Here is a 72,089-nt window from a genome sequence, read left to right as displayed (position 1 = left end):
ACTGATATAATATCATATTTTAAGCATATTATCTCAGGGAACTTGCATTTGAATCATTTGGCTACCCGTATCGCCCTTTTCGCGTTCGGTTCGGTTTACGTAACTAGTTTGCGTAAATTGACCAAAACGGGTCAAACGATATCATTTTTATTTCAAAATCCAGAATGTATTTAGTATACCCATATTATACAAGTATTCAAACTTGTCGGGTCTAAATCACATTCTATCCGGTCTTTCGCTTAATCGTGCGTAAACCGTATCATTCCTAAAACTAACCGGTCAAAGCTTAGGCTTAAATAAAAGGCCGTTAGGAATCTAATAGGTTAATTATAAACCTTTGTTCCAGATTAGGAAGCCCGGTAAAAGATACCAACACTTATCGTTTGTGACTTATACTTGCTCAGGTAAATACATTTTGACTTATTTTCCCTATACGGGCTTGGGGTACGGTATTTAAAATACCGCTTGATCGGGCGCACAAGTCCTGCGCCCTATGGGTGTACAGTCTTGAATAGCTTGTGTGATTTCGTTTAAACAGTCTTGTCTTACTTAAAGGCTTTGGGGGGTTATTGACCATGTCCCGGATATCCTTGGCATTATCTTACGAGATGGCCACGACCAGAGCACGGGGTGTAGGCGTACACCCGTCGTGTATAACTCTTTAATGTGGTGTGTCAATTAAATCTCTAGCCCGGACAGTAGATCCCGGGCCACCAGAGATATAAGTGCATGTAATTCGTTCACAAGTTCATATTAAATGATTATCCCAAGTTAATAAAATATTTATGCCTTGTGCATTTAAATAAATTTTCAATCATTTTCAAAATGAGTCAGTCGATTTGTATTTACCAGTGTAAACTGACGTATTTTTCCCAAAAGATTAAGTGCAGGTACTATACGGAAATAGGCTGGCTGTTTCCTAGAGAGCGTCCACAATAGTCTCGCAAACTCGGACGACATTTATCTGTTGAACTATTTATTTCTATTTTTATTTGATCCGCCTGTGGATCCATTTCAACTACTGTGATATTTATTATTACACTTTGTTTAAAAGTTGAAATGTTTCTATTCTGCTTCCGCTGTGCATTATTATATTGTGTTGATTGTCTATGACGATGCCAACTACGTCACTGTACCCCACACCGGGCCCACCGGTGACACGTGGAAATTGGGGGTGTGACAGGTTGGTATCAGAGCCAACGCTGAGTGAATTAAACACTAGTCTTTTGTGTTTAATCTCAGTTACACAAATGCACATTCCTCGATTTTCGAGTCTAGACAAAGAACTTAGGAAATGTTCAACATTTCGTTTAATTTCATTTTATTTATTATTGCATTGTCTTATATATTTTGTTGTGCAACTTGTTTGACTTTTGACAGGATCACTATGCCGCCAAGAATGAGAGGTCGAGGAGGATTTGCTACGTCCCACGACCATGAGGCAGGGCCCTCACATAGGCGAGCACCCTCCGCCACGCACAACACAGCCGCCAACGACCTTTGGAGGTCTTTCACCGAGCCTGCTAGACACTCGGTGTCCGCCAGCACTTCACCGTCTTTACCCCACTCGTTTGGGCCCCACTTGGAGAACGGGCCCCATGGTTCGCATGGATCGTACATACCATTGCACCAGTCACCGCAGCAGTATCCAGCGCCAGCCTACCAGGGTTTATATAACCCTAATGCTTATGTGGAGGAGCCAGTGGGCCACAACCCACTCGGGCCGGATGACCATTTTCCGGGAGAGCACGAGATGGACGTAGACGAGGATACGGACCCGTCGCTACCACCATCAGGTACACCTAACCATCCGATTGAGATATCGGATGGGTCGCCATTTAGGGGATCACCATATAATGGTGGGGACAGCTTCCAGGAGAGGTTTAAGCAGCATGATTGGTACTTCACCCCTAGCCACAACTCTCCGATGCTTCAATCACTCCATGGTACTCCGATGCTCCAATCGCTCCATGGTTCGCCGGTGCACTCGCAGCACCACTCGCAGCAGCTCCAGCAGCAGCCGCCTCTACCGCAGGACCTATCTGAGGCCCTGTGGCGTGACGTGATCACTCCGTCACCACCGCCGCCGCCAGTTTTACCTCCTCCACCTCAGAGGCCGAGGAGGAATGCGCGCATGTCTACGCGCGGAGGGATTCGCATAGGCACCCCTCCACGTGTTAGTAGCAGCCGCTACACGTCCCTACCCGGGGAGTCCGAGACAGGGGAGTCTCAGCATCCCGTATCGGAGGTTACTTCTGTTCCGATCCCGCCTCTGCCGCCGCAGAATTTTGGAGAGCCGATTCCGGCTTATGCTAGTGCCGCTCAGTTCAACCCGTTCGAGCAGGTATTCCCTCAGGGTTATGATTACACGGGAGACCCTTATTGGCAAGCTGTGAACTACAGCTCACTCCCACCCAGTGGTCCGTTGGGAGACACTTGGACTGCTGGGCAGTCTACTTTTGGTTACCCTCCGGGTTACCAGCAGCCACCGCAGCCGCAGCCTTACCAGCCGCCGCAGCCGCAGCACTACCAGCCACCACCACCGGCGCCTATGATGTCGCCGCCGCAGGTTCAGGAGATCCTGCATGGGATTGATAGCATGCGACGGGAGATGCAAAATGATCGCCGTCACAACCGTGGCATGTTCCAGAAGGTATTCGATTTGCTCAAGGGTAAGAGCAAGAAGGATCGTTGAATCCTTCGATTATCATTTCATGTACTCATGTCCCTGCGTGGACATTTATTCCAGTACTCTACCCCTGCGTGGGTATATCTATCTTATTCTACCCCTGCGTGGGTATGTTATCCTGTTAACCCCTGCGTGGGTTTGTTTTATTTTATTTTGTTATTGTTGTACTTGTTTAGCCCCTGCGCGGGCCTGTTATTCATGTTATTTATGTTATCCATGTTATTTCAAAGTCCCGTTTAGGGCAAATATGTACTGGTATTTTATTTGAAATTTGAAATGGTTAAATTTGAAATTCTCATTTTATTTATATACATGAATATAATAATAAAATAATGGAAAATATCAATTTTTATTTGATTTGCCATTTTATAAGAATCTTAGTAAGGTATAACCTAGCTTGAATGCCTTATTAACAGGCCTGGCCATGATGGTAAAACCTGGTTGAAAGGATTCAACTCCCTGTTAACATCTGAGAACATGTTAACATTCCTGGCCAAGCGTGGTCTGTAAAATCACACAAGCCACCCTTTTTAATAAATTATCTACAGATTTTATCTGTATACAAGTCTATTAATGACTTGATACCTACGGGTTATGACTATGTCATATAGTGGCAGTTGTGGTTTATGACTCCCTGCCTAGTAAAGAAATATCTACAGATTTTATCTGTATACAAGTCTATTAATGACTTGATACCTACGGGTTATGACTATGTCATATAGTGGCAGTTGTGGTCTATGACTCCCTGCCCAGTAAAGAAATTATCTACAGATTTTATCTGTACACAAGTCTATTAACGGCTTGATACCTACGGGTTATAACTATGTTATATAATGACAGTTGTGGTTTATGACTCTCTGTCTAGCAAAGGATTATTTGTTTAATTATACAATTTATAGTCCTATAAAAATCTAAATTTGTAATTTAGTAATTGTCCATGTGACTAGGCCTATGGTGCCAATATATATATTTTCATTCCTTGATTGCTAATAAGAGCCTGAATGAAATTTATTAAATTAACTGCCAAGGTTTTTGATACCATGGTTAATAAATCGTCTAGGACGATAATACTGTTAGGTTCTAAATAAGACCTTGTCCTTTATTGTAGCTTAAAGCTACGATGGCCAAATCGGAAGAAACCAACAGTCATTCTGGGGAACGCTCAGATAATGCAAAGATTCACGTTACCGGTGCAGAATTGCAAGCACTGATAGATAATGCTGTCGCCAAGGCTATGGATAGGCAGTTCAAAGAATCTAGTGGTACTCAGAGTAGAACCCGCTCAGTGACGCATGCCAAGGCTAAGACTCATTCTGGGGCTCATAGTAAGCCTCCATCTAAAAAGAGTGAGCCAAAGAAAGCTGAGGATGATAATCATTCCTCCAACCACAGCAGCGTCCCAAAGCAGGAGATTGAGCTGAAACGTGACACGTACAGCAGGTCCTGTACGTACAAATACTTTGTATCCTGCAAGCCCAGAGATTTCACTGGGGAAAAAGGAGTCGTCGACTGCATGACGTGGATTGACGAGATGGACACTGTAGTTGATATCAGCGGGTGTGCTGATAGGGACGTCGTGAAGTACGTGTCCCAGTCATTCAAAGGAGATGCGTTAGCGTGGTGGAAGTCACTCCTACAAGCTGCCGGTAAGGCCACACTGTACGGTTTGTCATGGGAACAGTTTGTGGCCCTGATCAAAGAGAACTTCTGTCCGCAGCACGAGGTCGAGCGAATTGAATCGGATTTTGTATCCTTAGTCATGAAGAACCTCGATTGTCAAGCGTATCTTACTACGTTCAACACGCTGTCTCGTTTAGTGCCTTACTTGGTGACCCCGGAGCCGCGTAGGATTGCTCGATTTATTGGGGGTCTGGCACCGGAGATTAAAGCCAGCGTCAAAGCTTCAAGACCTACTACATTCAGATCCGTAGCGGATCTATCCCTCTCCCTCACTCAAGATGTGGTAAGATTGAGAGCTATGAAGAGCTCTGAGGAGAACAAACGGAAACGTGAGGATGACACCTCACGAAGATCTGAAAAGCGACATAGAGGGAACAACGACCACAGGAAAGGGTCGGGGTCTAGGAAAAGTGATCATCAGTCGGGTGAGAAACCCAGATGCAAGATTTGTAGGAGACACCACTTTGGGAGGTGTCGGTTTGAAACAAAATCCCAGTCTTCAGAGAAACGATGTGGGATCTGCAAGTCCACAGATCATAAAGCTGTGGATTGCAAGAAAATGAAGGATGCAACCTGTTTTGGTTGCAACGAGAAGGGGCACATTCGGCCCAACTGCCCAAAGTTTGCGAAGAAGGCCGAGGAAGGGAAGAAGACTAATGCGAGAGTCTTCAGAATGGACGCAAAGGAAGCAGTCCTTGACGACAACGTCATTACCGGTACGTTTCTTGTAAATGATGTTTTTGCTAGAGTCTTGTTTGATTCAGGAGCCGATAAGTCGTTTGTAGATGATAAGTTTTGCAAACTGTTGAACCTTCCTGTTAAAACCTTAAGCGTGAAATATGAGGTGGAATTAGCCGATGGAACCATAGAAAACGCCTCGACTGTTCTAGATGGATGTGTTATATCCATTAGGAATCATTCTTTCCCGTTATCCTTGCTTCCCTTTAAGCTAGCTGGATTCGACATAGTAATAGGCATGGATTGGTTGTCAAGTAACCAAGCCCAGATTTTGTGCAATAGAAAGCAAGTGATAGTGAAGACTCCGTCTGGTGAGTCACTTACTATTCAAGGAGATACCCAGCATGGATTGCCTGAGCAAGTGTCCATGCTCAAGGCATCCAGGTGCATGCAGAAAGGATGTGTCATTTATATGGCACAAGTTACCATTGATGAGCCGAAGCCGAAGATTGAGGATATCCCTGTCATCTCGGAATATCCTGAAGTATTTCCTGAAGAGCTGCCCGGTTTGCCACCGGATAGGCAAGTAGAATTTCGGATAGACATTATTCCAGGTGCAGCACCTGTAGCAAGAGCACCATACAGATTGGCACCAACGGAGATGAAGGAGTTGAGGACGCAGTTGGATGAGCTTTTAGCCAAAGGTTTTATTAGACCTAGCTCGTCTCCTTGGGGAGCGCCAATCTTGTTCGTTAAGAAGAAGGATGGGTCGATGCGTCTGTGCATCGATTATCGTGAGCTTAACAAGGTCACTATCAAGAATCGGTATCCGTTACCCAGGATCGACGATCTGTTCGACCAGTTGCAAGGAGCAAGTTACTTCTCCAAGATTGACCTGAGGTCAGGTTATCATCAGTTGAAAGTCAAGGAGGAAGACGTACACAAGACCGCATTTAGGACTCGTTATGGACATTACGAGTTCCTAGTGATGCCGTTTGGGCTCACTAACGCACCAGCCGCGTTCATGGATCTCATGAATCGCGTCTGCAAACCTTATTTAGATAAGTTCGTCATCGTCTTCATTGATGACATTCTTATCTACTCGAAGAGCCAAGCTGACCACGAGAAACACCTTCGTTGTATTCTCAAACTTCTGTATCAAGAGAAGCTTTATGCCAAATTCTCGAAGTGTGAATTTTGGCTTCGTGAAGTCCAGTTCCTTGGACATGTAGTAAGCGAGCGTGGTATCCAAGTAGATCCCGCTAAAGTCGAAGCAGTCATGAACTGGCAGGAGCCGAAGACGCCTACTGAGATTCGCAGTTTCCTCGGATTGGCAGGATACTATAGACGATTTATCGAGAACTTTTCAAGAATTGCTGCGCCCCTAACTTCGTTGACTCGTAAGAAGATTAAGTTCGATTGGGGCCCTAAGCAGCAGGAATCCTTTGACATTCTGAAGCAGAAACTGAGCAATGCGCCAGTGTTGACATTGCCCGATGGTATAGATGAATTTGTGGTGTATTGTGATGCATCACATACTGGCATGGGCTGTGTACTCATGCAGAAAGGCAAAGTCATTGCCTACGCTTCTCGACAGCTCAAAGTGCATGAGAAGAACTACACCACCCACGACTTGGAATTGGGTGCGGTTGTATTTGCATTGAAGCTATGGAGACACTACTTGTATGGAACCAAGTGTATCATTTATTCGGATCACAAGAGTCTTCAGCATCTGTTCAATCAGAAGGAATTGAACATGCGTCAAAGGCGATGGATGGAAACTCTCAATGACTATGATTGCGAGATACGATACCATCCAGGCAAGGCAAATGTGGTTGCCGACGCCTTAAGCAGAAAAGAAAGGGTTAAACCGATCAGAATCAATGCCAAGCGCATTGAAATAAGAAATAATTTGAATGAAAGGGTGTTAGCTGCACAGAAGGAAGCTGTGCTGGAAGCTAACTATCCTGCAGAAAAGTTGGGAGTAACTGAGGAGCAGTTATCCCACGACAAAGATGGAATGCTACGCCTAAACGGACGAATATGGGTTCCAGTTTATGGAGGACTTCGGGATGTTATCCTCCAGGAAGCCCACAGCTCTAAATATTCCGTTCATCCTGGAGCTGATAAGATGTACCAGGATTTGAAATCAAACTACTGGTGGATTGGTTTGAAAAAGTCCGTGGCCGAGTATGTGGCCAAATGTTTGACTTGTGCGCAAGTCAAGGCTGAGCATCAGAAGCCGTCAGGTTTGCTTCAACAACCTGAAATTCCCAAGTGGAAATGGGAAATGGTGACAATGGATTTCATCACCAAGTTACCAAAGACGAAAAAGGGAAATGATACTATATGGGTCATAGTAGACAGACTGACTAAGTCAGCTCATTTTCTACCCATCAAAGAGACGTATAGCTCAGATATGTTAGCTCAATTATACGTCGATAAGATAGTAGCGCTACATGGTATACCTATATCTATTATCTCTGATAGAGATACTAGATATACGTCACATTTTTGGAAGAGTTTCCAACAATTGTTGGGCACTCGTTTGAATTTTAGTACGGCTTACCATCCTCAGACCGATGGTCAGAGTGAGCGTACTATTCAAACTTTGGAAGACATGCTTCGTGCATGTGCGATCGACTTAGGTGGTAGTTGGGATAAGAACCTACCACTGATTGAATTCTCCTACAACAATAGCTACCATTCCAGCATAAAGGCTGCGCCTTTTGAGGCCCTATACGGTAGAAAGTGTAGATCGCCCATTTGTTGGGCAGAAGTTGGAGATGTCCAGTTGTCTGGACCAGATATCGTCTTTGAGACGACAGACAAGATCGTTCAGATCCGTGATCGTTTGAAAGCTGCCAGGGATAGGCAGAAAAGTTATGCGGATCCTAAGCGCAAAGATTTTCACTTCGATGTAGGTGAAAAAGTGTTGCTTAAGGTATCACCTTGGAAAGGTGTAATGCGATTTGGAAAGAAAGGCAAGCTGAGCCCGAGATACATAGGACCTTTCGAGATAATCGAACGTGTCGGGGCAGTCGCTTATAAGTTAAACTTGCCTGAAGAACTTAGCGCCATTCATAATGTGTTTCACATCTGTAATTTGAAGAAGTGTTTCGCTGACGATTCACTGGTTATACCGCATACAGATATACACATAGACGAAAGTCTAAAATTTGTGGAAAAACCTTTGTCGATTGAGGATCGACAGGTAAAGAAGCTTCGAAGGAAGCACGTGCCTATTGTTAAGGTCAAGTGGGATGCCCGTAGAGGTCCCGAATACACGTGGGAAGTGGAATCCACGATGAAAGAAAAATATCCCCATTTGTTTGAATAAATCTCGGGGTCGAGATTTCTTTTAAGGGGGTGAGGATGTAACACCTCGAAAAAATTTCGTCCAATAAGGTCTTGACACGTGTCATAAGGTTCCGTTATGTGAAAACATACTTTAGAGGGACTAAAAGTGACAAACAGTGAAAACTATGGAACGTAAGGGTCCAAAGTGTCAACAATGGATAAATAGGCTCTATGATAACCCTACATAATGTTTATAACCTTTAACGGATGGTTCATGGATCATACGACGCGGAAATTGCACAAAAGTGAAGTATTGTAAACTATAGGGGCCAAAAGTGTCAACATGTTTAATTTATACCTCTGAGTGAACTTTTGGCAGACCCGAAGCTTTGTATAGCTAAAATATACTCACTAGAATATGTGGTAAAAATTTCATGAAGTTTCGTCAACGTATGAGAAAGTTATGGCCAAAACCGTACTTAAGGGACTAAAAGCGTCAACGTCGAATTTCAGGGCTTTTCGGTTGAGCGCAAAGTTATCCGAGGACATTACCATGTTGGTAAAAGTCCTAAGGTTCTTAAAAACCAAGTTTGGGGGTTTACGGGTCGAGAAAAATAGCCGAAACATCGCGTACAAGTTCAGGGGTCAAAGCTGCCAATGTGTGAAAGTTGTTTGGCTGAACCAGGGGTCAGGCGACCCGCCTGGGAAAGCCCAAGCGGGCCGCGTGGGTTGCCCAGCGACAGAAAATCGTATTTGGGTCATTTTGAGTCCGAATTCAAGTGCATTACAGTTGTATCTTGCCTCCAATTGAGCCAATAACATGCCATGCATGCCTACTACTACAGTGGCCTCGAATTTATGGATTTAAATCAGGTTTTCATCTCATTTTGATCATTTACAATTGAAGAACAAGTGCTCTCAATATTCAAGAACTTCAAGCAAGCTTTCTGGAGGAAATCTGATCAACAAGGCCGACTTCTAGTGTCCACTAAACATCTTTAGGACCTTTGTAAGCTTTCAATTCGTTCTTTAATCCGTTCTTGTTGTGTTTATTAGTAAAAGTCAAACTGGGTGTTCATAACCTTTGACTTTCTGATTAAACGGATTTCTTTCAGTCATTTCTCGAATTGAAACTTGTTATAGATTGGTATTTATGTGGGAAACAAACCCTCTAAAGGGTACTAACTGATTCCCACTACATGCATGCTTAATGTCGAGTCAAACCTATTTCTAAAAAGTCAACAGAAGCGATTTTTGTGAAAAATGACATGATTAATGATATAGATGACATGCAACCTGATTGATCATTAAAAGTAACTTGTATTACATATAAGAATGTGTTTAATCATCATCAACTCGACAATCTATAGTATAGCCACGAATCGGAACCGAAAGTCTTGTAAAACGATTATTTCGTAGACTATCGATTCGGATTCTTACATGCATGTTCGGGATCTGTATTGGAAAGTATTTTTGACTATTTTTATTTTAGTTAAACTTTCTGGAATTTTCTTTGATTGAGTCTATGCTTAGCCTATTCGAATGCATGTTTCCGATTTATGCATAAAGTTGACTATTTTGCCCTTTTTGATTTAAAACGTGATTTTTGGAAAAGTGAAAGAGTAGAAATCTTTATTTTTATTATATGAACTTGCACCGAAAATTTCGGATCAGTTGGTGGTCCAGATTGTGAGTTATGGCCATTAGCGTAAAACTATATTATAAATTTACATAAACGGTCCTTTTCGCGTAGAACCCGTTTCTGGCCACGTTTTGGTACAAAACTTTTTACCAACTGATGTATTATAATATTCTGGGAATTTTGATGATTTTTAATTAATTTTTGGCTGAACGGATCCTAGTTCTCCTAGTCATTTCGGCTTATGTCGGTTTTGACCGTTTTAGCCATAAAATGAGTTTTACACATCCTTTTGACCCGAAACCTTTTCCTACTGATTTTATATGATGAATAAATTATTTTAAGTATTCTGGAAATATAAAAATCTCAGATTTTATTTGAAAACCCGAAAACGCCCTTGAATCGCATATTTAGCGTTTAAGCGCATAGTAAGCGTTATACTTGTTTTAAACATATAAGACCTATACCTACTGATGTGTTTAGCATATTTTCATATAAAAACAGTAAGTATAATATTTTGAACTCAGGTTTCCAGTTTTGGCATTTTTAGCCCTTGTGAAATTACTAGAATACCCCTACGGTGCATAGTTTGGTCTTAAATGATAAATTTGATATATGGGTCATATCCTACTGATATAATATGTTATATTAAGTATATTTACTGTATGAACCAGACCCGAAACTCAGATTTCTAATTTTACCCTTTTATTATCTTTTAAATGACCAAAATGCCCTTCTAAGGCATAAATTGAGTTTAAAATTATCCCGGGCAATATAGAACATAACTTACTGATATAATATCATATTTTAAGCATATTATCTCAGGGAACTTGCATTTGAATCATTTGGCTACCCGTATCGCCCTTTTCGCGTTCGGTTCGGTTTACGTAACTAGTTTGCGTAAATTGACCAAAACGGGTCAAACGATATCATTTTTATTTCAAAATCCAGAATGTATTTAGTATACCCATATTATACAAGTATTCAAACTTGTCGGGTCTAAATCACATTCTATCCGGTCTTTCGCTTAATCGTGCGTAAACCGTATCATTCCTAAAACTAACCGGTCAAAGCTTAGGCTTAAATAAAAGGCCGTTAGGAATCTAATAGGTTAATTATAAACCTTTGTTCCAGATTAGGAAGCCCGGTAAAAGATACCAACACTTATCGTTTGTGACTTATACTTGCTCAGGTAAATACATTTTGACTTATTTTCCCTATACGGGCTTGGGGTACGGTATTTAAAATACCGCTTGATCGGGCGCACAAGTCCTGCGCCCTATGGGTGTACAGTCTTGAATAGCTTGTGTGATTTCGTTTAAACAGTCTTGTCTTACTTAAAGGCTTTGGGGGGTTATTGACCATGTCCCGGATATCCTTGGCATTATCTTACGAGATGGCCACGACCAGAGCACGGGGTGTAGGCGTACACCCGTCGTGTATAACTCTTTAATGTGGTGTGTCAATTAAATCTCTAGCCCGGACAGTAGATCCCGGGCCACCAGAGATATAAGTGCATGTAATTCGTTCACAAGTTCATATTAAATGATTATCCCAAGTTAATAAAATATTTATGCCTTGTGCATTTAAATAAATTTTCAATCATTTTCAAAATGAGTCAGTCGATTTGTATTTACCAGTGTAAACTGACGTATTTTTCCCAAAAGATTAAGTGCAGGTACTATACGGAAATAGGCTGGCTGTTTCCTAGAGAGCGTCCACAATAGTCTCGCAAACTCGGACGACATTTATCTGTTGAACTATTTATTTCTATTTTTATTTGATCCGCCTGTGGATCCATTTCAACTACTGTGATATTTATTATTACACTTTGTTTAAAAGTTGAAATGTTTCTATTCTGCTTCCGCTGTGCATTATTATATTGTGTTGATTGTCTATGACGATGCCAACTACGTCACTGTACCCCACACCGGGCCCACCGGTGACACGTGGAAATTGGGGGTGTGACATGAGCGTGCTGGTCAAACAGAGGTTTCCAAAAGTAGAAAGTTTGACAATGACAAGGGTATTTATAGGATGCCAAAAGAGGTAAAGGCTGGCCGATCGGCCAGGCAGCTCGATCGGACAGCAGTCCGATCGGATGGCTGTTCGATCGGCTGGTAGCCTGATCGATCAGCGGCCTGATTCGAGTGTTCGGTGTGACGATTTTTGATATTTTGATTTCGATTGCGACCGATGAGGATTCGATGGAGTTTTCTATTCAAATTACTTTTAATCCCAACTACTATATCAACATACAAGTATCCTTATTTCGTATTCGGTTTGCGATTGCGATTGAGTTCGATTGCGATTCGATTGATTACCATACATAACATAAATAAACATGCACAAGTAACACATAAGGCACACACACACGTATAACAGTAACCAAAATGCGAATTTAGAGTTGCGAGCGCGATGTTGATTAGATTAGTTCGATTAGCGTTTGATTAACTTTATCGCATTGTTACTTCCTATTATTCACAGTCGTAAAGCGATTCGTATAAATAAATATTCTTCGATTGTTGCGATTTTAGCTAAATACTCCACATAATACAAGTAACGTAAAATAAAATAGACTAACTACAGTCAAAGAGGTCAAAACAGGAATTGAGCAAGGAATGACAGATCACAATTAGCGATCTTTTCTTCCTTTGGCTTCAATCTTGACTTTGACTTTCGAAACACTGGGGTGTTACAGAAGCTATGGTCGCCACTGGTATCAAATAACGTAGATGTAAAATTTTGGTTGACAGAGAACGTACCAGCAACCACATCTGGATCTTGGCGTGCTTCATGAGCTCCGATGTTGGGTGCTCCTTCACGATCTTGGTTACTTCTTCTTGGGCAATCTTTTCTAAAGTGCCCCACGCTTCCACATCTATAGCAGCCCGGACCCTTATTATTATTATTTCCACCTTGGTTGTTGTCACCACTTCCTCCTTCTATGGGACTCTTTGCCCAACAAGCATCCTTGTTATGTTTCCACTTTCCACATCTACCGCACTTAGGCTTCTTGCATCGACCTTCATGATGAAATTTGCACTTTTCACATTTCGGCTTAGCTCCCAAGTAAATCTTATCATCGGCTTAATTGTTGTTGGGGCAATCTTTCTTGAAATGTCCTTTGTCCCCATAGTCAAAACAACCTCGAATATGTTTTTGTTCATCATTGGCCCCATTTCGATAGTCGTTATTGCCGTTGTTTACTTTGTGATTTCCGTCGCCATCTTGGCCTTTGTTTCCATGTCCCGTACCATTCTGACATGTCTCCTTGACATGCCCTACTTTGTCGCAGACATTACTTCTTCCATCCCTACATGGCCCAGTGTGATGAAATGGGCAGTTATTGCACTTAGGTAGGATGCCCCTGTATTCCTTTTTCTTTTTGGCTTTGTTCTCGTCATTCGTTCGGGTATCCTCCTGGGAGTCCGTGAGCTTTCTTTTGTTCTTTCCGGATAATTCTACCTGCGTTTCCTTCATCTCGACAGGGTTTGAAGGCTTTCCCAGTCTAACCGCTCCTTTATTGAGTGCCACACTCAATTCGATCACATCGATAGCTGTTGGCGGAGCTGATTCCATCATTAAGCGCAGGATCTGAGGCGCCAATCCCCAGATGTATGGCTCCCCCCTTTTCATCTCTGATTCCACTAGGTATGGAACAACTCGCGACAAATCGTGAAGTCTCTGCACGTACTCCGCCACTTTTGGACCTTCCATCATTAGCTTCCAAAATTCGAATCCTAGCTTCTGGATTGCCATCGGAGAACAATACTCCTTACGCATCATTTCCTTCAGCTCACCCCATGTTAAAACATTCGTAGCAGCTCTGCCCATTGTTTGAATCTGAGAGTTCCACCATATCCAGGCCCTATCTTGAAACAATCCTGACGCATATAGGGCTTGTTGCTATGGCGTACATCCACTCATCCGAAAAACAGAATCCAAGTCTTCAGTCCATTTCGCAAAGGCTATGGCACCTCCAGTGCCGCCGAAATTCGGAGGCTTGTAATCAAGGAACTGCAAGTAGGTACAACCATGAGGTGGGTTGTTTTCGGAGGTACCCCTGCTGGGTTCAGAACGCAGGGCCTCGTGCTGTGTTATCGCTTGTGCGATGTGCGCTTGTAGTTCTGCCTCAGTCATGAGCAGCTGAATGATCTTTTGAGACATATTCTACGAAAAGTTTGGGTTGGTCAGGTCATAATAAGTACAGTAATTATGTAATACGCGCATGTAATAACATTCATCAACACAAGTATACACATAACATCCCATGTCATAACATAAACAAGTAATCCAATAATGTATGTAATGAGAATGTTGCGATTGAGCTATCATATATCAATGCCACAAGTACAGTTTTACAAGTTTCACAATGTATCATACATCAAAAGGAACTCCGGGGTCACATCACCCCTATCCAAATCGTCTACCAACTACCATAGTCAAAAGTCAAAAGTCAAAAGTCAAAAGTCAACATGCGGTCTTCGAAGACTGTGCAATCAGGCTCAATAGCTGCACTCTCATCAAAAGTATGTTATCTGCAAAAAACCAAAAACCTCTAAGCTGATGGGGGAGGAGGTGGAGGAATGAAAAGTAAACGGCGCACATGCGCTAACTCCTCCTCGAGCGCATGAACAAGCTACAACAAACAGGCAATCTGCTGCTCCATAGTAAGAAATCGGATGTCGAAATCCGGATAAGGAAATAGTGGAGCAGGTGGAGCAACAAACTGTGATGGACTAGCACCAGGTGGAGGACGCAGGATCCTCTCGAGCTCAGCAACTCTACGACTCAACATATCCTGCTGGGGCAGCAAGGATAAAAGCAGATCATACCTAGAGTATCCAACGTGGAATGGATGGTATAGATCAGATAAAGGCATGACGTTGGGCGGAAACCACATAAGTGGCTCGCTCGTGGATGCAGAAGAAGAAGCAGCGTGTGCAAACTGTGGCATGAACTGATCGGCCGCTGACACAAAAGGTATGTGAGTGTGCTGCTGACTCAAAGGTCCTTCCCCTGGATAGGGAGGAGGTATGTCCTGAAGAAATGTGACTGACAAGTCTGTGCGGTGCACATCTGACACGTGTGGGTGAAACTGTGTGACATCAACGGGTGCCTGAACAGGTGCAGAAGGGGGAGTAACTGGTCTGACAAAAGGAGGATAGTCGTCGTCATCCTCAATCCACCCATTGCGGGTGTGAGCATATCTAGGGTCAACATGTGTAGCAAAAGGGGCGCGATCAATAAGCACAGGTATCGGGTCAGGCAGAGGTGTAACAACTGGAACATCAACAGGGATAGGGTCGTGCACAGGTGGAAGGTCGTGAGCAAGAATAGGCTCTGGTGCAATCTCAGGCTCTGGGTCAGCTGGAGCAAGTTCATGATCAACGGGTATATCAAGGAGCTGACCATCAGGAAAAAACAGGTGCCTCAACAAGCTCCTCATCAGGGATAAATTCAATCTCATGGTCTGGATCAAGGTCGTGTGGAAAAATAGGGTCAAACTCATCGTCGAACTCAAAATCCTGCAGCGGAACAGGAGCTGCAGACACAGCAATGTTGGAATCAGTGTCTGTGGGATATTGTTGTAATCCCAGTGCATGAAGAGTAGAAGATGACACGGATTCAAACGAACCGGGACCAGACGGGTCAGATAAAACCTCCACAACAGGAACCTCGACAGGTAAAATGACATCGACAACTGGAATCTCATCAAGAGGAATAGCAACATCGTCATCAACTGGAATTTCGACAAGTGGTACAATAACGTCGTCATCGACTGGAATCTCTGCAAGCGGCATAGCGACATCATCATCAACTGGAGCCCCATCATCCTGGGCATCCTCAGGGGGACCCTCAATACAGATAGCGATATCGTCGTCAGACATAGAATCAGGAGGCAGATCCTCAAGAGGAAATGCAGCAAGAGGAAAAGGAGCAGGGATCGGAACAAGAAATAGATCCCTATCAGGAAAACCATTAGCTATAGGTATGTCGTCTCCAAAATCTGGTAAGGCGAAGGCTGAAAGTCATCGTCATCGCTACTCGTGGTGTCAGATGTAAAAACCTCATCCTCTGGGATGATGTCGTCATTCGATACTATGGCTATAGGGTCTATGGTTCCTGATACTCCGCTCTCGGAGGGAGGTGACACGGTGTCTTGTGACAAAACAATCACACATAAGCACATATATCAACAATCATCAAGTAAGCATGTAGGTGATAACAATGCAAGCAAGTAATCATTCTAGTCTCTCCATACTATCCCACCCAGCCTCTCAGACTGAACTCCCTAGTCTTTCAGACTAAACTCCCCAGTTTCTCAAACTGAACTACCCAGTCTCTCAGACTCAATTTCCCCTAGTCTCTAAGACTAAATCTCCCCAGTCTCTAAGACTAAAATTTTCCCCAGTCTCTAAGACTAAATTTCCCCAGTCTCTAAGACTAAAATTTTCCACAGTCTCTAAGACTAATTTCCCCAGTCTCTAAGACTAAACTTCCCTCAGTCTCTAAGACTGAATCATAAATATAAATTTTGAAATGTGTATTTGTGCCTTTTGTTTGTAAAAGTGTTTGTTCCATGGATCTGGACATTTTGTGTATGCAATGTAAAAATGTTTAAAAACATTTTCGTGAGAGCCCTATTGATCGTAGTCTAGACTCGAGAAAGAATCCTAGTTCGCTACGATCGAGGCTCTGATACCAAGCTGTCACACACTGACTATTGAGGAAGCGTGGTTATTGGTGTGACTTACTTAAAACCATAGCATTCAATCATAACAACGCTATATGATAAAAATCATAAGATGCTCATCCATTAATTAAGTTTAGAAAGACAACATAACATAAATTGTTTGAAACGTAAATGCCAAATTTTAAGTTACAAACACAACACGTATAAATGAGTTCTTGAAGACTCAACAAAAGACCTTAAATTAAAACCGGGTTTTAGAAACATGTGTCCTGTCCAGGAATATGACACACTTCCTAAATTCTAACAACCTTGTATGACATCTTTTATTCATGACGCAACTTGCCTACATGCACACACCTGCCAGATCCGTTTATTTCCCTGAAATACATGTAATTTGAAAAACATCAACAAAAGTTGAGCGAGTTCATGTGTATGTGTATGTGAATAAACCTTTAAAGTATGTCTTTTATGAATGAAGGTCCCTGGTATGTAGCAGTAAGGAAAAACAGATCACCAATGGATTGCAAAGCCAATGGTATGTGTGAAAATGGTGCAGGAAGACTCAAACCTAGCAAATTTGTCTCCGGGATGAAGACATAGTCACCACATGGGCCACCCTGATCCGCATGGGTGTGGGCTCGCTACACCCAAATAGATCTATCACTCATGTCCCTTGGTCCTACAGTGAGGATTAATGGCCTTACGTGTCGTACCCACCACTCACATGATCGCACAGTAAACCCTCCTTAAGCTAATCATACCATGTATAAAACGTTTGTAATAATTGTAGCATGTATTTCACCCCCGAAGTATAAAACTGAAAACAATTAAAAGAAAAGGGGGACATGAACTCACTGTAGTGCGTCTTCTGTACCGTCAACTCAATTCTCCGCAGCTAACCACGACTACCTACAGTGTACTAACGTCTATTATACGAACGGGTCGTGCCTTGGCTTAGAGTTTAATGCTTTGAGTTGCGTTCTTATGTTATTCCAAGTTATAATTATTTGTTAAAATAATAATTATTTTAACTTTAAATTATATTTAATTTTGGAATAATTGTTTAATCAATATTTTTGGTATTAATACTTCATAAGTATTTTAACTCCGTATTTCCTTCCCAAGGATGGGGGTATTTATACATGTATATTGTAGTTCCGAAATAATATATTTTTAAGTCTCACTTAGAAAGTATATATAGCTTATTTGTCCAGAATAATAATGTATTCCCAAGAATATATATATATATTTTCCCAAAAATTATATATCTTCTAAATATACTAGGAATATATATATTTTTATCTCCCAAAAATATAATATATTTTCTCTTTGTTGAAAACATGATATACTTAGTAATATTCACAAAAATCATATTTTCACCTCTTCCGTTTCCCAAAATAATATTTACCAAAAATATATGTGTAAGAGTATTTTCCGGAATATCTCATAAGTTACGTTTTAGTGTTTGGTTTCACAATATCAAGTGTGTAACTTAAATATTTATTCCTTGAGATTTTTGGTATTATTTTGGAGTTGTAAATGTCATGGTATTTGTTAAGATATATGATTTACCCTAAAATAATATAACTAATCCACAAATCATACAAGTATTCACACAAGTGTCTTAATATAAAATATATATTCTAAATATATATTTATCCATCTTTATTTACAAAAATCAACCTGCAATACTTGTATTTTCGTTACAAAAATCTATGGCAAAGTTTATATTTGAAAAACAAGGTTAAAAATACACTTGTAAATACTTGTTTAGAAAATATTTTCTAAGTGTTGGAATTTTTAGAAAATTTCGCCATAGTTTCCTTTGTAATGGAGGTATTCATGCTATTTAGCATATCTTTTTCTTTTCAAAAATCATCTAAATAATCAACAATAAATCACTAAACAATACTACACTTACCAAGTGCAAAAAAAAAACTATATATTTTACAAAATAACATGAACTTGATTTTTCACAACAAGGTGTAGTAAGTTGGTAAAGTATTTAGTAGCATTTGTTACCCTCTAAAGTGTGTTTATTTCCTTAAAAATCCCATTCTTAAAGAATTTAAGTGTTTACAACTTGTAAACACATTTTGCAAAAATGTTTATTTATAACATCTTATTGTTTTAAAAGTATTTCTACACTTGTATTGTCACTAAAAAGTGTAGGTTTAATAAGAATCATGATCTTTCAAAAATCATCTTTTTAACTTGGTTTTCTTGGAAAATCATTCACAAGTCTTAGGTTCACAAGTTTTACTAGTTCACTTGGTTTATTACTTTGCAAGAAAATCATTTCATTATCAAGTTCATGTCTTAATAGGAAGATGCTCATTTTATGTAAACACATAATCACCTCTTATCTTGTTAGATCATGTTTTTAATCATAATCTGACAAGTTTCACATGATGATCAACATCATATTACCAAGAAATCAACAAGCAATCATCAACATATACAAAACAACATCATACTAATAATATTTCATCATATTTCATCTTTATGTTTCAAGATTCAAGTTCAAGTCTTTTAGTGTTCTTGTTATTTCATCATAGTATATCTTTTATCCACCAAGAATATGAAGTAAGCAAGAGTTAACAAGCATCTTACTACTAGCTTCAAGCTAGGGAAGAACAAGATGAAGATCTGGTGGATAAAAGCAAACGAACGAGGTCCTTCAAGTTCCGTGAGCTTCGAGCTTCGTTAGTGACCTTCTAGCACCTTGTATCACACTTGGAATGGATGAAGCTTGAATGAAAAGAATGGTGGTGGTGGGGGAAGTTACGCCCGAGAGAGGGAGAAGGAAGAGAAGGTTGTGAAGAGTGTTGGTGTTGATGAAGATTATGGTGAACACTAGTGGTTTATAAAAGCTCATGTCCAACAAGTGTTTACCCATTAGGTCTTATGTCTTCCCAAGTACAAGACACGATCACATAAACAATCTAATAAAATCTTGAAATTAGGCATGTGGGCCGATTTGTTTAGGATATGGGGAGGGGTCTAGATGTAAGTTTTAATCATAAAGTTATCTAGTAATTCAAATCCAAGTACTAACAAGATCTTCCCAAAATCAAATCAAAATCCAAGGTAATCTAAAAGATTCAGTGAGGATTTATAAAAATCTCGTGGTGGGGCCACTTATGTGAGCCGTAAATATAGGGGGGGTTAAAATGTAAGTTGATGATAAATAAGTTAATTAGTGGAAGGTTAAATGTAAAAGTCTAGAGTTTTAGTGTAGGGTGCTTTATGTAGAATGTTTAAGTGTTCGGGAACCATAACTAGTTCAGAAAAATAAAAACAATGCTTCTAGTAATATTTTAGTGTTTCGGGTAATGTCCGGTTGTTCGGTTAGATACCAGTTCGTTAAAGTGATAAGTTATACCGTATAATGTTTTTTATGTAACTTTTTGTGACACTTTCAATTCCCGACACTTAGGAAAGCATACAGGACCATTTTGCCATATTTTTGCACTTGACTAGCATGTTAAAATGCTGAATTTTGATGATTAATGCAGAATTCTGCACTTTGAGTGGGTTTTAGGCACTTTCCGACACTTAAACTATCACCTAGTGACGCAGTTTTATGGTTCTCACTTCCCTACACTTCATACTAGTGTAGTACATTGTCTCTGGCCCTTACGGGGTCTCAAAACATTGTCTGTTTATGTGCTGGCACTGACAGTATATTTCTGAGTTATCCGGTAGCTGTGCTAACTGTGCTTTGTGCATCATGTATGTCACTAAAGTTTGTATGTAATAAATGGTGTGACAGTATGAAATGTGATGCATGTGTATGTATGATGCAGAAATCATAAGGCAGTTTGTATCATCAGTTGAAATTAAGCACAGTCATTAAGCATAAATCAATATTAATTAATTGTTCGGATACATGCAAATTTGGCAGTTGTCACATAGAGTGTAATAAGTTTTGCAAATAAATGATTGTAACTGTAATTATTGAAGTTAAAGGCTATCCATTGCAATATGATACAAACATAAAGGACGAAAAGTGTAATTTACCCTATATAAAATTACATTCATTCAACCCTACAATACATATGGTTCTTATAGATATAACTTTTTATTATTCAATATATAAAACTACATTTATTTAATCAGTGCAATAAATGAGGTTTTTAAAAATATATTGTTTTATTATTTAGTATATATAAAATTCATTTATTTAGCCCGAGTAATACACGAGGTTATAAACTAGTACATATGTATAATAAATGTTTTAAATAAAAAATATGTAAGGTTAAATAAGTATTTTTTTAATTAAATAAGATAAATATAATTGTTGGAAGTTTTCATTGGGAGTAAACTGCTAAAATGGTCTCTGAGGTTTGGTCACTTTTGTCATTTTAAGTTCAAAACTCAAACCTTTTGAATTTGGGTCTCTATGATTTCAATTTTGTTTTTCATTTAAAATCAAAATTTAGTCAGATTTTTCTGTTAACATCTAGTTTTTCTGTCTTTTTCCTCTCTTTTAATGAATGACAAAATGATCTTTTAACGTTTTATTATAACAAATTAAAAAAACCTAACCATTTGCCCTTCACTAAATGAGAGGAAAAAGACAAAAAAGATAGATGTTAACTGAAAAATATGATCAGATTTTGCTTTTAAATGAAAATGACAACAAAGCTAAAACTATATAGATCCAAATTCAAAAGGTTTGACTTTTAAATTAAAATAACAAAAATAACCAAATTTTAGAGACCATTTTTGACAGTTTACTCTTTCATTGCTTTGTAAAAAATGCAAGGTTTTGAAAACTGGACCGGACCGGCCGGTTCGACCGGTTGAACCGGGGACCGCAACCTTGACCGGTCCTGTTCATAGAGTTGGATCGCTTTAATACGTAGCCGGCCGGTTGAACCCATGGCCGGCGGCCAGACCGGATAACCAGTAAACATCAGCGGTTGGGCCGGCAGAATCGGTAAAGTGGAGCTTTGGGGTGTATGACGGCTTTCTAGAGAAGTTGTTTGGGGCTGTTTGTGGCTTTAAGGTGGACGACGACTTTACTCACCTTCTGTCTTGATTCCTGTAGAGAAAAGGGAGAGGTTCCATTTTTGCTTTGGGGTTGAGGGCGGCAATTTAGAGAAGACAACCTAGATGACTTTTAACCCTAATATAAAAAAGTATTGTTTAAAACTTCTTTTAGTACTGGGCTTTTAAAATGGGTATTTCTCAATTCTGTAATATGTATTTTTGGGCTTTTCTAAATCTTAAAGTAAACCTAATATGTGCCATTTTAATAATATGTAGGAGGGAAATAATTTTGTCATCCGGTTTATTAACCCGGTCCAACCGATCCGACCGGTCTAACCAGTAAACCGGTAAGATGACCGGTTCAATGTCCGGTCCGGTTCTGAAAACATTGAAAAAATGTTACGTTAAACCTAAACGGCTAACTCGCACCGTGCAATCTTTTATGCAAACGTTACTCCCCGGTCATGCAATCTAATGTAAAAAAAAGTCACGTTAAGGGGCATTTCTGTAAATCCATGATCAACACAATTAAACATCACTTTTGAACAAAAACGCTACAATCTAAACCCTCATAATATTGGGGCCAATCGAGAAACAAATAAACCCTAGAAATGGAGAAATCAATTGCAACATTAGATAAAGGCACGATTTGTTCTTCATGGAACTACTGTGCTCAAAGATTAGCTACCGGTTTAATCGATGGAACAATAGCAATCTTCGACACCAATGATCCCGCTTCTTCATTCTTCACATCCACTTTCAAATTCAAGGTTTATGTCGTCAATTATCAAGTTCTAGATATTTTAATTTTCACATTTTCAATTAATTGTTCATTATTCGGTTATGCAATTTATTTAATGCGGTTTATTTGGTTTAATCGAATAATGGTTACCTGTTGTTTATATAGTTTTAAAGTTTTATATACTTGCCCATTAAATTTAATTTGGTCCACCCTCCACAGCTCAGTTAATTAGTTGTTATGTACTTATGTTATGATTTTTATTTTAGGCAAATTTAAAATTGTTCGAATTGTGTAATCGTCAATTATTGACAATTTGACATTGGTACTATTTTGGTTTTAGACTCTCGTTTGAACTTTGAACATTAACGGAAACCAAAACGGGCCAAAAGTTTATTGGGTTAGTTTGGTTTCCGATTACGATTTAATAAACCCAACTGAAGAAACTGATAACCGGACCAATGAACACCTCTAATTTTAACGTTATTTTACTAATTTCGTGAAAATAATGTTAAAAGTGTGACAACCCTCACTAAACCAGGTATCCGTACAACTTAATTAACTATTAATTGTTGCCTAATTACTGTGCTTAACTGAGATTTCTGATAAACTGCTACTTGATTGTTGATACTTGTACATATCTGCATCATACTTTGATTTTTCTGTCACTACATTATTTACTTACTGAACTCTAGTGACAAACATGATGCACAAAAGCACAGTAGCACTTGAACGGATAACCTATTGAACATGCTGATATAGCCAGCATCAGGCAGACACTGCCTCTAAAGGCCTGAATGAGCCAGAAATATTTTACTACACCCATAGTGTGTGTAGGAATACAAGGGTTGTTAAACTGCGTCTTTAGGAATAAGATACAGAGATTGGATGTGCCTAAAACGTACTCTGAGCACGAACCACAGCACTTTTATCAACACACTAGCTTCTAGCTAACTAATAAAGTGCCAAAACATGAGGAAATATTCCTGACACTTTGCAGAATAAGTTGTGTCGCTAAAAATATTATTTACAACGCTTAAAAGGTTACTTAAGCACTTTAACGGATTACTATCCAACCGAACAACCGGACTATATCCGGAACATAAAAATATTGCCAGAAATATTATTAGCCTTTTTCTGAGCCAGTTAGGGTCCCTGATTACCCTAACACCCGCTTTATAACGCATCATTTAACTAACCGAGTTAACCTTTATCTAACTGGGTTTAATGAAACTAAACTCTAACTGAACAATCGAGATCCAACCGGATACCCCCCCCCTAATGGGATCGGCCAACATGATGTGACAAGGGGAGTACACCTTTTTGATATTTTATTTGATTTCGTGGATATCTAGAGAGCTTGAAAAACCGTTGGACGATGATCAAATTTTTGTCTATAAAATCAACCTTAAACACATTAGACTTCACACCACACTTTCACCAACAAAACTCTTTCTCTCCCTCTTGTCTAATTCTCGGCCGAACACCCACACTCCAACCATCCATCTTTCGGTTCTTGATCCATCCATTCCAAGCTTATACAAGGTGTCCGGGTTACGTATAAGGAAGCATGAAGCAAGCGGAAGTTGAAGGACCTCGTTCATTTGCTTTTATCCACGCCATTTCCGACTAGATTCTTCCCTAGCCCCGAGCTAGAGGTATAATGTTTAAAACTCACTCTCGAGCGTATCTAAAGTGGTTAATATGATTTTTAACGGTTAAAAGTTGGAATCATGCGTTTTGAATCTTTAAAGACTACTAAAACTCGAATATTGTTGGTTAAAAGCTTATAACGCGTGTAAAAGTCGTAGTATTCGAATATGTTGATTATTGAGGCCCGATCTACGTTGTGGTGGCTCTTATCATCGTTTAACCCGATCTTGTTAAGATCACGAATCTTGACATACGCTTGTTTCTATCGGTACAAGGGTTAAAAGGTGAAACCCCACCACATGAGAAACATGAACTTGTGTAAAAGTATTTTGACTTGTAAAATAGTATTTAAAACGAGCCGATCTACGTATGTACAAGTGGTATATTCGTAGAACCAAGTGTCGAGAAAATCATGTTTTATAAAAGTTGGATGACATGTTAACAAATATGATTTTTACAAACTACAAGTGTATAAACACTTGTGAAACGAAAGATCCGACAAAATAACAATTTTTATAAAAGTTGTCGGGAAGTTGTAAAGGATGGTTTGTTCTAAAAACGGGGTTTTTACAAGACTAAACTATTTTATACATAGATCCACTAAATATAAGGTGATCTACACTATGATTTTCGGAAAAATTACAAGTTCATGTAATAATGCGATTTTACATACTAGTCTACAAGTTTAATGCATTGAAACTGGTTTGAAGTATCGGAACTTGATTGGTTGATTTAAAGAAATTGTTGAAGTGATTTGTAAAAGAAAATGATACGCTTGAAAGCGTGGCCACCTCCAGTTACAGGGGAAACTCTGGCGAAATTTTTCTAAAAATCTAACACTTAGAATTATTTACAAGTGTTAGACTATTTTTGATATATTTTCAAATATATTTCGCCAAGACTTTATTTATTAAATAATCGGAGGTGGGATTTTCATAAAAACTAAACGTGGTAAATATTTATTCGATAAATATATTTTTCACCACACTGTTTATGATTATTTTGTGAAAATATATAAATATTATTTTTAGAGTAAAAAATAATATTTACAAACTTTGTCGAACCCAAAATAATACCGACGCCTACACGACAAACATATAAGTTACAACGGTAATTACTATTACCACTAAATCGCCAAAACGTAACTTACGCCTTATCCGGAAATATTCATAAATGCGGATATTGTCAACGTATTATTTTGGAAAGTATTATGCGAAGTGAAAATATATTATTTTTGAGAAAAATAATTATATTTTGGAATGAGAAATAAAATATATTAAGTGAGACTTAATATTATAAACACGCATGTATTAATTCCCCCATCCTTGGGAAGGAGATTTTCTACCAAATATATACAAGGAACAGTTGTCTAACTGTTTCCCGAAAATTAAACTATAAAGCTAAAGCACGGCCATCCGTCTAATAGAATTAGCACATGTAGGTCGTTGCACAGCTTTCGGACATTTGGAGTGCTTGATTTAGCGACGCACTGACTGTGAGTTCATAACCCCCACTTTTTACTGTTTTACATTCTTTTTGTAAATGTTTTTGGGGTGGAAAGACATGCACAATTTTCAGAAACATACAAAGTTTTGAACAAACGCAAAACTCGTATTTCTAAATCATATCACGAATGGATTTCGAGGAACTCAAATGATTTACGAAAGGTTTATACTAAACATACCGGTTTTTACAAAACAAATGCTTATTTTCAAAATATGAATGATTTTTCATAACTAAGGAGTCAGTCAGGGTGGCTGGGAAGGTTCAGTCAGGGTGGCTGGGAAGGTTTAGTCAGGGTGGCTGGGAAGGTTCAGTCAGGGTGGCTGGGGAGGTTCAGCCAGGGTGGCTGGGGAGGTTCAGCCAGTGTGGCTGGGAGGCTCAGTCAGGGTGGCTGGGGAGGTTCAGCCAGGGTGGCTGGGGTGGAGTATATGTTACAGCAATTACGAATACTTTTTACATGGTATGGTTAGCGTAAGGAGGTTTACTACTTTAGATCATGTGAATGGGTAGGCGGAAACTTGAGGTCATTAATCCTCAGGGTAGGACCGAGGGGCAGGAGCGATAGATCTATTTGGGTGTAGCGAGCCCAGTCCCAGGCCCAGCATAACGGACCTCGGGATGACTTTGTACCCGACGCATAAATCTGCTAGGTTTGAGCCTTCCTACTTGCATTTCACACATATCAATGGCCTTGCAAACCATTGGTGATCTCAATTCCTTTATTTGCTACATACCAGGTTTTTGATAAAGTTAAAGGTTTATTTACTCACTATTCGCATGAACTCGCTCAACATTATTGTTGATTTTTCAACTTACATGTATTTCAGGAAACTAACGATCTGGCGCGGTATGGCATGTTTTCCGCTGCATTAGGCCCGAGGTCATCCAGGGTTCGAGACTTGTGACTCTTTCCTGGACAAGTCACAGTCCCTGAACCATGTTTACTTTAAGTTTGCATTTGTAATGTTTAGACAGGTTATGGTTGTTGGGTGTTAACCCGTTAAGACAATGTTTAATATTTTTATTATCAATGGATGATCTTGCATATTTTAATTCATATAGCTTTGTTATGATTAAGCTATGGTATTAAGAAGTCACACCAAATTAACCACGCTTCCGCAAAGCCAGGGTGTGACAGCTTGGTATCAGAGCTCTGATCATAGCGAACTAGGATTCCTTCTCGAGTCTAGACTATGATCACTAGGGCTCTCACGAAAACATTTTCTGCATACCACTTAAGTCCAGATCCAAAACGTTTTTACAAACAAATGTTGAGCACATTTCATTTATTCATTATTAGGCTCAGTCCTGAAGACTGAGGCTCGGTCTTGGAGGCCGAGGCTCGATCTTAGAGATCGAGGTAGATGTTATTTATGTTAGGCTCAGTCTTGGAGGCTGAGGCTCGGTCTTGGAGGCCGAGGCTCGATCTTAGAGATCGAGGTAGATGTTTGTTGTTTTAGGCTCAGTCTTGGAGGCTGAGGCTCGGTCTTGGAGGCCGAGGCTCGATCTAAGAGGTCGAGGTGGATGATAGAGCAGTCTTAGAGACTGGGAGGAATTTGGCTAGTGGGACTAGGAATGTCAGTCTAGGAGACTGGGAGGCTAGTGGGACTAGGAGAATTATTTGATTGTTTATTGTTGACTTACATGTTTACATGAATATATGATTGATTATTATACGTATATGTGTTTGTGTTACAAACGTCATGCTTTCACCATGTACTAGAAGGATGGACACTACGAATCCCATGGCCATAGTATTAGACGACATAGTTTCATCGGAGCACGAGGTGTACGTTCCCGATACTACCGGCACAGACGATGACGACTCTCAGCCCTTTTTGCGCCGCCTGAATGTCGTAGTAGAGCCTACTGATGGCCATCTTGTTGGGAATTTACCCTTCGCGGTGATCCTTGTTCCTGTGCCCCTTGCCGCTTACCCTATTGTTGATATGCCCCCTGACGTGGCCTCTGACGACGATAACAATCTACTAGAAAGAGGACCCATTTGAGGGCGAGGCCCTATTGCTGTTGGAATTAACCTACTGCTTGCGGACGCTCCTGCAGGGGAAACTTATGCCCATTCCCCTGTCCCAGACTCATTTGAATTTCTGACATCCGCATTTTCGTATATATAGGGAGTGCAGCACCATTCACTCGACGCCGACCCTGATACGGCATCATCAGCTGCACCGGTTCCCGCACACAGCTTGAGTTTGATCACAGTATTGAGGGTGATCTTGTTCTTCCACCTGGTGTTGATCCAGACCATGACCTTGAGTTCATACACTTAGACCAGCCCTTGGAGGATCCTGTAACCCCCTGTGATGGTTAATCCAGCTGATTTTGAGATGGAATTTGTTGATCCGGAGCCAGCCATGGCCCCTGAGCCAGGCGTTGCTCCTAACACCGCATTGGAGCATGACCCTGTTCATGCCAATGCACCTGCTGTTACTCCTTGATTGATCATCTGCTTGGACGAGAGAAAATTTGGGGTAACTATGCAAGACAATTTATTATTACGGGGGCCCACGTAATAACGACTTGTAGTGCACAGAAATCCTGGTGGACTCTGCGGGCCAAGCTAATGAAAACCAATGTAGCAGGAAATAACTCGAACATGAATGACCAAGGCGATGAAGCCTCGACTTCATTCTATTTCAAGCAACAAGCCAAATTGGCAAGCCTATGTGAGGGCTCAGAAAATTTATTTTCCCCACCCATACATTGAGTATATTTATGTGTAAAATTGGGTGAGTACATGATGGCTTACGGTGCTATGTATCTCATAGACAATTGGAAAGTTGTCTAACCCACTTCATGCCATTCCGGCAGAAGAGAATGCCACCCAGGCGTGACACAAACACCAGTATGTTGCCAAGGATAGGAGCCGAGCTGCAAAAACGCAACTCACAGGCAATTGCACGACATGAAGCTCTCCGCTTTTAGCACGGCAATGGCACTATTGGAAATAATCCCTAGCTGACCGCACCTATAAGCAGTTCCTAAACTGCAAGCCTTTGAACTTCGACGAAACAGAAAGCGCCATTGCATTTGTTCGTTGGCCCGAAAAGATTGACTCCATTCTAAGAAAGACAAACTGTTCGCCCCAAATGGAGTGATACCTTTACCTCAAGGTCATTACTAGACGGCACACTCTCATGGTGGGACCATCATGTTCAGGCCCTTAGCACGGATGCTACTTATGCACTGAGCTGGGACGAGCTCAAGGAAATGATCGAGAAGAAATGTTGTTCTAGGACTGGAATTCAGAAGCTTAAGGTGGAGTTCTGGAATTTGAAAATGGAGAGACCCGAGATTCCTTAACATGTCCAGAAATCGCACGACTTGCCTAGGGTCGTCCCCTACTAAGTCATTATTGTTGTATGATACAGTTATGTACATATAAGCTTTACATTGTGGTCTCGATTTGTGGTAATGCAATCGTAGTATTCTCATCACTTGTGATGTTTGATCTATGGTTTATGTTCTATGACATGAGATGTTATGTGGCTGATTTATTGATAGCATGAGATGTTATGTGCTGATATTGTTGAATACATACGTACATTTTACCTGCTACGACCTAACCTATGTGAAACATCTTTTAGAAGATGCCACCAAGACGCGAAATGCGCATACCCACCAACGAGGCGGAACTTCAGGAAATCATTGCTGCGGTCATCGCACAATACGAGGCCCATCACTCCGAGCGCAACGGAGGTACCTCGGAAAATAACGGTTGTCCCTACTGGCACTTCCTCAACTACAAGCCTCCGAAGTTCGACGGCACTGGAGGTGCCATAGCTTTTGTGAAATGGATTGAAAGCTTTCGAATAAGTGGTTGTACGCCAGAACAACAAGTCCTATACGTTTCTGGGTTGTTTCAAGATGGAGCTCGACTATGGTGGTACCTTCAGGTTCAAATGAAGGGCGAAACCGCAGCATATGCATTATCATGGGATGAACTGAAGGGAATGATGCATGAGAAGTATTGCTCCAAAGAGGAAACCCAGAAGTTGGAAGGGGAATTCCAGAGCCTGATAATGGAAGGTCCAAAAATGTTGGGATACATGCAAAGACTTCATGACTTGGCACGAGTTATTCCCCACTTAGCGGAACCAGAAATGAGGAAATTGGGACAGCTCATTTGGGAACTGGCACCAGAAGTCATGAGCTTAATGGCAGCATCTACGCCACCAACAACTATTGCTGCAAGCAAGATGGGTTCGGCACTCGTTACGGAAGCCATTAGACTAGAAAAACTTGCAAACCCTGATAGGGGGACTCAGGTAGAGTCATCTGGAAAGAACAAAAGGAAGCTTACCGAAGATACCCGAACAAATAATGATGAACAAAGATCTATTCGAGGTTGTTTTGACTGCGGAGACAAAGGGCATTTCAAGAAAGATTGCCCTAACAACAGACAGGCCAATGATAAGATTTGCTTGGAAACTAAAGCAAGACGTGCTGGGTGCAAGTATCACCATGAATGTGGATGTCGGAAGCCTAGGTGCGGGAGGAAAAGGCACAACAAGGATGGTTGTGGGATGAAAAGTCCCAAACAAGGAGAAAATCGTAACAACGCTCAAGGTGGAAGCAGGAAAGGAAATGGCCGAATGCTAGGATGCTTCCATTGTGGGGACATTGGACATCTTAAGAGAGAATGCCCGGAGTTGAAACAAGACCGTGAGAGAACACCCAGCATCGGAGTTTGTGAAGCAGGCCAGGATCCAGGCATGATTACTGGTACGTTCTTTAACAACCAAAACTTTCGCATCTATCTTGTGTGAAACTGGTACCGATTATAGCTTCGTATCATTAGAATTTAAGAATATGCTTGGTTTAACTGCTAGTAAATTAGATACTCGATCGAATTAGCAAATGGGAAGTTAGTAGAAGCTAACGAGGTGATTCGAGGTTGCGTAATCGAACTGGGAGAGCGTGAGTTTGCTCTAGATCTACTACCAGTCCAGTTGGGAAGCTTCGACGTGGTAGTAGGGATGGATTGGTTATCGAGTAATAAAGCGGAGATAGTTTGTCACGAGAAGATTATTCGTATCCCGACCGATGATGGTGAGACCATTGTTGTTCATGGGGAGAAGCGTGAGACGCCGTTAAGGATGATTAGCTGCCTGAAAGCAAGGAAGTGTTTGCAGAAAGGATGTGTTGCTTTTCTAGCACACATTGTGGATAAAAAGGCTGCTGAGCCGAAGATCGAAGACATCCCTGTCGTGAGGGAATACCCAGAAGTCTTTCCAGAAGACTTGCCTGGCTTGCCACCTCAAAGGCAAGTGGAGTTTCGCATTGACTTAGTTCCAGGCGCCGCGCCTGTGGCTAAGGCACCTTACAGACTTGCTCCGTCTGAGATGCAAGAATTGTCGACACAACTTCAAGAGTTGTTAGACAAGGGTTTTATCCGACCAAGCTTCTCGCCTTGGGGAGCTCCAGTTTTTTTTTGTGAAGAAGAAGGACGGTAGTTTCCGTATGTGCATTGACTACAGAGAGTTGAACAAGCTGACGATCAAGAATAGGTATCCCCTGCCAAGAATCGACGATCTGTTCGACCAGCTTCAAGGTTCAAGCTTCTATTCAAAGATCGATCTTCGATCTGGATACCATCAGCTACGGATACAGGAGGAGAGTATCCCGAAGACAGCCTTCAGAACTCGATATGGACACTACGAGTTTCTCGTTATGCCATTTGGATTGACAAACGCACCTGCAGTGTTCATGGATTTGATGAACCGAGTTTGTAAGCCATACTTGGATAAGTTCGTGATTGTATTCATCGACGACATCTTGATTTATTCGAAGACAAAGGTTGAGCACGAGCAACATCTTAGAGCCATTCTGGAGCTGCTAAAGAAGGAACAACTGTACGCCAAGTTCTCTAAGTGTGAGTTTTGGCTAAGGGAAGTGCAATTCCTTGGACACGTGGTGAATGGAGATGGAATCCACGTGGATCCAACCAAGATCGAGGCGATCAAAGATTGGGAAACGCCAAAGACGCCAACTGAGATTCGGCAATTCTTGGGTTTGGCTGGCTATTATCGAAGGTTCATTGAGAACTTTTCAAAGATCGCTCAACCGTTGACACTCCTCACGCAGAAGGATAAGAAGTTTGATTGGGGAATCAAACAGGATGAAGCGTTTCAGATATTGAAAGACAAGCTTTGCAACGCGCCAATCTTAGCTCTACCATAAGGCACTGACGATTTCGTGGTATACTGCGACGCATCGCGTCAAGGATCGGGTTGTGTGTTGATGCAACGTCAAAAGGTTATCGCCTACGCATCACGCCAACTGAAAGTGCACGAAAAGAACTATACCACGCATGATTTGGAGCTAGGCGCAGTGGTTTTTGCTTTGAAGATCTGGAGACACTACCTTTACGGTACAAAGTGCACAATCTTCACAGATCACAAGAGCCTCCAGCATATATTCAATCAGAAGGAGTTGAATATGAGGCAAAGGCGATGGGTTGAGTTGTTGAACGATTACGACTGCGAGATCAAGTATCATCCAGGGAAGGCGAATGTGGTCGCTGATGCCCTAAGTCGTAAAGAGAGAATCAAGCCCATAAGGGTTAGGGCTATGGAAATGATAATTCAAACCGACCTTTCCTCGCGCGTTCGTGCAGCACAAAAGGAAGCTCTCAAGGAGGGAAACCTTGAGGAAGAATACCTCCGTGGGATGGAGAAGATTTTGGTGCCAAACAGGGAAGGAACGTTGTGTTTTGAGAAAAGGATTTGGGTTCCTCTGTTTGGTGGTTTAAGGAAGGTTATTTCCGATAAAGCTCACAAATCGCGGTACTTTATCCACCCTGGAGCGGATAAGATGTACCAGGATCTTAAAGATTATCATTGGTAGCCAAGGATGAAAGGCGATGTTGCAGTTTACGTGAGCAAATGTTTGACATGCGCCAAGGTTAAGGAGGAATACCAGAAGCCTTCAGGACTTCTGCAACAACCAGAGATTCCCAAGTGGAAGTGGGAACAAATCTCCATGGATTTTATTACGAAGTTGCCAAGAACGTCAAAAGGCCATGACACTATCTGGGTGATAATGGATCGCTTAACGAAGTCAGCACACTTCTTACCTATCCGCGAGAAGGATAATACAAGCAAATTGGCTGAGATTTACATGAGAGAGATTGTTACGCGCCATGGAGTACCTCTCTCGATTATCTCTGATAGAGACGGAAGGTTCGTGTCAAGGATATGGCAATCCTTCCAGGAAGCTTTTGGCTCCAAGTTGAATCTGAGCACAGCTTTTCACCCGCAGACCGACGGACAAAGCGAGCGGACGATTCAGACATTAGAAGATATGCTGAGAGCATGTGTGATGGATTTGGGTGGTAGCTGGGATAAGCATTTACCCCTGGTTGAGTTTTCATACAACAACAGCTACCACACCAGTATTGGTGCCGCGCCGTTGGAAGCTTTATATGGGCGCAAGTGCAGATCACCGCTCTGTTGGTCTGACGCTGGTGATAGATAGACAGTTGGTTGATCCTGAAGTAGTCCAGGAAACCACCGATAAGATCGCACAGATCCGAGACCGTATCAGCGCGGCTCGTGACAGGCAGAAAGCCTACGCAGATCGAAGCAGGAAACCTCTAGAGTTTGAGATTGGTGAGATGGTTTTGTTGAAGGTATCACCCTGGAAGGGTGTGGCACGATTTGGGAAAACATGGAAAGTTGAACCCGAGGTATATTAGACCATTCAAGATCTTGGAGAGAATCGGGTTAGTAGCTTACAAGTTGGACCTACCTGCCGAACTGAATGGTGTTCACGATACATTTCATGTATCCAATCTAAAGAGAAGTCCAACTCAAGTTAACGTTGCCATTCCTACCGACGAAATTCATGTTGATGACACGCTCCACTTCGTTGAAGGACCTGTCGAGGTCACGGATTGGAAAGTGAACAAGACCCACCGGAGCAGTGTCAAGCTCGTCAAAGTTCGTTGGAATGCTAGACATGGTCCTGAATTCACCTGGGAGCGTGAGGACCAAATGAAAGAGAAATACCCCCACTTATTTCCTGAGAACCCTGCTTCTACAAGCAGAATTTAAAATTTCGGGACGAAATTTATTTAACGGGGGGAGAATGTGACAACCCTCACTAAACCAGGTATCCGTACGACTTAATTAACTATTAATTGTTGCCTAATTACTGTGCTTAACTGAGATTTCTGATAAACTGCTACTTGATTGTTGATACTTGTACATATCTGCATCATACTTTGATTTTTCCGTCACTACATTATTTACTTACTGAACTCTAGTGACAAACATGATGCACAAAAGCACAGTAGCACTTGAACGGATAACCTATTGAACATGCTGATATAGCCAGCATCAGGCAGACACTGCCTCTAAAGGCCTGAATGAGCCAGAAATATTTTACTACACCCATAGTGTGTGTAGGAATACAAGGGTTGTTAAACTGCGTCTTTAGGAATAAGATACAGAGATTGGATGTGCCTAAAACGTACTCTGAGCACGAACCACAGCACTTTTATCAACACACTAGCTTCTAGCTAACTTATAAAGTGCCAAAACATGAGGAAATATTCCTGACACTTTGCAGAATAAGTTGTGTCGCTAAAAATATTATTTACAACGCTTAAAAGGTTACTTAAGCACTTTAACGGATTACTATCCAACCGAACAACCGGACTATATCCGGAACATAAAAATATTGCCAGAAATATTATTAGCCTTTTTCTGAGCCAGTTAGGGTCCCTGATTACCCTAACACCCGCTTTATAACGCATCATTTAACTAACCGAGTTAACCTTTATCTAACTGGGTTTAATGAAACTAAACTCTAACTGAACAATCGAGATCCAACCGGATACCCCCCCCCTAATGGGATCGGCCAACATGATGTGACAAGGGGAGTACACCTTTTTGATATTTTATTTGATTTCGTGGATATCTAGAGAGCTTGAAAAACCGTTGGACGATGATCAAATTTTTGTCTATAAAATCAACCTTAAACACATTAGACTTCACACCACACTTTCACCAACAAAACTCTTTCTCTCCCTCTTGTCTAATTCTCGGCCGAACACCCACACTCCAACCATCCATCTTTCGGTTCTTGATCCATCCATTCCAAGCTTATACAAGGTGTTCGGGTTACGTATAAGGAAGCATGAAGCAAGCGGAAGTTGAAGGACCTCGTTCATTTGCTTTTATCCACGCCATTTCCGACTAGATTCTTCCCTAGCCCCGAGCTAGAGGTATAATGTTTAAAACTCACTCTCGAGCGTATCTAAAGTGGTTAATATGATTTTTAACGGTTAAAAGTTGGAATCATGCGTTTTGAATCTTTAAAGACTACTAAAACTCGAATATTGTTGGTTAAAAGCTTATAACGCGTGTAAAAGTCGTAGTATTCGAATATGTTGATTATTGAGGCCCGATCTACGTTGTGGTGGCTCTTATCATCGTTTAACCCGATCTTGTTAAGATCACGAATCTTGACATACGCTTGTTTCTATCGGTACAAGGGTTAAAAGGTGAAACCCCACCACATGAGAAACATGAACTTGTGTAAAAGTATTTTGACTTGTAAAATAGTATTTAAAACGAGCCGATCTACGTATGTACAAGTGGTATATTCGTAGAACCAAGTGTCGAGAAAATCATGTTTTATAAAAGTTGGATGACATGTTAACAAATATGATTTTTACAAACTACAAGTGTATAAACACTTGTGAAACGAAAGATCCGACAAAATAACAATTTTTATAAAAGTTGTCGGGAAGTTGTAAAGGATGGTTTGTTCTAAAAACGGGGTTTTTACAAGACTAAACTATTTTATACATAGATCCACTAAATATAAGGTGATCTACACTATGATTTTCGGAAAAATTACAAGTTCATGTAATAATGCGATTTTACATACTAGTCTACAAGTTTAATGCATTGAAACTGGTTTGAAGTATCGGAACTTGATTGGTTGATTTAAAGAAATTGTTGAAGTGATTTGTAAAAGAAAATGATACGCTTGAAAGCGTGGCCACCTCCAGTTACAGGGGAAACTCTGGCGAAATTTTTCTAAAAATCTAACACTTAGAATTATTTACAAGTGTTAGACTATTTTTGATATATTTTCAAATATATTTCGCCAAGACTTTATTTATTAAATAATCGGAGGTGGGATTTTCATAAAAACTAAACGTGGTAAATATTTATTCGATAAATATATTTTTCACCACACTGTTTATGATTATTTTGTGAAAATATATAAATATTATTTTTAGAGTAAAAAATAATATTTACAAACTTTGTCGAACCCAAAATAATACCAACGCCTACACGACAAACATATAAGTTACAACGGTAATTACTATTACCACTAAATCGCCAAAACGTAACTTACGCCTTATCCGGAAATATTCATAAATGCGGATATTGTCAACGTATTATTTTGGAAAGTATTATGCGAAGTGAAAATATATTATTTTTGAGAAAAATAATTATATTTTGGAATGAGAAATAAAATATATTAAGTGAGACTTAATATTATAAACACGCATGTATTAATTCCCCCATCCTTGGGAAGGAGATTTTCTACCAAATATATACAAGGAACAGTTGTCTAACTGTTTCCCGAAAATTAAACTATAAAGCTAAAGCACGGCCATCCGTCTAATAGAATTAGCGCATGTAGGTCGTTGCACAGCTTTCGGACATTTGGAGTGCTTGATTCAGCGACGCACTGACTGTGAGTTCATAACCCCCACTTTTTACTGTTTTACATTCTTTTTGTAAATGTTTTCGGGGTGGAAAGACATGCACAATTTTCAGAAACATACAAAGTTTTGAACAAACGCAAAACTCGTATTTCTAAATCATATCACGAATGGATTTCGAGGAACTCAAATGATTTACGAAAGGTTTATACTAAACATACCGGTTTTTACAAAGCAAATGCTTATTTTCAAAATATGAATGATTTTTCATAACTAAGGAGTCAGTCAGGGTGGCTGGGAAGGTTCAGTCAGGGTGGCTGGGAAGGTTTAGTCAGGGTGGCTGGGAAGGTTCAGTCAGGGTGGCTGGGAAGGTTCAGCCAGGGTGGCTGGGGAGGTTCAGCCAGGGTGGCTGGGGAGGTTCAGCCAGGGTGGCTGGGAGGCTCAGTCAGGGTGGCTGGGGAGGTTCAGCCAGGGTGGCTGGGGTGGAGTATATGTTACAGCAATTACGAATACTTTTTACATGGTATGGTTAGCGTAAGGAGGTTTACTACTTTAGATCATGTGAATGGGTAGGCGGAAACTTGAGGTCATTAATCCTCAGGGTAGGACCGAGGGGCAGGAGCGATAGATCTATTTGGGTGTAGCGAGCCCAGTCCCAGGCCCAGCATAACGGACCTCGGGATGACTTTGTACCCGACGCATAAATCTGCTAGGTTTGAGCCTTCCTACTTGCATTTCACACATATCAATGGCCTTGCAAACCATTGGTGATCTCAATTCCCTTATTTGCTACATACCAGGTTTTTGATAAAGTTAAAGGTTTATTTACTCACTATTCGCATGAACTCGCTCAACATTATTGTTGATTTTTCAACTTACATGTATTTCAGGAAACTAACGATCTGGCGCGGTATGGCATGTTTTCCGCTGCATTAGGCCCGAGGTCATCCAGGGTTCGAGACTTGTGACTCTTTCCTGGACAAGTCACAGTCCCTGAACCATGTTTACTTTAAGTTTGCATTTGTAATGTTTAGACATGTTATGGTTGTTGGGTGTTAACCCGTTAAGACAATGTTTAATATTTTTATTATCAATGGATGATCTTGCATATTTTAATTCATATAGCTTTGTTATGATTAAGCTATGGTATTAAGAAGTCACACCAAATTAACCACGCTTCCGCAAAGCCAGGGTGTGACAAAAAGTGAGAGACGGTTAATCATGCATCATGTGGTGGCGTTGATAGCCGAAAGACAAGGGGGTACATGCACTGATCGGCTTTTGTCCCAATTGGTGAGTGTTATGTGCCTTATGTCCAAGGCTTGATACAAAACTACTATCGAACCGGGGGTCTCACTGGAAGCAACCTCTCTATTCCTATGGGATAGAGGTAAGGTTGTCTACATCCTACCCTCCTCAGACCCTACCTTAGCTTTGCTATTGGTGAGATTTACTGAGTATGATGACGATGATGATGATGTTACGAGTGATGTTAAGAACGAGTTTTTTGCATTGAGATGATTACTAATAACTTGAATTTTAGGTTAATAATGGAAGCATTACAAAAGTTGTGTGGGTTCCTCCAGAGTATGGTGATGCAATCGCATGCATATGTTCCGATGGAAGTTTGTCAATTTGGGAAGAAATATCAGAAGGTATGCAAAGTGTCAATTTGCTGAAAGATTTTTTATAATTAATCGGAAACTGCAATCTTGTTTCCGATGGTTGAGATCTTTTTACAGAGTATATTGGTTGTCATTTCGTATCCAATGGCTATTTACTGTTATATCTTTGTTACATACCAAACAAGAGAACTCAACCCAAAAGATTAGTCTGGTGGATGAAAGAGCCCATTTGGTATATAAACCCCACATCAGTTGCCCATACAATAGATGTGGGACAAGTCCCATACCTTGCAGTCATGGCCATGTTGGTCACGGCTGGCTCTTTCCAGGCCACCACTCCGAGCCTCGTTGGTCACAGCCACGTTGGTCACGACTGGCTCTCCACGCCACCACTCCGTGGACTACCACTCCGAGTTCTGGCTCTGAAGTGATACCAATGTTACATACCAAACAAGAGAACTTAACCCCACATCAGTTGCCCATACAATAGATGTGGGACAAGTCCCATACCTTGCAGTCATGGCCATGTTGGTCACGGCTGGCTCTTTCCAGGCCACCACTCCGAGCCTCGTTGGTCACAGCCACGTTGGTCACGACCGGCTCTCCACGCCACCACTCCGTGGACTACCACTCCGAGTTCTGGCTCTGAAGTGATACCAATGTTACATACCAAACAAGAGAACTTAACCCAAAAGACTAGTCTGGTGGGTGAAAGAGCCCTTTTAGTATATAAACCCCACATCAGTTGCCCATACAACAGATGTGGGACAAGTCCCATACCTTGCAATGGTATTAATCCATAACAATCTTCCTTATATACCTTTATTTTAGTTTTTAACAACCTATAGTTGAGATGAGTTGTGAATTGCAATCGTATCTACTCAATAATCCTGCATAATTTTCAATTAATATCTCTAAAGCAGTAAGCACTATTTTACACATCTCTTCTGAGCTTTGTCTCTTACATTATATGCATTAGACAGTGAGCCTGTTCAGTGGAAGCAATGCACAAGCTTTGGCGGACCTTTGGATCAAGTTCTAGATGGTCAATTTGGAAACTCCGTCTCAAGTTTGAAATTGGTGAGCATTTAAGATTTGATGGTTGTTAGTTTATGTTGGGTACATGCCTTGTGTCTTGATGCACTAATTGTGTTCTTAGTGGTGTTATAATAATCATTATTCTTGATTTAATGTGTAGTTAAATTATCTTAAGAATTGTTTACCTTGTTAAATGTTTATGTTTCATTTGCAGACAATTGCTTATTCAAACGGCCTTGTGAAAGTGTATGAAATCTTAAATTCAATGGAACTGAAGAACTGGCAACTTCAGGTGACCATAATTTTGCAATGCTACAATGCTACATTGTTATGTTCATTTGTCCATTGTCGAGAGTTCGACACTTAAATTGCCTACGCGGGTTAAGTACCTGCTGTGTCGTCGCATATATTAATGTCCTCGCGAAACATTAATGATCAACATGTTCATAGACACTTTACATACCAACTTACAACACTATAACTTTCATATGTTTTTAATATTCATTTGACGCAAACTCATACTACATGGATTTACAAACTTGGGTAACGTTTCCAACTTATGTACAAGTAAGAGGACATGTTGGTCCTGCTTACAAATACTCTAGTGGGCTAGACTCACAGTTTTCATACAACATGTCGAGAAAATGATTTTTACTAATTTTCTCCACAACTTATAAAAACCGGTTATCAAAAAGATTTATTTTAAATCTTTTCAAAACAAACTATGAACTCGCTCAACTTTATGTTGACTTTTTCGCATGTTCTTTCTTAGGTTACTTTTTCAAATCATGGCGCGGTTGGAATAGGAGAACCATGTGGAGTCGAGTACTTAGTGGCGTTCATTTTCTAGAAGTCTTAACTTAATTGCTTCCGCTATGCAATGAAGATACCGGTCCAGTCACGCCAAGCTCTGATATTTCAGGGTGTGACAATCAAGAGTGACGATAACTTACATGTGCTAAACTGAATCCTGATTGGGTACAAACAAATAGTGTTTTTGGTTGCTAATGTTGTTTTGAAACATGATTTGTAGGTGTTGAAACTGTACAACAGGCACATGATGTTCCATTTGGATCTTATTTTGAGGTACAGTTTGCATTTAAGAACGATTGAATATAATAAAGAAAGTATCTTTGAAACTGGTGTTGCATAATCAAATGCATTGTAGATGGTCTATCGAGACTAGCGGTGAATCATCATGCAGTATTGATATTAAAGTGCGATCAAGTCCGGTCGCCGTAGACCAATATTTGAAGACGAATCTGAGAGTTGTGGTGGTTTTCCGGTGGAGAACGAATCTGAGAATGAAGAAGCAGAGAGAGAAATAGAGAAGGGGGTGGGGTGGGGTGGGGTGGGGTGAGGTGAGGTGAGGGTGGGGTTGTTTTTATTTTTATTTTTATAATTGGTGGGCTCCACAAGTATATATAATATATATGTATTTAATTAATTTATTTTGTTTAATATTAAGGGCATTTTAGTCATTTTACACCACTTAACTAAAAAAACTAACATCCATCCGCTTCAGGGACTATCCGAGAACGAATTTGCAAAACTTAGGGACTATAGCTGTAATTTTAAAAATATAGGGACTATAGGTGAAATCTGGGTAAACCACATAGACTATCCAGACACTTTCTCTTTCGATTTTGTAACACATTTAAGTATTAAGGCTATTTGGTATTAATTTTTCCTGTTAAATAAGTATAAAATAACTAATATACCCATTGTCTATTTTTCTAACTTTCTCAAATATTATTTAATCGGGTTATTTATATTAAACCAATTAAGTGCAGGGACTATTTGGGTAATTATCTAAAAGACATAAACACTCCATGTCCCCATTTGACCACACTACCACCTCCGCCTCCGCCTCCCAGAAACACCCTACCCATCATCGGCGATTCCATCAACGCCGGCCACCACAGTTCATCCAGAAAAAAAAAACCATAGAAACCAGATTTGATGGAGAAATCAATCGCAACGTTAGATAAAGGTACGATTTGTTCTTCATGGAACTACTGTGGTCAAAGATTAGCCACCGGTTTAATCGATGGAATTATAGCAATCTTCGACACCAGTGACCCCGCTTCTTCATTCTTCACATCCACTTTCAAATTCAAGGTTTATACTCTCATTTCTAGATATTTTAATTTTCATTCAAGGTTTATTCTTCACATCCTCTTTTTTGTCGTCAATTATCATGTTCTAGATATTTTAATTTTCACATTTTCAGTTAATCGTTTGTTCATTATTCGGTTATGCAATTTATTTAATGCGGTTTATTTGGTTTAATCGAATAATGGTTACCTGTTTATATAGTTTTTAAGTTTTATATACTTGCCCATTAAATTTAATTTGGTCCACCCTCCACAGTTCAGTTTATTAGTTGTTATGTACGTATGTTATGATTTTAATTTTAGGCAAATTTAAAATTGTTCAAATTGTGTAATCGTCAATTATTGACAATTTGACATTGGTACTATTTTGGTTTTAGACTCTCATTTGAACTTTGAACATTAACAGAAACCAAACGGGCCAAAAGTTTATTCGGTTAGTTTGGTTTCCGATTACGATTGAACAAACCGAACTGAAGAAACTGATAACTGGACCAATGAACACCTCTAACTTAACCGAGTTTTATGGTCAGTTTTTTTTTTGTATATATGTTACGGGTGATGTTAAGAACGAGTTTTTTGCATTGAGATGACTACTAATAACTTGAATTTTAGGTTAATAATGGAAGCATTACAAAAGTTGTGTGGGTTCCTCCAGAGTATGGTGATGCAATCGCATGCATATGTTCCGATGGAAGTTTGTCAATTTGGGAAGAAATATCAGAAGGTATGCAAAGTGTCAATTTGATAGATTTTTTATGGATAATCGGAAACTACAATCTTGTTTCCGATGGTTGTCATTTCGTATCCAATGGCTCTTTACTGTTATATCTTCCATAATCGTTCACGGATTGGCTTTGTATATGTATATATGCATTGTGTTTTTAATACCTTTATTTTAGTTTTTAACAACCTATAGTTGAGATGAGTTGCGATTTGCAATCGTATCTAATCAATAATCCTGCATAATTTTCAATTAATATCTCTAAAGCAGTAAGCACTATTTTACACATCTCTTCTGAGCTTTGTCTCTTACATTATATGCATTAGACAGTGAGCCTGTTCAGTGGAAGCAATGCACAAGCTTTGGTGGACCTTTGGATCAAGTTCTAGATGGTCAATTTGGAAACTCCGTCTCAAGTTTGAAATTGGTGAGCATTTAAGATTTGATTCTTGTTAGTTTATGTTGGGTACATGCCTTGTGTCTTAATGCACTAATTGTCTTCTTAGTGATGTTATAATAATCATTATTCTTGATTTAATGTGTAGTTAAATTATCTTAAGAATTGTTTACCTTGTTAAATGTTTATGTTTCATTTGCAGACAGTTGCTTATTCAAACGGCCTTGTGAAAGTGTATGAAATCTTAGATTCAATGGAACTGAAGAACTGGCAACTTCAGGTGACCATAATTTTGCAATGCTACATTGTTATGTTCATTTGTTTTACGCCCCGCATTCGGTACTATGCGCATATTATGTATATATGTGTGGGCGCTCAGTGGGCAAAAGTGAAAGTGCACTAATTAACGTTATTTTACTAATTTCGTTTAATAACGTTAAAAGCTGAGGACGGTTAATCATGCATCATGTGGTGGCGTTGATAGCTGAAAGACAAAAGGGTACGTGCACTAATCGATCTTTGTCCCGATTGCTGAGTGTTATGTGCCTTATGTCCAAGGCTTGATGCAAAACTACTATCGAGCCGGGGGTCTCACTGGAAGCAGCCTCTCTATTCCTACGGGGTAGAGGTAAGGCTGTCTATATCTTACCCTCCTCAGACCCTACCTTAGCTTTGCTATTGGTGGGATTTACTGAGTATGATGATGATGATGATGATGATGATTTGTTTTTCTTATATCTTATACTAGGTTATTGTCCCGTGTAATACACGGGGTGAATCATAATTATAATGTGAAATAAAAAAAATATGTTCATAATATGATCTAAGTATATATAATATAGAGTAATATGCAGACCAAATACGAAATAAATATCGAAGTTTGTATAGTCATTCATAATAATATAATCTGTTATTTGTTTTAGGATTTGTCATAGGAACTTAAAATTTTGTACCACTACTAATATTTATTGTGACATTTTCTTGTTCAAAGGTAACGTGTCTGATTTTATTTGATAATAGTTTATTCTGATGGGTTAATGTTGGCATAATGTTATATTTTCTACCATCCAAATATAGTTTCCTCACTTTCGCTATCATTAACATTAATATAAGGTATGCTCGTATTCAAAGCTATAAACCAATATAAAAAAAAAGTTATGACATTCCGAATGTGAAGATACCTTTCACAAACCTCTACATCTTAGTTACAATAGGAAAAAATATGTATGTTAAGAGTTTACCTTGTTTTAAAACACAAATATCTAACTTATCTAAAAATGCATGATGTTTTCTATGTGACATAGATAATATGCATATTACTTATTTGACATGGTAAACTTATCTAAAAAAACATGATATGTTCTTCTATTTTGATAGCGATAACGTTTTGAATCAGGTGACAAGGCCCAATAAAAAAATGGTCCGGTTTTTAACAACTGGAATTGAAATAATGTGTCCAAGGCAATATCTTAATCAACGCCCACGGATCACAACTAACAGAAATTTGAAAAGATTAAATAACGTGCTTAAAATATATAATAATTATGAATCCATTTGTTTAAAATAAATATGTTAATTACAATCAAAATAAAATTCTAATATAATATTTAAAATTTTTTAATTTAAAATTTAAAATTTAAAATTTAAAATTTATCAATAAATTATTGATATATATTATTTCTTATTTTATTGTCAAATAAATCTGATATATATATTTTGCAAAGGTTATATGATATATATGGTGAGATTATAATATATTTATACTTGACATGAATTAGAAATTAAGGGTCAAACCTTTCTTCATCTGTTCAAAAAAATATATTTATACTTGACACGAATAAGAGATGATAATAGTTATACGTTGGATAAAATTACATGAAGAATAGAAAATATAACTTTGAAATTGACATTAATACATTTTGGTAGGTGGTTACCGTAATTTTCGTTGACTGGTCATGAATTATTATACATTCGTGATTGCAATATTTTACGTGAGCTAATATGAATAGTATATAATAATATGATCCATTTGTTTAAAATAAATATATGTTAATTACAATCAAAATAAAATTCTAATATAATATTTAAATCTTTTTAATTTAAAATTTAAAATTTATCAATAAATTATTGATGCCCTCATTGAATGACATGTGTCCCAAATTAGGTTTCTTTTATTATATAGTATAGATCATCTGTTCAAAAAAATATATTTATACTTGACACGAATAAGAGATGATAATAGTTATACGTTGGATAAAATTACATGAAGAATAGAAAATATAACTTTGAAATTGACATTAATACATTTTGGTAGGTGGTTACCGTAATTTTCTTTGACTGAGTCATGAATTATTATACATTCGTGATTGCAATATTTTACGTGAGCTAATATGAATAGTATATAATAATATGATCCATTTGTTTAAAATAAATATATGTTAATTACAATCAAAATAAAATTCTAATATAATATTTAAATCTTTTTAATTTAAAATTTAAAATTTATCAATAAATTATTGATGCCCTCATTGAATGACATGTGTCCCAAATCAGGTTTCTTTTATTATATAGTATAGATTTTTTTGCTTTCTAGATTTCTTTCACGTTTCTTGCTCTTACGAAAATGTTTTTTTAATCTTTTTTTTCTGTGACTTCTAGGCTGAATTTCAGAATGTTACAGATTCATTAGCTAAATTTGGCAAGGCTTCATGTTCATTAGCATCAATTTCTTGGAACCCGCAAAGAAGTGAAAGCCGTCCTGCAAGTTTTGTGTTGGGTTTTAACTCAGATACTCCACAATTGAATTCTCCCAAGGTATGCTACTTTGCATCGTTTTATGCAAATATAAGCTTTTATTTTTTTGGTTATCTTGCTCTTCCATATTTTGCTTTTATGTTTAATGACTTGAGGTTATTGTAATCATGTCAAAAGCTGGTGAATTGTGTATTGGTATGTTTTGTACCATACGGAATTCGTATGCTTATTAGTACGGTACAGTTCGGTGTATTCTAGGGTTCAATTCGGTGTATTCTAGGATTCAATTCGGTGTATTTTGAGGGTTCAATTGAGCGAATTTCGTTTTTTAAAACAGAGTATTCCGGATTTCAATCCAGCGAATTCCGATTTCATGTATACGCATTTTGAGGTTCTATATGTATTAGGGTTGGAAACGGCGGGAATACGTATTGTTATACGTACTTGGCGGGACTGTGAAAAAGCGGGAAAAAAACGTAGATTACGTATCGTCGTTTCCATAATTCTTATCAATTACCAAAACCCAGAATCAATTATATATACTTGCTGAATTCATCTTCAATCTCACATCTTAAATTACACATCTTCAAATCCTTATCTACGACTACCCGAATCTACACCGAACCGAATCGTACCGAAATGAACCTACCCCCCTCCGAACCGAATTTGTCCCAACTAGTGAATCGCGAACTCGAACCGGAACGAACCGCGGATTAGGTGACTATGTGTCAAACCATACGGTTTTACTAAAAGATGATCACTTATATCTCTAATTGTTTTTTTTTTCTCAGGTATGGGAATTTGATCAAGATCATCAAAGATGGCTTCCCGTTGCAGAACTTGGTGACAATGGTGATCTTGTTAATGCTCTGGCATGGGCTCCAAACATTGGAAGGTAAAACGGCAACATTTTGGTGTGTGTATACACACACATATATAGACTAATTTTAGAACTAACTTTACTAATTGGGATGGTTTAGTTGTATATGTATGTTGTAAGCAAAGATATGTTTAATATTGCTTATTAGGTGCTGGTTTTTAATTCTGTAACGACTTCAGGCCGTATGAGTTGATAGCTGTTGCAACATCCAAAGAGATTTCGATATGGCAAATGGCATCAAACCCTGACGCTAATGGAAGGCTTTCGGTTGAAAAAGTCGGCATGTTTCCTTGCCATGACAATCAGGTATGTTTCTTTTGAGGGATGAGCAAAAAACCCGAAAAAACCAAAAAAACTGAACCGAAATTTACGGTTCGGTTGCAATTTTGCATTTTATGAAAATCGAAAAAACCCGAACCGGACAGAATAACCTAAAAAATCTTTTTATTAATGTTTGTTATATATTTTGATTTAGGAATTATTAGTTTTATTCTTGAATGTTAAGTATTTATAATAGAAACATTAACATATTTGTTTATTTTTTAAATGATTAATCCATTGCCTGCAAGAAATAACTAAATTTGACATAAAAATTAAATGATTTTCAAAGTATTTTAAAGATAATGTCTTAAAAAATCTTTGGAGAAACATAAAAATAGATTACAAGGTTATGTTTATGTGAACAATATTAATTAATAAGGTTAAACATAATAACTTTAATGTAAACGTCTAAGAAAGATTCTTAAATCTTGGATTATACTTTTGATTTTTGAATCTTATGTAATTTAGTTTCAAAGTAAACATCTAAGAAAAATTCTTAAATCTTGGATTATACTTTTGATTTTTGAATCTTACGTAATTGAGTTTCAAAAGCTGAAAAAACCGAAAAACCGAAAAACTGAACCCAACTGTTGCTAAAAACCGAAACCGAACGGTTTTCAATAACCAAAAAACCGAACATTTGGGTTACAGTTTCGGTTTTACCATAAAACCAAACCGAAGCGTGCACACCCCTATTTCGTTTAGCATTTGATCACAATTTGATGTCTGATTATATATATTCTAGTTTTAGGATTTGTGTTGATTTACTTCTTTTTATATATATATATATGTTGAGTAGGTGTGGCAGATGGAGTGGGATATGAGCGGAATGACGCTAGCAACTTCTGGGACTGATGGGAGGGTGAGATTGTGGCAGTCAAACCTTAATGGAATTTGGCATGAACAAGCAGTCATTGAATCTGCAACATAAGCAATGTTTCTTTTTAACTTAATATGAATGTACCAATTGCAAACACATGTGTTCATCGTTATAAATATATTATTTCCAGATGTTGCTTTTCAATCCTTGCACATTGATTTGTTTAACCATGGTTTTGGATGCTTCTATTGGTATTGTAGCGGTAGTTGGTGGTTGTTTTGTTTAATCTCATGTTTTTCAGGTGACTGGCCCCTTGGGTTTGCAAGTATGTGGCCAATTGAATGTGATATCAAACACGGCGGGGCACTAATCTATTATCTGCATTTGTTTTCTTGCCACGCAGTCGTGAGCGCGTCGGCCTTTGAAACTTTGTTTAGGGGAATGACACGCTATTTAACTATGTCGTGAGCGTGTCGGCCTTTAAAACTTTGTTTAGGGGAATGGCACGCTATTTAACTATGTCGTGAGCGCGTCGACCTTTAAAACTTTGTTTAGGGGAATGGCACACTGTTTAATTATTTATACACCACTGACATGCCATACGGGTTTTATGACACATTGACACGGAGAAAATGGACACAATGAAAATTGGGCATATGTGGTATGAGGACCAAATCATACAAACCCATATGATGTTTTGAATTACGAAGAAATAACTGATGTGACCATTGCCAACCATATATGGCATGTAGGACATTTTCTTGCATTGTCAGAATAATATAACCTATACAACCCGTATTGTGGAAGAGGGGGGGGGGGGGCATGGGCAATGTTTTTAAACCCGGACCGGGCCGGCTGGTCGGACCGGGCCGGCCGGGAATCGGAAGCATCACCGGGCCGGTTCTTGCATTTAACCCGTTTCAACATCGACCCGGAGGTCGGGCCGTGATCCGGGCGGTCGGGCCGGCGGTTCGTCTACTTAAGGTCGGGCCGGTGGTGGTGCTACAAGCTCTGATACAAGCTCCGGTGCATCCCGTAATCTAAGAGTAATTAACATTCGGCGATTTGTGAAGTTGGAGATGTCCGACAAGAGATCTATCGATGGTTTTCTTCAGAAATTATAAGAATGAAATGGCAGTGTAGTAGCGTTGTGATGTTCAGGAAGTATGGCATCAAACCAATGTTTTCAGAACCGGACCGGAGGTCAACCCGGTCGCCTGAACCGGTCCGACCGGATTTAAGACCCGGATTACATTATAAATTATATAAAAATCTATACGTAATTTTTATATGTAATTTTCTAAACTTATATATATTTACATAAATATCATAAAATATATAAAGGTTTTCGGATTTCCCATTTTCATATTAAGTGTACTTGAAAATTGAATTAATCACATTTGACTTTTCAACATTTATCATTTCCAATGCATGAGCTGTCAAACTTTTAACCTTTCCTTTTCATCTTTTATAGACCTTCACTCCTCCTTCACAATTCCATAAAATTGAGTTTGATGCCATACTTCCTGAACATCACAACGCTACTACACTGCCATTTCATTCTTATAATTTCTGAAGAAAACCATCGATAGATCTCTTGTCGGACATCTCCAACTTCACAAATCGCCGAATGTTAATTACTCTTAGATTACGGGATGCACCGGAGCTTGTATCAGAGCTTGTAGCACCACCACCGGCCCGACCTTAAGTAGATGAACCGCCGGCCCGACCGCCCGGATCCCGGCCCGACCTCCGGGTCGATGTTGAAACGGGTTAAATGCAAGAACCGGCCCGGTGATGCTTCCGGTTCCCGGCCGGCCCGGTCCGACCAGCCGGCCCGGTCCGGGTTTAAAAACATTGCATCAAACTCAATTTTATGGAATTGTGAAGGAGGAGTGAAGGTCTATAAAAGATGAAAAGGAAAGGTTAAAAGTTTGACAGCTCATGCATTGGAAATGATAAATGTTGAAAAGTCAAATGTGATTAATTCAATTTTCAAGTACACTTAATATGAAAATGGGAAATCCGAAAACCTTTATATATTTTATGATATTTATGTAAATATATATAAGTTTAGAAAATTACATATAAAAATTACGTATAGATTTTTATATAATTTATAATGTAATCCGGGTCTTAAATCCGGTCGAACCGGTTGAACCGGTCCGACCTTTGACCCCGTAAGGCGACCGGGTTGACCTCCGGTCCGGTTCTGAAAACATTGGGCATGGGTCAGTTTCGACCCAAAACCACAAGCATAATCGAGATGTTGGTTAATTAATAACAATAAATGTAACTGATCAGTTATGGCGGTTTCGATTAATCAATTTTAAAGGTTATATCAGGTCGATTAACCGTGAATTTGGGCCTAGCTAAAAATAGCTCAAAATAAAATATGTCTTATTTGGCTTAAAATTTTAATTTAATGAAGTTTAATAAATAAGGAATTTTGAAAATTGAAATAGCGACCTAATTTTGTGGGGGATATTGAGAATCTGAGATTGATGTGGATTAGTCTTTTGATAGGGCTTGAAGATTTAGGAAAAGAATCTAGAGAGAGAAAGAAGTTCCAACAACAAGCTTCATCAGCCTCAACTACTTTTATTAACGGTCACTAACAACTTTACAAACTTTTACAACTTGACACATTCAGTCCCTGGACTTACAATTATTACATTTAAACTATAACACATATCAATACTCCCCTCCTATTAAGAACCTTGTCCTCAAGGTGCAACACCAAACTTCAAAGAACAAAATCAGGGAACCTCAACACAAATTCATGACGATCTTCCCATGTAGCTTCCAACACAGATTGGCCTTCCCACTGAACCAGCACTTGAGCAACACCTCTTTTTCCTTTCCTTATTAATCGATGATCCAATACCTTCAGTGGCTTAAGAGAAAACCTTGCAGCCCGAGGAATAGGAGTGATAGTGGATGGAGGGCCATGAGCAGGTTTCAACAAAGAAACATGAAATACAGGATGCAATTGTGACTCCTCTGGCAAGTCTAGCTTGTAAGCCACTTCTCCAATCTTTTGAGTGATCAAATAAGGCCCATAGTACTTTGGAGACATTTTTGAAAAAGTGGTACCCCTCAATGTGGTCTGCACATACGATCTTAGTTTCAAATACACCCAAGAACCCAAGGTAAAACTCCTATCAGTTCTATGCTTATTGGCTTGCTGTCTTAACCTGTTTTGGGCCATCTGTAAAGTGGATCTCAAGACTGTTATAGCCTCCTCTCTTGAACACATTTCAGAATCAATGCTGGCTACTGCTGTGTCTCGATGAACATAAGGAACATGGATTGGGGGAGCATAACCATATAAAGCTTGGAAAGGAGTGGTCTTTATAGATGTATGGTAGTTGGTGTTGTACCACCATTCTGCCAATAAAAGCCAGTGGAACCAAGAGTGTGAATAGTGTAAAATCATGCATCTCAGGTATGTCTCAAGACACCTGTTGACCACTTCAGTCTGACCATCACTTTGAGGGTGATAGGCAGTAGACATAGCTAAAGAAATGCCTTGAAGCCTGGTAAATTCCTGCCAAAACTTACTCAAGAAGATGGAATCCCTGTCAGAAACTATGGTAGAAGGCCAACCATGTAGTTTGTAAACATTGTCAACAAATGCCTGGGCCACAGAAGTTGCAGAAATAGGATGTGTCATTCCAATAAAATGGGCATACTTGGTAAGTCTGTCCACAACAACAAAGATAACATTTTTACCCTTAGAAGTGGGTAGCCCAGTGATAAAGTCCATACTTATATCAGAAAAAATACAAGTAGGAATAGGCAATGGTTGTATGAGACCAGGATAAGCTGTTGTCTCACATTTAGCTTGTAAGCAGATATCACATCTTCTAACATAATTCCTCACATTCTTAGACTGCCCTTTCCAATAAAACAGTCCTTTGAGTCTTTGTAGGGTAGCATGAATCCCTGAATGGCCCCCAACAGATGACTCATGACAATACTGAATTAACTCTTGTTTAACAACTTCATCATTTCCCACTACCAGCTTATTCTTTCTTTTTAAAAGGCCTCCCTTCCAGCTGTAATGACCATTTTGCCCTTCTGTGTCACAATTCTGAATAATTTTTTGTAAGTTGAGATCACCTTGCCAAGTTTGCTTAATCTTCTCAAGGAACAATGGTTCAAAAGATGAGACTGCCAACTCAAACAAGGAGACAGTTTGCAATCTAGATAATGCATCAGCAGCTACATTATCAACCCCTTTCTTGTACTGGATTTCAAAGTCATAGTTCATTAATTTGACCATCCAGGAGTGTTGCAAAGGTGTAGTTATCTTTTGATCCAGTAGATGCTTTAAACTTTTCTGATCAGTCTTGATAACAAAATGACCACTGATCAAATAGTAATGCCATTGCTTGATTGCAAATAAAATTGCAAGTAATTCTCTATCATAGACAGACAATACCTGTTGTCTTGGACACAAGGCCTTACTGATAAAGGCTAGAGGATGATGATCCTGCATCAACACAGCTCCAATTCCTAATGCAGATGCATCAGTTTCTACCACAAAAGTCTTTGAAAGATTAGGTAGAGCCAATACTGGTGCAGTGCATAAGGCAGTTTTTAACTATTGGAAAGCATGATCTGCTTCTTGGGACCATTTAAAAGCATCCTTTTTGAGCAAGTCTGTCAGTGGTTTGGCAATCACTCCATAGGATCTAATGAACCTTCTGTAATACCCTGAAAGGCCCAAAAATCCCCTTAACTGTTTCACATTAGTAGGAGCAGGCCATGACATCACTGCTTCAATCTTAGTAGGGTCAGTTGATACCCCCTCTTTTGTAATGACATGCCCAAGATACTCTACCTTCTGCCCCCCAAAGCTGCATTTAGACCTCTTGGCAAACAATTGCTGATTTCTCATAGTCTCCAATACTTGTTTCAAATGTTCAACATGTTGATCCTGATCTTTGCTATAAACCAAAATGTCATCAAAAAAAACAAGCACAAACTTCCTCAACTGAGCCTTGAATGTTTGGTTCATCAAGGCTTGGAAAGTAGCAGGAGCATTGGTTAGCCCAAAGGGCATTACCAAGAACTCAAACAACCCTTGATGTGTTCTGAATGCTGTTTTATGTATGTCAGGTTCATACATTCTGATTTGATGGTAGCCAGACCTCAAATCCAATTTGGAAAAAATGGTGGCACCACCTAATTCTTCAAGTAACTCATCAATAAGGGGTATAGGAAATCTGTTCTTGATTGTGGCCTCATTGAGATGTCTGTAATCAATACATAGCCTCCATGACCCATCTTTCTTCTTAACTAACACCACGGGTGCTGCAAAAGAGCTTTGACTACTCCTGATTACCCCTGAGTCTAACATTTCTTGTGTCATTTTTTCTATCACATCCTTTTGCAGAGCTTGATATCTATAAGATCTTAAGTTCACAGGTTTGTCCCCATTGTTAAGAATTATCTTGTGATCAAAAGACCTCTTTGGAGGTAATGCAGTTGGAATATCAAAAACATCTTTATACTCCTCCAATAATGACTGCAATTTGACACAAGTGATGGGATTAGTAACCTTGGACCCAAATGGATCAGTCTGCACATCATCCTTCAGTTGCAACCCAAACATATGTGACTGAATTGCCCCTGCTCCTCCATTCAGCAAACTACTCATTGTTTCAGTGGAGCACAACTTGATTCCGTTTGTTTCAGTTCCTTTCAATGTATACACCCTATCTTGTACCTTGAATTGCATGGTCATCTCAGCAAAATTCCATACAATGTCTCCCAACCTAGACAACCATTCTATTCCCAGCACCATGTCATAACTATCTAATGGAATTACAAGCATATCAGCTTGGAACCACATACCCTGCATCTTCCATTTAAACCCCACACATCTCTGACCACATTCCAATTGGTTACCATTGGCTACAGTAACCTTCATAGATGAGACAGATTGTAATAAACACTGCAGCTTTTTCACCAGTTTCAGACTAATGAAGTTGTGGGTTGACCCTGAGTCAACCAGTATGTACAACCTTCTAGTTCCCATATAGCCTTCAATTTTCATGGTAGAATAAGAGGGTACCCCTGTGATGGCATGAATAGAGATTTGAGGCTCCTCAGACCCAATTACTACTTCCCCTTCATCAGAATTGTCATCTTCTTCATACACTATTTCAATGTTGAATAATTTTTTATTTCTGTAGTCATGAGTAGGTGTGAACTTCTCATTACACCAGAAACACTCTCCTTTTTCTCTTTTTTCAGCCATTTCTTTTGTAGATAATTTCCTAGTGGTTCTTGGTAGGTTAACTTGGGCAGGTTTGGGTAATAAAGGAAGAGAGTTAGCATTCATGGTTGAAGGGGGTTTAAAAGTTGAGGTTGAAGGTTTAGAATATGCTAAGGTATTGAATTGGTTTGAGTTTTTCTTAAAAGTGTTTGTTCCAAATAAGGTGTTGTGTATATTTTCTTGCTGTTTTGCAACTGCATAAGCTTCTCTCAGGTTCCTTGGCTTAAAAGCTTTAACCAAACACCTAATTTCCATCTTCAATCCTCCCATAAATAAACTAACAGCTTGATCTTGGGAGAGATTTACCTTGTTTAGGAGAGCATCAAAAGCATCACAATATTCCTGCAAACTCCCAGTCTGATGCAGGTTCTTTAATTCTTCTAAGGCATCTTCAAACAGTTCATTGGAAAACCTTGCCTCTGCTGATCTTCTATAATCATCCCAACTTATGGAATCGATAGTCAAATTGTTACTTTTCAAGTACCCTTGATGCCATTGCAGAGCCTTACCTTCAAGATTAACTACCGCATATCTCAGTTTCAGATTTTCAGGAGTATGATCCACTTCAAAGAAATGGTTACACTTATAGATCCATCCTTCCACATCTTCTCCATTAAACTTGGGAAAATCTAACCTCCCAAGCCTTGCTAATCTTGTTTCTGGATTTCCTTCATTGACAACCATTCTTCTATTATTTTCTAGGGCTGTTAACTTTTCCACCATTAATTGCATTTGTAATTGAATCTGCGCCACTGCCGCCTTATTTTCCTCTGCACTCATAGCCACTGTTTGCATATTGTCGCTCACTAATTGAGAATTTGCTTGGAGATCTTGTACAATGATCTCCATCTTACCAATCGCCAATTGACTATCCTTCAACTGTTTCTCCATTTCTTGTTGTCGAGTGTTCGCCATCGACAATGTATTACAGACAATTGAAATCGGAACAATCGATTTCGTTGAATCGGAAATGAATCGAACAAAAATGAAGGTGAATCAACCGATACAATGATCGATTCACAGAAATGAATTGAACGTATGTTAAGAAGATGATTGTGATGGCACAGGTCACCGGAGCTTGATCGGAACAAGCTTTGATACCAATGATAGGGCTTGAAGATTTAGGAAAAGAATCTAGAGAGAGAAAGAAGTTCCAACAACAAGCTGATCCGTTTCATCAGCCTCAACTACTTTTATTAACGGTCACTAACAACTTTACAAACTTTTACAACTTGACACATTCAGTCCCTGGACTTACAATTATTACATTTAAACTATAACACATATCATCTTTTGGTACGGTTATCCGTGGTTTGGTTAACCTTAAGTTTACTACGTGTCAGTTTGGTTTGGTTATGACGGGTATGAAAACACTAATAACAATAACCTACTAGTTACTTTCAATTATATAAAACAGTTAACCGATCCATTGTTTTTTTATTCAGTTCAGTTTCATCGGCTATTTGATAGGAGACCCAGAAAACCTGGGTTAGATTCTTGAGCCAAACGGATTTTACTGGTAATTTCACCGTCGTGCCTACGGGCGGCTGGGTTACTACGTTTTCCCTGGAATTGGTGGTGGACTCGGATTACTCTCGGAGTACTCCGTTTGTCCAGTGAGTGTTCCGAAAATGCTTAGGATTGATTCTGTTGGCCGTTAAAAAAAAAAAAAAATTTGGAAAATGTCCTAAAAGTATAGATTGAGATCTTGTTGAAGCCTGCCCCCGTGATATCTGGCGATTGCAGCCCACAAAGAAATCGATGTACGTTTTGCTTTAGTCATTGTTTGCAAAGTTTGATGTTGACTTGAGTTTTCTGCTCGCTGATTGTTCGGTTTAAACTATATTTACGGTCGTCCTATCAAGGAATGTTTTCAATTATCATGATGATCAAATGCCCTCCTACATGTTTTCCTTTAATAGCAAAATCGATTGATACAAGCATATTATTAAGCATTTGGGTTAGATGATACATACTGTTGTTATGGATTTTACTATCAAATTCAATAGGGGTTTGAGAATTTTGTCTAATTGATTAATTTGGGGAAGGTTACATGTCACTATTTGATATGTATATTAGGTGTTTGATGAAATGCCTCACTGAGGCATACCCCTGCTTTACTGGTGCTTTTTGCTGTGATATGTTTCCGGGCTTTCGGCATTATATTAACATTCAATCTTCAGTTTTTCTTTATAAGTTTTTTTTTTTTTTTTTTTTTTTTTTTTTTTTTTTATTTAGGGAAATGCAAAATCGAATCCTTTTTCGTTTATGTTTTTAGAAAGATAAGAACTTAGGAAACAATTAAATTCATCTGTGCTCGTTCAGGTCCATACTCGTATCGTTCTTTTTGCTAGGTTTATGGCATTGTATCTATTTTATAAAGGAGACTCCATACGCATTCATGATAAATCGAAGAACTTTCCTTGTCTCTTTTTAACTGAGCTACAAGTATTTTGATGTCAAACCTAGTACCTCTCAAATGCAAAAGGGTTGTCGGATTGTTCATATGTATTTATTTACTATTTAGTAATGTGATGCAGGTTACATATTTGCATATGAACACATAAAAAAGTAGCAGCTGGTGGGAAATGGCGGTATTTGTCTCAGTTTTTCTGGTTATAACTACCACACTACTCGTGGCCCGGATTGTATATGTTATATCTCAGAGTAGCAAACCGAACCGTAACACTTCTCAGAAGCATTTGAGCACCCTCGTCGTTTTGGGTTCAGGTGTGCTTTTAGCTTTCAAATTCTTTTCAATTTTTTTACCCTGAAAGTCAAACTGTGTCATCTTGTTTTAAGGAAGGGATTTTTTTTTAATTTTAATTTTAATTTTTTTTTATCAATTTTCAGTTCTGTATTGATGTCTTTGGTTTTGATTCAGGGGGACACACCGCAGAGATGATAAATTTGTTGTCTGTTATGCAAAAAGATTGGTATGCTCCAAGATATTATATTGCTGCGGCAACGGATAACATGAGTCTTCAGAAGGCACGTGTTTTCGAGGACATCTTAGATGATAAGGTACATCAATAACAAATTCCATATAATATCGACTGTTATTTTTTCTCTATGATGCATCAATTTTTCTACAATTTAGTGATCATTACGCTTTGCCACATCACTGATGCTGCAATCAACTCTCGAGAGGAAACAAACTGCACTTTTATGTTTAAGCTATTTATCCAAACTCCATTATGTTCTCTTAAGCTATGCAGTTAATATCGGTGATATGTCACCGATATATCGGTTATCGGTCCCCATGTAAAATATCGGTGTCAAATATCGGTACCAATATTATCGGTGATATTGACCGATATATCACCGATTTTCCTGACATCAGTACCTTTTTTCTTAGTTCTACCGCTCGTCTTTCTTCTTATTGCTGCTATTAGTGTTTTAAGTCTTAAACAATTCCTACTTGCCACAATTGTTAGTGTTTTGCAAGTTGCAAAAGGTTAATTTGTTAATGGTAGGAGAATTACTGAATTGTTAGTGCTAAATTACTATATATATATAAGAGTGAACTTCCGTTTTGCTCCCTGTGGTTTGGTCGTTTTAACGGTTTTACTCCAATAGTTTAAAAATAGCCATTTTCCTAATCTTTCGAGTTTGTCGCCAGTTTCCTCCCAGATGGAGTTAGAGGCTGGGAGCAAAATGAAGATAAGTTAGAAAAATCAGGGAGGAAAATGACTATTTTTAAACTATTGGAGCAAAACCGTTAAAATGACCCAACCACAGGGAGCAAAACGGAAGTTTACTCTATATATAAATTCTGCATGATGTTAAAATTACCGATATCCCACCACGATAACCTATATTTCAAATATCAGTCCTTGACCGATATCCGACTTTTTACCGCGTTAACTGCTCTTAAGTGATCCAATCCGTTAGTTGAACGTTTGATTGGTTTGCAGGGCGCAGATGGAACTCAATTTATGCAGATTTATAGAAGCCGTGAAGTGGGTCAATCCTATATTACCTCAGTCGGAACAACATTACTTGCTTTAGGTCATGCTTTATGGCTCATGGTCAAAATCAGACCTCATGTGGTACTTACTATCTGTGTTTACTTCACTACAACTGACATTACATCTTTCTACCTTTTATAAACTTTTTATGACATTTCATTTTCTATATATAGATTCTATGCAACGGTCCCGGGACTTGTATTCCCATATGTGCAATTGCGTTTATTTTCAAGGTTCGTAAATAATTTCTTGAACTTATATGACAAGTCAAATGTCGTGTTATGTGTTTTTTGACCAGTGTAATGACAGTGTATGGAAACTTCAGGTTTTGGGGATCAGATGGTCATATATATTCTATGTGGAGAGTATTGCAAGAGTCAAAAGACTATCATTGAGTGGCTTGCTTCTTTACAAACTACACATGGCTGATCAGTTGTTTGTGCAGTGGCCACAACTTCAAAAACAATATCCCCGAGCTCGTTATGTGGGCCGTCTTATGTAAACCATTTTTCATTCCATCACGTTTTTAAGCTCTACAGTAACCAAGATATCGTCATTTCAGTTAGGTTTTAAATCCGATTTATAGCCTTTTTAAAGTTACTTTTGTAAGTCAAAGATCTAAAGTTGTAACCAAACTTGCAACTCCTGAAAAAAAAATGATATTATATATAATTTTTAGATGTTTCTTGTCTCTTAAATCTTACACTTTTATTTGTAGAAACATGATTATGGACGCTTCTATTGGTACAAGCATGAATTATCGATGCTAGTAAGCATCCCTCTTGGCAACTATCAAAACTTATTGCTATAAATTTAATGTCTACTTTTCTGAGGAGTTACAGTTACCTATCACTAGATTATTATTTTTATCAATTAGATAAAAAATCCCGAGTTAAATGGGAAATTTGGGCTAAAATCCTGTGAATCCGCCGGGAAAGTCAGTGGAGAATTTGTCGTGGAAGCAGTGGTTATTCCCGACAGATGTGAGTCATCGTGATGGTGGAAATCATTACCGCGTTCAGTGAAGTAGTTTGACCCGGATGTGGCAGGTGAGATAAAAGAAGGCGAATATCCTTGCAGAAAACTGTGATCGGGTTCGTTTAAAAAATCAAATCGTTGGTAGTTTTCTATGGATCCAAATGATGCCGAAGGGAAGGAAAACGAGTGTGGAACCATAGCTTCCGAATCTGAGGTACAGACTCTGAGATTCTCTCTGAGGTTTGAGAGTATCTCTCCAGATTTTGGTGGTGGCGGTAGTTGGTGGTTGTGTTGTTCAATCTCATGTTTTTCAGGTGACTGTGGCGGCACAACTGACGGTGTAGTGGTGAGGGTGCAAGTGTGTTGCCCTCTGTATGTGATCTCAAACACCATGGGATCCTCGTCTGTTCTCTGCACTTGTTTTCTCGCCATACATTGATGGATATAACGGTACGTGCATCTATAATAGCTTCTGCAAGAATAAGTAAAGATCACCATCAATACACGAATATTTTACGATAGTTTTGTCATTTATTACACGTAACGACTGTAGGTCCCACGCAGAAATAACATGAGGTCACCTACTTTTATTTTCTGACATTCGACCCGCTTAAAAGTTGGCCCCACACTCTTATCACAACATCCGTATCTAATATTAGAAAGAAATACTTAAAAAGATACAATTGTAGGGCCCAAAAGGATATGGGCCCCACACTCATTATCTCAATATATGTATATATAGCTTAGAGCGGGTTCCAACTTCCAAGGAGAAATGGATCCTGCTCTAGTGCTCGGAATTAAAAAAGAAAAATAATAATAAAAAAGTCATTTCTCTTGTTTTTACCTCGGAAATTTAGCGCCCAAAATGTCTTTCTGCCCGTACTTCCTCCAACTATAACCGTCATCGGTGTTTCCCTCCAAACCATTATCAGTCGAGATTCGAATTTGGTTTTTCCATGTCGTTATCGCCTTCCTGTAACACCGATAAAAAAAAGATTAGAACGTTGCATCACACATAATGCGCGACATAAACACGCTAATTTAAATTATATAGATTTATATAGATCATAATTCATAAATACCTCTTCTTAGATACAGCTTTCTGGTCTTGATGATTATCAAATGCTTGATGAAAATCTCCACTTGGTGGGCTTTCGTCAATGGAAACCGATGACTCGGGCTGGCTGAGCATTGGCGGTGCTAACGGCGGTGTTAGTGGGGGTGTTTGACCACCCGAATGACCCCAGTTGACCATCACTAGAGCTCTGTCATATGATGTTATGATTCCTTGTACCAAAGCTTGTTTTGTTTCATGGGAACATTCTGAACTTAAGATGGACTTTAGCTGCTTGGCTAAATTCATCCCTTGTGTTATCTCATTGATAATACAAGCACTAGTGGCCATATTGTTGATGTGTACAATTTAAGAAGCAAAGTGTACAAGTGAAGTGGGTTTGAGTTGAAAAGTCAACGGTGGTTGTTCATGAGATAGGAAGGTGAGAGGTGGATGGTGAGGTGTGTTTGAGAAGCTGAGGAGGAATGAGGTGATTTAAGGATTTAAAGATGTTCAAGTTTGACTGAAGAAACCGTGTGAAAGCGTTTATTTTCTTCCATTTTGTTGCTGACCAATTCAAACATAACTAATTTACTTATCAACCCCCTCTAGTTCTTCAAACACCCACAACTTTTTTTGTTCTAATATCTAGACCCCATGTTCAATCTCATCTCACTTTGGCCTTCGCTACAACGACGAGCATCCGACGTAGCAAGGAGGTCCGATGGGGTAGGGTGGTGGTGCACGGTGGAAAGTTTGTGTGTCTGGTCTAGGCTCGTGATGAGTGGCGGATCCAGAATTTTTTTCCAGGGGTTTCTTTTGGTAGATTCTCACTAATGCTTTCTAAATCATATAAGGTTTCCACTAATTTTTCTCAAACTGAGGGGGTTAACCCCCAGAAACCCCAGGATCCACCCCTGCTCTTGACTCGAGGGGTGAATCTGGATAGTCACGACTCGTGCATTCCATTCGAATTTTTAAGGAAAGTTGTGTTTTGAAGGTGGTTATGTTAGATTTTAGTAGATATGGTTGTATAAATAACTCGGTCTCACGCATCTTCTTCGTTTGAGTAAAATCTATTCAAATCTTAGGGCATGTTTCGCTAAGCTTTTTGAAACAACTTATTGACTTATTGGCTTTTTGGAAAAGTCTGTATGGAGTGACTTATTGACTTTTTCCTCTCACATACACTCTCATTGCCAAACATCATTTTGAAGCTTATAACTTTTCAAAAAGCTAATAAGTCAATAAGTTGTTTCAAAAAGCTTAGCCAAACATGCCCTTACTAAACATCCCGGAATGCTTTGAAAGTCAACTTGTGATTTGCGAGATTGGCAAGTTTAACACATTTAGACTAGTTTCATATACTTAAAAAGATAGAAAGAAAACATGAGAATCATCGTATAGCAAGATCTTAAGAACATACAGTATAATTGTATAATCTTATAAAGTTGTTTATATCTTATGAATTTCTTTAAATCTTCTGATATTATTCTTGTGAATATAAAACTATCTTGCGAAATCAACTTATTGAAAAGAGAGAATTTTACATAACATGATTCGATGTCATTTTGTAATATTTGAAACGATTTCGTAATTTTAAAATGTGTTAAGAGATAAATGTATAAAAGAAAGGTACTTATTTGCAACTTTTAACACTATTCGAAGAAGTTTCAAATTACACCTCTGAAGTATTGAATTTGACAAATTGAGCAAGTAAATGGAGTAAAAGTGCAAGAAAGTATTTGCTGACCAATTCAAAATTCCAGAAAAGATTCATGCACTTTCTTATTCATTACAGGATATTTTTTGTGCTGACCATTTCAGCACTCTCTCACACACACACAAGTGGACATGTGTTGCATTCATAGTGGATCAAATTAACAAGAGTTTGAATCTCTAACTCAGGTCAGACTCTAGTTTATTGTTCCAATCCATGTTCTGTTTTTTTTTTGGACTTTCCATATTTAGATACTTTTAGAACTCGTTTAAGTATTTTACTTTTTATTAAACGGCTAATTTTTCCTCTTAAATACTTAGACTTTCTAAAGATTGAATCTTGGTCTTCTCATAAGAGATAATTCCTCTTAAGTTTTGACTACTAGGCTATAACCTAAATGGCTCGATTAATTATTTTATGGGTTGTAAAGTGTTTACGTTATAAAAATACTTTACAAAGCTTTGTAAACTAACGGCTGTGAATTGCTTATTTAAAAAAGAAGGTAATGGTCATTTTAATTAGAAAAGCATAAAAAAGAAAAATTAAACATTAAGATTTGAGATTTGATTGTGATTGAAGAGCATATGATGCAATATTGGGCAATCTTTTGTATTCGTGCAAAACTAATAAAATTCTTTATTAACTTCAAATTACAACTGGGCAAAAGGAAAGCTGAAATAAATTACTATTACAACTGAAAAATGAAGACCAAGAACAATATTACAAAACAGAAATCAGTTTTTGGCTGAGGATCGTGTTAGACACGGGTCCCTTAAAACAAATTTCGAGTCTCCCAGAAGAACTCGTTTGTTTACAGGATACAACAGCCCTAACAGTTGTACTGCCAGCCTTGACTCCAACCCGAAGGTATATCTTAAAGCTTGAAAAAGAAGATGAAGATTCAGTAGGAGAAGACTGTATCTGCTGTAAGTTTTCGGTGTATTTTCTATAGCAGGTCAGCCACCTATTTATACTGTAGGTCTTGAAGAAACTGAAAAACGAATTAAATGGGAGAATTAAATTGCATTAAACGTCTTCAATGCACTTTTGTCATTTAATTCGCAGTCAAAGCTATTGACTTCGTCAATTTTGAATGCTGAAGTGTAACTGCACTGGCACTAATTGCTGAAAGCCTCTGAGCGCGCACAAGACACACAGGTGCGCGCGCAGGTCTGCACGCTCATGCGCGCGTGCGCCATTTTGGCTTACTTCCATGCGCGTGTGCGCCACCTCGGCTCAATCCATGCGCCTGCGCGCGTCACCTGTGAGCCTATACAAGCACGCCACACAGTCGCGCCGTATTGGCTCACTTTGGTGAGCTGCGCACGTCACTTCAGTGCCCATGCTTAATGCGCGCCCATGCCACGTGTACTCGCGCGCGTACGCGCATGACTGCCACGTCACCAACCACTTGGTCCTTGCAGCCCTTGTGCTCCACCACGCGCAAGGGCAAAGTGCGCCATCAAAGCGCCACATTGCGCCTCATCGCCCACGCCACGCGTGTGTGTGCGAGCGCGAGTTAGGGTGCTCCGCACTCTTCGCGAGTACACTTAGGGTCTGTTTGGTATGGCGTAATGGAATAGATGGGGGAATGGAATCGACGGGGTAATGGAATGGACAAAGGAATGAAATGGATCATTACATTCCATAGTCTTGTTTGGTTACCATGCAGGAAAGGAATAAATCATTACCTTGTGTTGTTTGGTAGGTAAGAAAAGAGTAATGAATTAAATCGGCAATGGGTGGTGGCGGTGATCGGTGGCGGCTAGTGGTGGTGGCAGCGATAGGTGGCGGTGGTGGGTGGTAGCGGTGGTGGGTGGCGGTGGTCTGCGATGGTGGTGGCGCTGACGGTGGGTGGTGGTGGTCGACGGTAGTGGGTGGTGGCCGCGGAGGATGGTGGTGGTGGTCGGCGGAGGGTGGTGGTAGTGGTCGGGTGGTAGTTGTTGGAGGTTACGGGTGGCGGCGAAGGTGGTCGATGTGGTGGCGACGACGACGACGGTGGGTGGTGGTGGTCGACGGTAGCGGGAGGTGGCCGCAGAGGATGGTGGTGGTGAACGGCGGAGGGTGGTGATAATGGTCGGGGCAGTGGTGGTGGCGGAGGACGGTGGTGGTCAGTGGAGGTTGGTGGCAGGTGGTGACGACGACAGGTGGTGGAGGTGATGGGCGGTGTTTATGACGTAGGCTGAGAGAGGGAATGGAATGGAAAAAAAAACAGGGGAAGTGGATGGAATGAATTTGAGGGAATGGAATGACTTATGTAATGGGTGATTCCATTACGTTGACCAACCAAACACACATTTTTTCATTCCCTCGCAATAACTCATTCCATTCCACCTCTCATTCCTGCATACCAAACGCTACCTTAGTGAGTGCTTCCATGAAACAATAAGGATGGAGAGTTCCCACTTAAATACCCCTTTAAGTTTCATCTCTCCTCCTATGTGGGACAAGGTGCCACTTTCCCACTTTTTCAACATTTAAGTTCCAAACACCAAACTTTGAGCATTGATATCTCATTGATATCTCATTCATCTTAGCTCCGTTTTGGACGTGGTTTAGTTCGTTGTGAAGCTCTTCCAACATAGAACACAAACCCACAAATAAATATATAAAACCCGCTCATTTTCTTATATTTATTTCTAGTCCAAAATAGGAAAAAATCATTTTCCTACGTTTATGAAAAATGTTATTTTCACAAATTTCCAACATCTTTAAATGGATAAACCATGAAGAAGTTGATTGAAGCAATCTTTGGAAATACCGCAATACATAGTCATAAATAAATTTTTTTTTGAACTGCGACTTTCTTGTATTACCCCATCGCACTTTTCAAATTAGAGAGCCCCGTTGCCCCACTCCAGCCAGATTATGTAGTCTTAACCGGCCCCACGCTAGCTTCAAAGTTTGGCTTGGGCGTTCCTCCGGAAACCATACCGCCGGCTGCCACTTGACAGTTGTTGTTCTACCACAAGATCATAACTCTTTGACGTAACACACGGTTGGATGAAAACCCGGGTGGGCTCGGGATTCGAACTGACAACCTCGCACAAGGTCTGGCTCAAATCCTTCATTGCCTTATCCTTGCCTTATCCTGAGGAACTTCATATTATCAAAAATTTGTCGATTTTGTAGACAATTTCTTGTGGTAGATCTAATGCAGTGCATTGTAGAAGACCTGAAGTAAGAAGATAAGAAATGAATCCTTAAAAAAATAGCTCAAGGCTAGGCAGTCAAAGGTGCAAGGCCTCGGCTATTGCAACACATTCATAAATCTTTCGTCTCCATCCGTCAACACTACTCTATGCCTCCCCCCCTTAAACGTTCCTTACACTTCGTCCTCTTTCTTATACACACTCTCTCCTCCTCCATTGTAGGACGTAGTTAGTGTTAGAAAATGGAGACCTCATGGTTAAGACCGAAAAAGATTATGGTATGCCACACGCTCGTGTGGGCCAGCTTCTGCCTCACTAGAGACGCTCTCATCCATCGTACATTTAGAAGATACGCACCTTGTGTACATTTGAGGCCATAGGACCCGCTTGAGCTCCTAGGCACATGCCTTTTGCGCTTTTGACTACAAAGATTCAAAGTACCTAAGTAATTGAGTGCGGATTCTGGGGGAAGTTGGTGTATCAAGTCAACCACATATGTTAAAGACCTCCCAATAATATTGTACATGACATGTAGACAAGTACACTATAAGTTATTGAAGCATAAGAATATACAAACATAGAGTTTAAGATCTCTCATTTACTACTTCAAACTCGCACAATTGCATTAAGGTTTCTTTTGCCGCAACTTTCCCCTCACTAACATCTTGTTCAAGAACAGAATCACAATATATTGTTGGGTTTAATCTTGATAGAATTAGTTTGAATTTATTTGTTTATCGGTTAAAACTTGATAACTTTTGTTGGTATATATATCTAGTTAGGACTTAGGAGCCGGTTAAAAGTTGATAAGTTTAGTTGGTATATATATATCTAGTTAGGACTTGGGAGTTATTATTTGATTAGGGGAGGTGGCTTGGTGAACAAGCAATGTTTAGTATGTATAGGGAATAGCAGTTTTGTAATTTGTGTGGTTTTTTTATATGAAAGAAAAGAGTTATGGGTACGTTTCCACATAATCTATTTGTTTGTTTGTGTTCTTGATCCGATTAGTTACAAAACTAGCTAAACATTTAAGGAAATATTCACTTACAAGACTAGCAAAATTTAACGTTATCTATATTACAGGGGTGGATGTATGTACAAGCCAGGGGTGCACGGGCAACCCTTCACCTTTGTACGCGAAGTGTATTTTTTGTTTTAAATTTTTTCCTAACTAAATATTAGGAAACCCCTAAATAAATTAGATTTAAAAAGGCATCTGTTTTAGTGGTTCATTACTTTTTGATAAATGCACCATTTACCACAACAGGTTGATGGTTTGATTCCCCCTCCCATCTTTTTACTACTTTTTTTTTTCTTTTGTTGGATGAAAACTCTTTCGTATTTGCTCTTAATGCTTCTTTAAAACTTATTTTTTTTTCCTTAGAAACAATACATCATGGTAAGAATTTGAAATTTATTTAAGGAAAAAAAATCTAAATTGGCTCTATCTTTTATGATCATGTTCCAAAATTTAAAGTAAGAAAATATTTATTTTTACGAACTAAACCGATACAAATTAAACAACATATGTACCGGTATTTTTTTATTTATGTTTTATGGTCTTCCTACAACAATAAAGAAGTAGTTGTTATGTTATTACATCAATTTGAAAATTTTGAGAAGTAAAAAAAATTACTAAATTAGTTCTACCTTTTGTGTGTAATGTTTTGGAAACCATGAATAAACAAGAGAAAAAAAATTATTTTATTTAGATGTATGTAAAACACATCTCAATATCATTTTAGATATATTACGCTTTGCTTTATTCTTTTGGTTTTATCTTTTTGTTACAAAGGTGTGTTGTATGTGTAATCAAATGAGTAGCTAATGAATGCTGATGCAAAACGGTGGCGGATCTAAAAAATCCTTATAGGATTAACGTTTCAAAAAAAGGGTAACACGATCGAAAATACATAAATTTTTTCCAAACTTTACATTATCGCTGGAGCGTCAAGGGGTAGCGGAGGCTACCCCTTATTATAAGGTAGGTCCGCCACTAACGCAAAGCACATGCGAATCTTTTTTCGGTTTGTTTTTTAATAGTCTTTCAAGCATATTACAGCTATAATTTTTTTTTGGGTTTTCTCATTTGTTTGCTATAGTGAGTGCATCAAAATATAACGAATTCCCACTTGCCGCAACACGCACGTTTAACATCGCGGTCTACAGTAAGAGTTACTTATTGGTTCATGTGTACGGTGGCTTTTGTCTTTTGCTTTTTTTTGTTTTACCATATTATTTTCTTGTGTGTATATATATATATATATACACACATAGGATCTGTAATTAAACAAAACTAGGCAAGTGGTGTGGTGGATAAAAGTGTTATCTTAACAATTACACACACGTGTTCGATCCAAGGGCGGATATATGTGGGGGCAAGGGGTGTCTGAGATACCCTTGACTTTTTTTGGCGAAATGTATTTGATTGTATGAACGTACGGTAAAAGAAACTAGAATACCTTTGAATTTCTCTTCTAGATCCGTCACTTCTATATTATCCAAAAACAAAAATTGGAAGCTCTAGTTGGTAGCTTTGTGACTTTGTCAATGTTTTCGGTCTATTAAGGGTCAAAATTAGACCGGACCTAACATAAACCAAAATTTAGAAAGCAATGAAACAGGGAGCCAGATCAAGCCCTCGTTTGGTTTTGAAGTGGAACTTGAATAGAATATGTAACTAGTTTGTTTTAAATTAAGAAATCTGGATTGTAATATTCGAAACTATGTATTCTCGGCCAATTATAATTCATATTAGTAACCAATGACATTCCTGACTTTCACTTTTATTGCTAAGGTTTTACGTTGTCGGGTGACGCTTCATGCCGTCTCACCCAACTCTGGCGTCAAACACCAAGACGCTGTGAAAGTTGGACGCCAACGAAAATGAAAGTTGTGAATACTATTGATAATATTGTCATTATGGATAATTATCGACAAATAAGCTTTATTTAGATTATTTAAATCCAATTTAACTTTAACTAATTCATATATATATATATATATATATATATATATATATATATATATAGGCTAATTATAATGAGAAAACTCAATCCAGTTGACTAAACCCTGAAAACTCTAACATGTGGCTAGGATTGATCCACGTTTAAATTTATATTGAAAGGGGTAAGGGCATGATCGTCTTTTTCTATCTTACATTTTTGACTTTATGTGATGGGTTGGTGATGTCTGCACACGCAGACTTTCTCATACCTTCTTTCTTCTTGTCATCTCTTTTAATTAATGCATGTTGTACTTGTTAGACTTTTCACAACCTTCCTTCTTCTCTCACATCACACACACTTTCTAATAACTTCTCTTTTTGTTCTTTATAGATATTCATATCTCTCATCACACACACTTCCAGATCTAAATCAACCATCAAAATTCTTCTTCTTATCACAATCATTCATAATCAACCACCAAAACTCTAGATCTACAAGCGTTACAACCCGGTGACGGTGTAGTTCAAGATCCGGTTTCTTGGCGAACGAAATATTCATCGATCCACCATAAATCATCACCAAAACCACTATTTTTCTTGGCGGATTTAGTGCTTTGAGTGGTTCAATAGATTTGTAAGGTGGGCTCGGGTAGTTCCTCGACAAGGGTTTCAAGATCCGATGGTGGTTTCAAGATCCGGCGGTGGTCAACAAATCCGATATTGAAGATGATGTTTCAGTGACGGTTTGATATTTGAAGATGATCCCAAAGATGTTTGATGTTGAACATGATGTCCCAGATCTAAAAGATCCTCCAGATTCTTAAGTATGTTTGTGTTTTTGTAGATCTTCATTTTTTGTGTTTTGTAGATATCCAACTTTTTGTAATTTTCAGATTTGCAATTTTTTTTGTGTTCCAGATCTAAAAGGTCCTCCAGATTTGCAATTTTTTGTGTTTTGTAGATCTTCATTTTTTGTTTTTTGTAGATCTGCAACTTTTTTTTATTTTTTTTGTTTAAGAAGATGAATGTTATTAAGTTCTTGTTTTCTTGATATGTTGTTACACTTTTTTAGATTGTTGTAAAAATAAAGTGTGTTGTTATATTTTTTTTCCAGATTATTGTTCTTTGGTTATGTTACACTTTTTTTGTGTAACATCTTTATGTAACCAAACATAGCTGGGTTTTACTAATGTAAAAATTCTAATATGTTTTGTTAGTTACATATTTAAAAATTCTAAAAAAACATAAACAGATGATATATGTAACACCTTTTTTGCTTTTTATTATTGATTTTATCAATTTTTTTGTGAAAAAATTTGTTTCAGATCTGGGTCATAATAATGTAGTAGAAAATAAATTGTTCTTTGGTTATGTTACACTTCTTTTGCGTAACATCTTTATGTAACCCAACATAACTGGGTTTTTGTAATGTAACAGTTCTAATCTGTTTTTTATTGTTAAATGAAACAAATGTGCTAGTTGACAAAAATCAGGGGGATTCGTATGAGTGTAACAACTGGGTGATAATAATGTAACAAAAAATAATTTGTTCTTTGGTTATGTTACACTTTTTTTTGTGTAACATCTCTATGTAACAACATAGCTGGGTTTTAGTGATTCTTGTGAGTGTAACAACTGGATGATAATAATGTAACAAAAAAAAATGTTCTTTGGTTATGTTACACTTTTTTTGTGTAACATCTTTATATAACAACATAGCTGGGTTTTAGTAATGTAACAATTCTAATATGTTTTGTCAGTTACATATTTAAAAATTCTAAAAAACATAAATAGATGATATTTGCAACACATTTTTACATTTTTTTGTAGTGTACGTATACAAAAGTAAACAAAAAAGTTCAAAATTATAGAGAGATTGGAGAGAGGAAAGTAGACAAATTTACATTTTCTGTCAGGAGAGAGAGGAAAGTTGACAGATGTTACACTTTCTGTCAGGAGAGAGAAATTGTAACATTTCCAAATATACCCTTTTTGTACCTCTCATTAGTATTATATTAAAAAGTAAAAAGAAGGCAATTCCAAAATGATCTCATCCATCAATCTGCTTAATGAATGGCTATTATTGGGTTTTCAGGGTTTATTCAACTCAAGTGGGTTTTCAATTTATCCTTGCCCTATATATATATATATATATATATATATATATATATATATATATATATATATATATAGGGAGGGGCTCATGCGAGAACCACCCTTATTGTGAGAACCGCGAGAACCAATGTGAACACAACCTAAAATAGCTAAAAAAACCTAACCCCCACCGCCCCCCCCCCCCAAAGCTAAATGCTAAACACTAAACCCCCCCCCCCAAAAAAAAAAAAAAACCTAAAAAAACGTAACCAACCCCCCCCCCCCCCCCCCCAAGCCAAAATGCTAAAAACTAAACCCCCAAAAAAACCTAAAAAAATCGAAAAAAAATCGAAAAAAAAATAAAAAAAAATCTAAATTTTTTTAATATTTTTATGCTCAAATCGCTACTTTTCGAAGCCAAAAAAATATTAAAAAAATTGTGTGATTTTTAGCTATTTTTAGGCATTTTTTGTTGTGTTCACATTGGTTCTCGCGGTTCTCGCAATAAGAGGTGGTTCTCGCATGATCTTCTCCCTATATAATATATATATATATATATATATATATATATATATATATATATATATATAGGGCTGGGCTGGGCTCTATAAGAAACCCCATCTTTTTTAAAAAACTTTGGAAACTCTATGTGGTCCATTGATCTTGTTTCATCTTAATAGATTAAGGGTCATGATTTGTTTAGACAACTTTTAGCATTTAAAACATTAAAATACTCCATGCTGGTACAATTATAAGGGCATTTTGGGTAGTGAAGAATCACCTTTTGAATTGGAAAGTACTATCAGTGCAATCAAATCACCATAACACTCCTCATCTTTCTCTTACCTCTTTCTCTTTCTCGTTTCTTCTACCCCAATCTTGAAGACAAACAAACATGAGAAACAACCACCACCAGCAACCATCTTCTCAAGGAGAAACAAACAACCAGCACCAGCAACCACCTCCTCCGGCGAAACTAACCGGACTTCTACTCCGGCCCTCTCTCTCCTCAATAAACAACAACCACCAGCAACCACCTTCTCCAGCAAAACTCACCGGACTTCTTCTCCGGTGCTCTCTCTCCTCTCGGTCTAATTGCTCTTGGTAATTTACTATTTTCCAATTTGGTTCAATATGCTTTCAGTTATATTCATTTTCAATAGAAAACTTGGACCAAGATACTGTCGAAGAATCGAAGAACCAAGATCCTGTCAATAATAAGTTGGTTTTGATTTTTAATTGTCATTTACTTTGATTTTCGTTCTTCACAATTGGTTTTATTTTTTCCAGAATTAAGAATGTTGTCAAAAGATTAATTATTTTTCAATATTATTGATTATTGTTTCAAAAAAAAAAAAAAGAATGACGTTTATAGGTAATAAATTTCAATACTATTGATTTTAGTTTGGTTTTCATTCTTCTGGTGTTTATAAATTTTGATTTTGATTCATGGATTACTTGTTTTGGTTTCAAACTCGTTTAATTTTGATCCATGGATTAGTTGTTTTTGTGTTAAAAAAATGTGTTTGGTGGTTTGGGGATTTTGATCTGAACAGTAACTGTTTTTTTTTTGTTGGTTTGGTTGCCTTGTTTGGTGCTTTTTGATCTGAATAGTAACTGTTTTTTGTTAGTTAGGTTGCTTTGTTTTGGGCTTTTGATATGAATAGTAACTGTTTTTGTACGTTATAGTACAGAAACAGACCCATAACATGTGTTAATCCCCTGTTAGAATGATATATAACGTGTGTTGCTTTACAGAAACAGACCAATAAAGATATTCAATCGACAAGCTGGATGGATGTAGGCGACGTTAATGCAGGGACATGCGTTAAAAAAAAGATATTCAATAGGTCACATTTTTTTGGGAAGGAACTCTTCGTTCATTTATAACATGTGTTAGTGGTTCATGCTGTAACAGAACACCATGATGTAACCTGACATCTGTTCATGTATAACTTGTGTTAAGCCACGGTTAGAACGATATATAACGTGTGTTAACCTTGGTTACTAGTAATATGTAATGTGAGACTCTTATTATTTTATCTAGGACGTGTTGTTAAAAATGTTCCGGATGTTAATGAAAACAAAGGTGAAAACAAACGCTGACATAAACGTAACACATGTTAATGAAAACAAATGTGACCTTACATGTACACTAACACATGTTAGTATCTGACCAACTATTGGGGGCAGTCATTTTTCCATTGTGCGATCCATTCGGCCTTAGAGAAACAAAAATGATATTTTTTGGATTCAACAACACGTACCAGTAACACATGAACCACCTAAGAATTTATACACACGTACCAGTAACACATGAACCACCAAATATCCCCTGGAAGTCATTGTCCATCGAAGGAAAAATTACTGTGTTTCATTTTATTTATTCCCAAGTTACCTATACATGTGTTACCATACGAGGGATGACAATCAAACCCGAACCCGTTGGGTAAACCCGAAACCCGACACATTTGGGACGGGTTTGGGGTCGGTTAATCGGGTTTGGGAATAGTTTTTATTTTTTTCGCGGGTTTGGGACGGGTTTGGGATTTAGAGATATACCCGTTTACCCGACCCAGTTACCCGATAAAGTGTACCTGTTTACCCGATTGTATACCCGATATAATTTCTTTTATATTATTAAATATGTATATGTATGATACATCCATTTTCTACACATATAGGTATTCTATTCCGTATACGTTGTAGTTATTTGATATATATTTTTATAATGACAATACAAAATGTAACCGGTTAGTAGTTACCCGATAAATACCCAATGGTTTTTGAGATGAGTATACCCAACGAGTAATTTTATTAAATTAACGGGTTTACCCGAAACCCGCGGGTATACCCGATACCCGATGGGTATTTACCCGCTAGAAACCCGACGGGTTTTGGGACGGGTTTGGGACAAG

At 38.6% G+C, this 72,089-nt stretch overlaps 4 protein-coding genes across 5 annotated transcripts; 3 read left to right on the top strand and 1 right to left on the bottom strand.

The window, feature by feature from the left end:
• The first annotated feature begins 22,295 nt into the window (after positions 1-22,295).
• LOC118485884 (protein SEH1-like) lies at positions 22,296-40,281 on the top strand. The gene is made up of 6 exons (XM_035982392.1): positions 22,296-22,454; positions 37,834-37,945; positions 38,895-38,995; positions 39,168-39,245; positions 39,987-40,039; positions 40,122-40,281. The coding sequence occupies exons 1-6, from the start codon at positions 22,296-22,298 to the stop codon at positions 40,279-40,281; spliced, it is 663 nt and encodes a 220-aa protein (XP_035838285.1).
• A 506-nt stretch (positions 40,282-40,787) lies between these two features.
• On the top strand, positions 40,788-47,207 carry LOC110891152 (protein SEH1). The gene is made up of 8 exons (XM_022138817.2): positions 40,788-41,074; positions 41,683-41,794; positions 42,118-42,218; positions 42,391-42,468; positions 44,847-45,002; positions 45,734-45,837; positions 46,002-46,128; positions 46,943-47,207. The coding sequence occupies exons 1-8, from the start codon at positions 40,916-40,918 to the stop codon at positions 47,072-47,074; spliced, it is 969 nt and encodes a 322-aa protein (XP_021994509.1). The 5' UTR covers positions 40,788-40,915; the 3' UTR covers positions 47,075-47,207.
• Positions 47,208-54,912: 7,705 nt separating this feature from the next.
• LOC110891154 (UDP-N-acetylglucosamine transferase subunit ALG14 homolog) lies at positions 54,913-58,316 on the top strand. Of its 2 annotated transcripts, none has more exons than XM_022138820.2 (6): positions 54,913-55,015; positions 55,793-55,982; positions 56,137-56,276; positions 57,170-57,304; positions 57,397-57,456; positions 57,549-58,316. In XM_022138820.2, exons 2-6 carry the CDS (start codon positions 55,841-55,843, stop codon positions 57,723-57,725), a joined length of 654 nt encoding a protein of 217 aa, XP_021994512.1. In that variant the 5' UTR covers positions 54,913-55,015; positions 55,793-55,840; the 3' UTR covers positions 57,726-58,316. The 2 variants fall into 2 exon arrangements, with proteins under 2 accessions (XP_021994512.1, XP_021994513.1); XM_022138821.2 differs by having other exon boundaries at positions 57,533-57,901.
• Positions 57,872-59,739, bottom strand: LOC110891153 (probable WRKY transcription factor 53). The gene is made up of 3 exons (XM_022138819.2): positions 59,284-59,739; positions 59,046-59,174; positions 57,872-58,673 (listed from the first exon to the last, which is right to left on the bottom strand). The coding sequence occupies exons 1-3, from the start codon at positions 59,604-59,606 to the stop codon at positions 58,097-58,099; spliced, it is 1,029 nt and encodes a 342-aa protein (XP_021994511.1). The 5' UTR covers positions 59,607-59,739; the 3' UTR covers positions 57,872-58,096.
• Positions 59,740-72,089: the final 12,350 nt, after the last annotated feature.

The sequence above is a fragment of the Helianthus annuus genome, chromosome 13 (genome assembly GCF_002127325.2).
Source record: "Helianthus annuus cultivar XRQ/B chromosome 13, HanXRQr2.0-SUNRISE, whole genome shotgun sequence".
In the NCBI taxonomy this organism is placed as follows: Eukaryota; Viridiplantae; Streptophyta; class Magnoliopsida; order Asterales; family Asteraceae; genus Helianthus; species Helianthus annuus.
The sequence above is the reverse complement of the archived record's forward strand: the minus strand, read 5'-3'. Positions and strand labels throughout refer to the sequence as shown.

Excerpts from the sequence above, each read along its gene's own strand:
- LOC118485884 (XM_035982392.1), top strand. The coding sequence starts at position 22,296 with ATGGAGAAATCAATTGCAACATTAGATAAAGGCACGATTTGTTCTTCA. Across the intron at positions 37,946-38,894 it reads TTGGGAAGAAATATCAGAAG|ACAGTGAGCCTGTTCAGTGG; the intron begins GTATGCAAAGTG and ends TATATGCATTAG. Across the intron at positions 38,996-39,167 it reads CCGTCTCAAGTTTGAAATTG|ACAATTGCTTATTCAAACGG; the intron begins GTGAGCATTTAA and ends TTTCATTTGCAG.
- LOC110891152 (XM_022138817.2), top strand. The coding sequence starts at position 40,916 with ATGGAGAAATCAATCGCAACGTTAGATAAAGGTACGATTTGTTCTTCA. Across the intron at positions 42,469-44,846 it reads TGAAGAACTGGCAACTTCAG|GCTGAATTTCAGAATGTTAC; the intron begins GTGACCATAATT and ends TGTGACTTCTAG. Across the intron at positions 45,003-45,733 it reads CACAATTGAATTCTCCCAAG|GTATGGGAATTTGATCAAGA; the intron begins GTATGCTACTTT and ends TTTTTTTCTCAG.
- LOC110891154 (XM_022138820.2), top strand. The coding sequence starts at position 55,841 with ATGGCGGTATTTGTCTCAGTTTTTCTGGTTATAACTACCACACTACTC. Across the intron at positions 55,983-56,136 it reads CCTCGTCGTTTTGGGTTCAG|GGGGACACACCGCAGAGATG; the intron begins GTGTGCTTTTAG and ends GTTTTGATTCAG. Across the intron at positions 56,277-57,169 it reads AGGACATCTTAGATGATAAG|GGCGCAGATGGAACTCAATT; the intron begins GTACATCAATAA and ends ATTGGTTTGCAG.
- LOC110891153 (XM_022138819.2), bottom strand. The coding sequence starts at position 59,606 with ATGGCCACTAGTGCTTGTATTATCAATGAGATAACACAAGGGATGAAT. Across the intron at positions 59,175-59,283 it reads AAAGCTGTATCTAAGAAGAG|GAAGGCGATAACGACATGGA; the intron begins GTATTTATGAAT and ends TCGGTGTTACAG. Across the intron at positions 58,674-59,045 it reads TTGGGCGCTAAATTTCCGAG|AAGCTATTATAGATGCACGT; the intron begins GTAAAAACAAGA and ends TTATTCTTGCAG.